The 72,089-nt window shown below is 38.1% G+C and overlaps 2 protein-coding genes across 2 annotated transcripts; both read right to left on the bottom strand.

The window, feature by feature from the left end:
- Positions 1 to 25,027: 25,027 nt before the first annotated feature.
- On the bottom strand, positions 25,028 to 26,812 carry LOC145116912 (uncharacterized protein At2g34160-like). Its single transcript, XM_079053212.1, has 5 exons — positions 26,457 to 26,812; positions 26,020 to 26,068; positions 25,773 to 25,835; positions 25,628 to 25,692; positions 25,028 to 25,411 (listed from the first exon to the last, which is right to left on the bottom strand). Exons 1-5 carry the CDS (start codon positions 26,571 to 26,573, stop codon positions 25,268 to 25,270), a joined length of 438 nt encoding a protein of 145 aa, XP_078909338.1. The 5' UTR covers positions 26,574 to 26,812; the 3' UTR covers positions 25,028 to 25,267.
- Positions 26,813 to 60,453: 33,641 nt separating this feature from the next.
- On the bottom strand, positions 60,454 to 66,883 carry ABO6 (DEA(D/H)-box RNA helicase family protein). The gene is made up of 18 exons (XM_079051046.1): positions 66,548 to 66,883; positions 66,038 to 66,192; positions 65,831 to 65,918; positions 65,516 to 65,743; positions 65,114 to 65,398; positions 64,865 to 65,024; positions 64,639 to 64,769; positions 64,406 to 64,576; positions 64,031 to 64,303; positions 63,754 to 63,948; positions 63,467 to 63,670; positions 63,314 to 63,383; positions 63,078 to 63,226; positions 62,695 to 63,003; positions 62,501 to 62,560; positions 61,566 to 61,718; positions 61,368 to 61,478; positions 60,454 to 61,254 (listed from the first exon to the last, which is right to left on the bottom strand). Exons 1-18 carry the CDS (start codon positions 66,815 to 66,817, stop codon positions 60,784 to 60,786), a joined length of 3,483 nt encoding a protein of 1,160 aa, XP_078907172.1. The 5' UTR covers positions 66,818 to 66,883; the 3' UTR covers positions 60,454 to 60,783.
- Positions 66,884 to 72,089: the final 5,206 nt, after the last annotated feature.

The raw sequence follows: 72,089 nt of genomic DNA, 5'->3' as shown, positions 1-72,089 counted from the left end.
GTTATGATTCTGATTGGTTACTGATTATTCCGAGAACAGGTTACGGTGAATGGTGATCAATTCCGAAAGGGCACAACTGAAAAGGCACTTTCTTGTGGTTAAGATATCAAAAGGCACGTTATCTTTTCAAATCTCCGGACGTTACGCATGTCAGTTACACGCCGACTGACACGGACAGCTGCCACGCTGTCAAAGGCACCTTTTATGGGATATTGAAACATCCACAAGCGACTTTCTCTCTCTACTCATGTCGTATAAAAGGTAAATCAATGGTTGATTTTCTCTCACCACTATCAATAATTCAAAATCTCTCAAGGCGCAAAACCCTCTTTTCTCTTCATTGTTCATCATCGTCTTCAAGCTACTTTCATGGTGGCCTCATCTGAAACCACCTCTTTTGCTGGTTAAACTGCGTCTATTGTGTTGCTGAACATCAAGTCCAACAAGAATCTGTCTCTGGATCTTGATTCATCCCGTTACTCTGACGTCCTTAAGCTGTTGATTGAATGCTTGCGTTACTCTCCGTTGGCTCAAGCCCTCACAATGTCCGATTTTGTCCCTTTAATTCATATGTCCAAGGTGTACTCATCTGCAAACTACAATCAGAATGAAGGCTTGATTACTTTTGAGATTGATTCCATCAAAACCTCCATCACCAAAGCATAATTTAGTAGAATGTTAGGTTTTAGTTCTACTGACGGTCTTATCGATCCTGAATCGATCTCTTCATCTGAAATAGTCAAGATGTTCTATCAGATGGGGTATATTGGGGATATCTCACTGCTGTCAAAATTCAGGAAGCCCAACCTTCCTCCTATCTGGAATGGAATCTTTACTCTCATGTTCAAAAGATTCTCTAAGCGGATAACTGGGTCTGACAGTGCTAGCAAGTTGTTCTGTACAATTATCTATGGTCTCTTCTCTGGAGTTAACCTACATTATGGTTCCATTCTTTGGGCCCAGCTGGTTCAAAGCACACTCTCCACCTCCAGGCATTCATAAATTTCATGTGCTCGATTTTGGTCTGTCATCGTAAAGCGTGTCATCTCCCGTCTTCATATTCAAGTGACGGATGACTCTGTACTGGATGCTATTCCTATCTTGCACACTTCCAAGATTATGGTGTCTGATCTAACCAAGTTTAACTTCATTGGGTCAATTCTATAAGCCATGTTACTCAATGTTCCTAGTGATAATCTCGTTGTGAATGAGTACCGAAATAAGCCTGCATCTGGTGTTCGTCCTATTACAGATGATCTGCTAAAGGCTATTGATGAGGCGAACAAACCCAAACGTGGGGCAAAGAGAAAGGGTAAGGCATGTCCTTCCGAACCATTCGCAACTCCAAAGAAGAAAATTAAGAAGTCTGCTCAGAAACCAAAGTCTCCTTCTCCAATCGACGAGGAGGACTCGGTATCCCATACTATTTCAGATGTTCGGAGGAATGAACAAATTCAGAAGGAAGTCAAGGATACAACTGCGACTTCAGAGCCGTTGGTCTCGGAACCCAATCCAACAGATTCTATTCCGAATGTATCATCTTTGATTTCAACTTCCATTCCTTTAACAGATGATTTCTTTAATACATCATCTCCTCCACTTTCTCCGATCACCACTTCTTCTCCACTTACGTCAACTACACCTATCACCATCACTCCATTCCCAAATGTTGATGTTGGTGTTTCTCAACCATAGATTTCTATTCCACTCTCCACTCCCTTATATTCTGATTCCACAGCCACAACCTCTACCTTTCTCAGTACTCCAATGTCTAACGTATCTGATACGGGGGCACAAGATTTCGGTGTTACTGTTGGTCCAAGTACTTCCACAGCTTCCCCTCTACGTAAAGATGATCCTGATATCATGTATGGGGATGGTCAGGAAAATATACATGATTTCATGTTTAACCCCATTACAATTCATCAAACCAGTGATGACGAGGAAGCCCCCATGACGAAAGGGCAGTTCAAAGCCCTCAATGAGAAGTTGGATTCTCTTCTGGAATCTACGAAATCCTCGTCCAATTACGAGTACTAGCTTCCGTCTCACAAAGCTTTAATCGAGACGTTAACAAAGGAGCATGACAAAATCCTAGCCATATCTACAAAAGTAGTTGAAAATTCCGAGAAAACTGTGCGGGAAATGACCGAAAAAGTCAAAAAACTACTTGCAAAAGTTTCACAGTTTATGGAAGAATTTCGAACCTCTTCGGATGAAAACACGTTCGCAGTGAACAAAGTTATCACAAGTCTCGGCACAACCATTCAACTTGAAAAAGAAGCACTTTCTAAGGTTCGTTCTGAACTCAGGATTGATAATGCCGAAATGAGCGCTTCAATTGTATCCAAGATTCAGAAGCTTCAGGAGGATCTTGTAGCTGAAAATGCTATAATGGATAAGTTGGCTGCGAAAACTGAAAAGGTCAAGGTTCTTTTTCTCAAGCTTAACTATGCGACTAAACACTTGGATGATCTGCTATCTGAAAAAGTTGTCATCAAAACCTGTGTTTTCTAAATTAATCAATATTCGCATCATATGTTGGAAACTCGAGATTCCATTCTTACCGTTTCGGTTCGCCAACACCTAATTGAGAAGCTCAAGCCAGTTTTTTCCATGTTAAACTGAATTGTAGGTGTTTCAGAAGGTGATGCTCTTCCGAAACAAGGGGGAGAACAGGTTAAAGAAAAGGAACAACCTAAGTCTCAGGTTACGAAGAAGCCCACTGATGAACAACCTAAGCCCTAGAATAAGAAGCCTTCTGGTGAACCAGATGAGGAAAAACCAAGAATAGATCTGAAGGTTAATGAAGCTTCGGGATCTAAAGGGAAAGAAAAGTTGATTTGTGATGATGAAGAATAAGAATTACTTTCGGAGGGTGAAAAACTAGTAAGGAAGAATCGGGACAAGGTGCTTGATGATCTTCTAATTCTTCGCAAAGAATTAGAAGCAAAGGAAGCAGAAGAGAGAGTTGTGAAAGTTACTCTCGCAATACATATGACATTTTTCCCTCCTTGGACCTTATAGAGAATGTAGAAGGAAGCTATCGACGATCCGAGTGTTCACTGGTTGGAGCCTTCGGTATCATTTGAACTTTTCAATACCGATGACTCTAAACTTCACTTCCCTCTCACTCCGAAACCCTTCCTATTTCGAGGATTTGATCATATTGAAAAAACTCCACTCTCGGACTACGATGTCAATAATAATCTCTTCTCATTTTATCTCAAGCATGGCCAACCTCAATACAAAGTATGAAGTTTAAAGAAGATGGTCGCCGTGAAATTCTATGCTCCGTTTCCTACTAAACATTCACTAATGTCAAGTTTAAGGGATTCTGAGGAGCTAGTCACATTGAAGAAGACTTAACTCTTAATGATCTTCCGTGTATGAATCTGGATGATTGGATTTCATTGTTTATGATTTTATCCAAGGATGAAGTAAAGTATGAATCGATTGTTTCTCATTTGAAGAGAATGTTGATCTGCTTCATTCACGAAGTCGCAAAGCTGGATGTTGAAATTGCTTCGGTCTTGAAGAATAAACCAGTTGTGATTCCGAAAGAAGATACAACTGACTTTGAGAAGAGGAAACTGGGAAAAATTAAGAAAGCAGATTGGATTGTGGTATATCAAAGAAGAGAGGGTGATAAAGTCAAGAAGAGTTTGTTCTTTTTACTAGAAAAACATTTATACTCCACTACAGCCTTGACCCATATCATGGACTTAACCGTAGCATGCAAAGCAAACAATGAATGAGATTTGAAATGCTTCGGTGATATGATCAAGTGGTATATTGTCATTCGGAACACACTTGTGAGTTTGATGACCAAGCTATTCAAGGCTCAGAAAAGAGAAAAACATGGAATAATCTCTACTCCTTATTTGACATAAAGGGGGAGACTGTTGGGATATTTAATGTGTTGTGTCAAATTTATTGTGTACCTATTTAGTCTTTATTAACGGATTGGGCCTGTCCATCCGTCATTATGATGCTAGGGCTAGACTATTTATTGTGCATGCATGTATTGTGTTAGGGTTAATCGTTTTGTATCTCCCTACATTGCTTTTACAGAAAAGTTCTCACTGAACTCTTCTAAAGCTTTGATAATATTAAGCATTCGGCACATCTTTCATCATTGTTCTTATTGGTTTATTCACTTTACTGTTACTGAATCTATCGATCGTTAAGTTATTGTCTCTATAATTTCCGGAAGGGTATTTATAGGGTAGAGGGAGGATGTGCAAGGCTAAGTGGCGTGCCGTGAACTTGTCCCTTGCTAGCTCCTCTCTCCTTTCGACATGTGTTGCGCTCCGGTTCCTCCATACCTCACTCTTCTAGAATGTGACAGATGTCACACTCTTATGGAGCCACGTGTCGCCACCATATCTTTCCACGTCTCTTTTCTCTTGGTGGAGTCAAAGGTCGGCTTGCCACGTGGCGCACTCCGGTGTGCAATCCTAGAATTTAGGTCTAAAACTATAGATAGTCAGTTCACCGTGAACCCGTTTTTAATCTGACCTATGTGGCTTTAATTCATATTTTTATAAATATATAGTGTCACCAAAACTAAAATAAGATACAAGATGATATCTTACTTTCAATTGTGGAATATAACAAATGAATCAAAACAGCACAAACTGCAACCCTAGTTAATACGTCTGAAAAACCGAAAATTCATATTAAGCAGATGTAAGAAAAGGAAACACTCTAATCTCGTAGTGCATGTTTACCTACTTCCAAACATATGAATAATGTCCAAAATGGAGTATATATGCAAAAGATACGACAGTTATAAGAAAACAAACAAGTAGAACACTGACTTTCTTTAAACTACTAAAACCATTTGCATCCATTGAGGAACTTGCACACTTCATATTTTGTGAGCTTTTTTTGACTCAGGATATGGTCTAATATTTAACTCCATAGTCGAAATATTTTTAGTAAAAATATTTGCAAAAGTAAAAAAATCAAACGTTTCGGGTCATTTAGACGCGAATCTTAAAACGCGATTTCTCGAAGTTCTACAACTCAAAAAATTAATTTGTTCGGGCTTTAGAATCCATGTACTCGGGTCTATCATTCACCATTTTTGAAAAAATATATTAGGCATCGGGATCTAGGCACGCAAATCTAGGAAGGTTTTATAGCACTTTTGAGAAGATGATATCACTAGGCCCCACCATGTTTGCTTGGAAGATTGAAAAATCAGCCAATACTTCCCTCTTGGACACTTACCCATGTTTTTTACCACCTCCCCCTCTCCTTGGTTGAGTGCACACTTCTCTTTCTTGTATGATCATAGTGTATATTGTGTGTTGGACTTTCGATGAAGGTATGGGTGCATGGCGCATGTAAGAGACCTCATACACTATAAAAGGAAGTCTTCGGGTCTTCATTTCATACACAAATCATTAGCAACTTCCTCACTTACTCTCCCCTCTCCATTCTCTCTCTTTTCTTGCTTTGGAACCCACCACCAAGAACCACCACTCCACCACCGTAAACCACCATAGCCACCTCTTTTGGCCCTATTTTCGACGACCAACCTTCTGCCACCTTTGTGTTGATATCTTTTTTGTGGTGTTTCCTACTTCAAGACCTGAATCTTCATTGTGTTTTGTAGGTTTGAATCAAGTCCAAAACAGCCGCGGTTTAGAACATTCCTGGTTCGTGTTTTCTCGACGTTTTTCTCAAAGATAACCGCACTCTCGACTCTGGTTCACAAATCCTTGATTCAATAGAAGAACAGTCTAATCAGCCACTCGAAGTAAAAGTGAAAGAAGAAGAAGAGTATCATGAAGCTCCCAGTCGACACGACGTGGAGTCAGTAGTGCCACGTCATGGGCGATAAAAGAAAAATATGTTTTTCTGTCGTAGAGCCATATCGACTAACTCTCCTTACCCATCTCGTGCCAAAACAAATATAGTGAGGCAAGAACAAACAAAGTTCCTTGAGCATGTTGAACTTTAAGACATTAAAGAAGAAGATTGAGATGAATGGGAGGAACCTTTGAAAAACAGCAATCGGAAAAGTAGTGAATCATTTGAAACCTCCAGTTTCAACGCTTATGATTTTTGAGGTGTTTGCTTGTACAAGACCTCCATATCATGTCTCAGAGCCAATTGAAGAAAAATAAAAAGAGAGTTATTAGCCTCATTTTGACAAGAAAACCCAGCAAATAGACAAGATAAAAGCTAAAGACACAAGAATGAAGAAAGAACCCAAGCGGAAATATAATGAAGATGTCAACCCAAAAATGCCAGAAAGCTCGAAAAACGCATTCAATAGATGGGTTGCCTACAAACAAGCAAGGTTCCAGATGATGGAGAACAGGGAGTTTACACTTCCACCTGACGCAATGTAGAAGGGAAGGAGTCCAGCTCACGACTCCTAAAAAGAAGCGCTTCTCGGGGGGGCAACCCGATGTTTTAAAGCGTTTGCATTTTCTTTCTCTTTGATTTCTTTTTAGTTTTTGTTTTCACTTATAGTTTTAATTTATTTTAACCGAATGATAATATGTCTCTCTAGTCTTTGATCTTATTTTGTAGTGTTGAACGAAAGTGAAGCAGTGAAGGTGCTTAATTGATGAAGAAGTCGTGATATTTTTAGAAGATTACAATTGAAGACCATATTTTTGAATAAGTGTAGGGTTCCTACTTGATGAAGAGTTTTGAAGAAATTTTACAAAAAGAAAAGGTCGGGAATGATCTAAAGCCATTAACAAGAAACGATGCATGATTTGGGCTATTAAATACACTTTGAGAAGACTCCACGATGTGGCATCGCTAGACCACGTTGTGGCGATCTTATATTTTGTGACAATCACGACTTCAAACTCAACACCATGACATGGCATTTCTTTACCACGTCGTCGCTGATGTTCAGCACACTTTTTGAAGAATGGTTCTTTAGTTCATTTCGATCCGACTCAATTATATTCACAAGAAGAGAGCTCAGAATTATTGTTTCTAGCTATTATTCGAGAAGTCTAAGCTTTACTACACCTTCAAGAATTCGATCTCACCACTACTATCCTAGGGGAGTCTATTCTAATTTTTCTTCTTTAATTTTATGTTCTTTTATTGCTTTCGCGTGCAATGGGGACATTGCATCAATTAAGTGTGGGATAGAGAGTTGAATATAGGAATACAAGCATACTGGTAAAAATTTTAAAAAAAATCACTATGATTTAAAAAAATTATTAGAAAGATTTGAAATAATAATCTAAAAATTGAATCAAGTTAAAAATTGTTGTATTGAGATCTAGGTTGCTAGCATTGTGTGGGACGATGCGATGCGAGCCTCGATGTTTATTTGAGCCAATATATGTTACAATGTAGTTGTGGCTTCCCTATCCTAGTGAAATCATTGAACAAAAACATGACCTTGTTAAGTTCTAGGGCCATAATATATTTAGCATCCTGTAACAGAAATGTATCGAGGAGAGATTATGTAGTCATTGCATTTTATATTAATACCTCTAATAAATAAGGGTTGAAGTTAAGTTCCCTTGCTTAAGTATATATTTTTATTTTTAGGATTTCAACTTTGAGTGAAAAAAGTTCAAACAAAACAAAATAGAAAAAAATAGAAAAGGTTAAAAAAAGTTGGAAAAGTTTGAGAGAATAAGAGTCTACAAAGCTATGAAGATTAAAAATTATGAAGAAAAGTTCAAAATTGAAGACTCAAGAATAATGCAAAATTTGCAGAGTTATTTATTGTAAATTTTCTTTCTAGGTTATTTTTCCATATGTATACTTGGGAGCTTAACCAAAAGTACCTTGAGGTTAAGAATGATTTCTAGGGGATATATTCGGAGGGATGCATAAAATGAGTGTTGTTCAAAAGAAGTGGGAAGTGTTTATGAGGATTGTGAGTATTTAGGATTGGTGAAGTTTATAGGAATTAGACACAAATACATGCATTGCGGTCTAGATGTAATGGAGAAGCTCAAACTGGATTGTCTTGTGAGATTTTGGTAGCTAAAGTTTTTATATGATAATAATAAATTCAGTTTTGCTTGGGGGCAATCAAAAGACAAGTGCGGAGTATTTTGATATGTTCATATTAAACTACATATTTAATACATATTTTTAATACTTATAGCTACAATTATATTTATTTTTAGGACAAAAGATACTTATTATGTTTAAAATATTTTTTGTAGCAGTGAAGACTTGCTCGGGACAAAAAGGAAGCATATGAGGAGCTGGAAACAGAAAAATAGGAGATTGGATAAGAAGAGGACAAAAGAAGATTTGAATATAGAAGACCATGTCGTGGTGATCTCCAACACAACGTGGTGAAAAGAGGATTCGCGACCATGAAAGCTGACATGGAGATACATCATTTTAATGAAGACCACGACATGGTGGCCAGAATTTGGCAATTATATATATTTCCTACATTAGGTCGTTTCTAGGGGTGGAGACCTTAGATATGCGATTATTAACGAAGAAAGACCCTTCCAAGAACCCTTGGAGGGCAGAATTCGACTAGAGATCAAAGGATAGAAAGATTGGGGCAAGGATTCGCATCTACACATTCAGTTTGCTTAGTTTAATCATGTTTAGCCCAGTTTACCTTTTGTTTTATGTGCTTTCCAGCTGTGATTATGGGCTAAAAACCCTTGCTTTCGTTTACATTATATGAACTCTTAATTACTATGTGTTAATTTCTTGTGTGATGGATTAGTGAAGTTAGTTTTAGCTTTAAATATTGTTTGATAAATTTAAACCTAGCTTGTTAAAGTTTCTATCTTTATTGCCTTGCCTCATGATTGTGTAGTATAACTATAGTTAATTGCATGAAATTGATTTACCTAGCTATTTTTTATCATTAAATTGTTAGAGCTAGTTTTTAGTCATATCCTAGTATAGGTGATAAGTTAGTTGCTTAACTGTATTAGAGAGCAGTATTTGATCATTGGGGCTAAAGATATTGAATTGAGTTATGCTAGTTATTCTGATCATGATAACTAGTAACTTTTATTTGGTAAGTAATGGATTTAATATGTTGTCTTAAAATCAACCATACGACATAAGAGGGATTCGAAGCTAAACAAAAGTATACTTTATTCTTGATTTCAAATTTTATTTCTTGTTGTTTACTTTAGTAATTAGTTGAGTAATTTAATTAAGCAATCTGAACTTGTAAAATCAGATAACCCCCCCCCCACCCACCCACTTCTAGTTGTTTTTATTATTTTAACTTTTAGTAGTTATTTTATTAATTAAATATCGTTCCTTGTGATTGAAACCCGACATACTTACTATTCTATAATCCGACTAGGTATACTGCCTATAAGTGCATAGTTAGTTAAGTTCTTTTAGGTTATAAATTTAAAAGTTGATAGGTATACTTTGTGCACATCACATCACTGTAACTATTATACCCTTAGACTCCTAAAACACAAACCGAAAGCTTGGATCACCCAACTAATATATTCCACATAGTTATTTTATTAATTAAATATCGTTCCATGTGATCGAAACCCGACTTACTTACTATTCTATAATCTGACTAGGTATACTGCCTATAAGTGCATAGTTAGTTAAGTTTTGTTATGTTATAAATTTAAAAGTTAATAATTATACTTTGTGCACATCACATCACTGTAACTATTATACCCTTAGACTCCTAAAACACAAAACGAAAGCTTGGATCACCCAACTGATATATTCCATACGCAATTGGTTCTAAAACCCACACCCTATAATGACAAGGCCCTAACTTGATCCATTTAATGCCCAAAAGTCCTAAAAATAGGAAGCCTCTCGAAACCAGATGTTACAGTACTCCCTTGTCCTTAGCAAGCATCATCACAACTTTAGTCAACTCATAACGTTGACTCTCAATTTTTGGGGTAGAAAATTCTTTCACTCCTCGTGGTGCATCATTATACCATTATTTTTCTTGAATTGTATGTGTGGACTCCTCTGCCATGTTCTTGATAAGAGCTATGAAATCTGTAAGGGTTTTGTCAGCTATTGATCCACTACTTGATGCATTAAGCAATCTTCTATCCCAAGGTGACATCCCTTCACAAAAATATTGCAGCAATTGGTACTCTGAAATCCCATGCTTTGGATATCTTCAACACAACTTTTTGAATCGCTCCCAATAAGTATGAAATAATTCTCTTTTATTTTTCTTGATACCTATAATTTTCCTTTGTAAAGTCGAAACTCTCATTTCCAGAAAATATTTGTCCAAAAGCATCAATGCTAAGTCATTCCATGTTGTGACTAACCCCGGTGGCTAGTCATATAACTACTCTTTGGTTAAATCTTGTAAAGCAAAGGGGAATGACCTTAACTTAATTTGATCTTCAATGACTTCATGCAACTTCATTCCTACACAAACAACATGAAATTTCTTAAGGAATTTGTGTGGGTCTTCATTCCCCAGACCACTAAATGAAGGTAACAAGTGAATGAGTCCGGATTTGAGTTCAAAGTTTATTATTGCGGGATAATTGACACACAAAGGTTGTTAGGTAACATCTTGGGTAGCCCATTGTCGAAATCTTTTTTCAGGAGGTGGATTTGCAGGACCTTGATTGCCTCCATGGTTGTCTCCCATGGTAGGAGTAGGCATGGAAGTTTCAGATTCGGTGGCATGAGTGGGTGAAGATGGTGGTGTGGATTCTTTGGATGCGGTGGGAAGATTTGATGAAGAAGCTTTGGATTGGTTTTGTTTCTTTAAAAGTATAGCTTGCTTCCTTCTTTGCTTCGGAAATTTCTCCATCTCCAAATCAACTCGTAAAGGTGTGCCTGTGTGAAAAGATCTTGTCATAAAAAATTAGTACTACCATATCCCCGACAACGGCACCAATATTTTTTGGTTGTTAAACCAACAAATAAAAGGGATAAAATATTAACAAATAAACACAAGTCACTGCTACTATGTATACTAAAGATAATATAGAGTAAGCATGGTCGGTCCACATGGATACGGGACTTAATGTTTGACCATGTTCTCACACAAAATCATTACCAATTTATAAAGTAAAAGGGGGGGGGGGGGTGTTAACATGAAATTAAACTTCATAAATAGCAAAATATAGATTAAAATTCAGAAATTAAAAGACATTCCGGTTTCAAATCCTATTGAAGCATTATGTCGAAAGATATAGCGTGACTTACGTTTATGTTCAATCTAGGTTGGTAAGTAAGGTATTAATAAGGTCTAATATCTCCAAATTAACAAAAGTATTTTACTCAAAGTATGCTCTTTAAGTAAAACTTCAGTTAGTTGATAATAAAACGAAAGCTTAGATCACCCAACTGATAAGTCCACACGCAATTGGTTCTAAAACCCACACCCTATAATTCCAAGGCCCTAACTTGATCCATTTAATGCCCAAAAGTCCTAAAATAGGAAGCTTCTCGAAACCAGATGTTACAGTACTCCCTTGTCCTTAGCAAGCATCATCACAACTTTAGTCAACTCATAACGTTGACTCTCAATTTTTGGGGTAGAAAATTCTTTCACTCCTCGTGGTGCATTACTATACCATTATTTTTCTTGAATTGTATGTGTGGACTCTTCTGCCATGTTCTTGATAAGAGCTATGAAATCTGTAAGGGTTTTGTCAGCTATTGATCCACTACTTGATGCATTAAGCAATCTTCTATCCCAAGGTGACATCCCTTCACAAAAATATTGCAGCAATTGGTACTCTGAAATCCCATGCTTTGGATATCTTCAACACAACTTTTTGAATCGCTCCCAATAAGTATGCAAGAATTCTCTTTTATATTTCTCGATACCTATTATTTTCCTTTGTAAAGTCGAAGCTCTCATTTCCAGAAAATATTTGTCCAAAAGCATCAGTGCTAAGTCATTCCATGTTGTGACTAACCCCGGTGGCTAGTCATATAACTACTCCTTGGTTAAATCTTGTAAAGCAAAGGGGAATGACCTTAACTTAATTTGATCTTCAATGACTTCATGCGACTTCATTCCTACACAAACAACATGAAATTTCTTAAGGAATTTGTGTGGGTCTTCATTCCCCAAACCACGGAATGAAGGTAACAACTGAATGAGTCCGGATTTGAGTTCAAAGTTTATTATTGCGGGATAATTGACACACAAAGGTTGTTAGGTAACATTTTGGGTAGCCCATTGTCGAAATCTTTTTTCAGGAGGTGGATTTGCAGGACCTTGATTGCCTCCATGGTTGTCTCCCATGGTAGGAGTAGGCATGGAAGTTTCAGATTCGGTGGCATGAGTGGGTGAAGATGGTGGTGTGGATTCTTTGGATGCGGTGGAAAGATTTGATGAAGAAGCTCTGGATTTTTTTTGTTTCTTTAAAAGTATAGCTTGCTTACTTCTTTGCTTCAGAAATTTCTCCATCTCCAGATCAACTCGTAAAGGTGTACCTGTGTGAAAAGATCTTGTCATAAAAAATTAGTACTACCATATCCCCGACAACGGCACCAATGTTTTTTGGTTGTTAAACCAACAAATAAAAGGGATAAAATATTAACAAATAAACACAAGTCACTGCTACTATGTATACTAAAGATAATATAAAGTAAGCATGGTTGGTCCACATGGATACGGGACTTAATGTTTGACCATGTTCTCACACAAACTCATTACCAATTTATAAAGTAAAAGGGGGGGAGGGGGGTTGTTAACATGAAATTAAACTTCATAAATAGCAAAATATAGATTAAAATTCAGAAATTAAAAGATATTTCGGTTTCAAATCCTATTGAAGCATTATGTCGAAAGATATAACGTGACTTACATTTATGTTCAATCTAGGTTGGTAAGTAAGGTATTAATAAGGTCTAATATCTCCAAATTAACAAAAGTATTTTACTCAAAGTATGCTCTTTAAGTAAAACTTCATTTAGTTGATAAAATTCAAACAAACTCTTAGATTAGATCACTAAAAGACCTTAATTCATGCAATTATTACCAAAAATGTTCATGATTCCGCACATGCTCGGGAGTATGAACAATTAATCTTTTATTACACTAACTTTGATTCCATAGCATTTATTAAGTGTTTATTACCAATTAGAAATCATAAAACATATACAAATTTCATAATTTGACAAACAACCATAACATGAACCCTAATTCATTGATCAAGTGAATAGAGTAGAAATCAAGTGTATAATGAAGACCAAACACATATTACTAGATAAAAACATGAAATTAAGTTCACATTATAGTTTAACAACCAGTTTTTAAGGATCTAGAACCGTAAATAGATGAAAAAGTTAGTTACACATGGCCAAATTAAAACATAAATTCAATAAGTTAAATTTTCAAAAAAAACTTAAAAATTCGAAATCTAAATGTTTCCAAAGTGAAAATTGATGATAAAAATGATGAAAAGTGCCCCTTGGGAAGTCTTGGTCTAAGTTATGTTCAAAATGGCCAAGAAACTTCTTTAAAATGGAAGTTGGAAGATCACGGAAAACTGTTGGCAGCGATTCCACGCCCTCGAAATGATTCCACACCCTCAGAATGACAAATTGCTGAAATGCTAAAATCTTTATTCCACGGCTGTGGAATGGTAAAGGCATGGCATTCCCCGACCATAGAATCCCCTGAATAAGCATCCACTTCCATTTTTTTCGTTTTCTTCAATCTTGCTTCGTTTCTACAGAAATTTTACATCGAGCTTCCCTCGAACATCCTAAGCATGCCCAAATCCTCAAATACACCTGAATCATCCACACAAACAGTGAAAAGTAGAGTGATCCTCAAAAATGTCCTGAAAATGGAATATGCATGAAAAATTATACTAAAATTCAATGTAATGCTATGAACAAACATGATATAGACATATGAAAAGTTGTAATTTATGCACCTAACAACTAGCTAGGTAATTAAGAAGGAAAATTGGATCAAGAATTATGCTTGGAGTCTAGAACCAACATCAAACCTCATATCCGAAACATATCCTAGAGAAAATGTGTCAATGACCCATAAAGTTGCTAACTTTATGGATCCCATCCATTCGATCCAACCCAAACATGAATAGAGAAGCATAAATCCAAGATCTAGCATGCATAATAGATAAATGAAATAGATTTAGGACTTACAAAGGTCCAAAACCACTGAAAATGAAGAGGTAGAAGATTGATGGCCAGAAGGATGCACCCAAGGAGTCTTCTTCTTCAAAAAGACAAAAACCACCAAAATAGATCTTAAGATCAACAATGGTGCCTAAGAACGATTTGGGCAGGAAGGAGGTGAAAAGGGTTGAGGGCGTGCAAACCCTGGCCTCCTACTTCTCTTAAATAGGGAGCAAAACATGGGATTAGGGTTTGCCTGATCTCACGTTGTGAGAAACTATCTCTCACATCGTGAGCCTTAAAATGGCCACGTGTCTCAAAAAAAGTCACATCGTGAGACCCTATCACTCACGTTGTGACCTCTAAATTTCGGGTTTTTTATTCTTATTTATCTCAAAACATTAAAAGATCGAGTACCTACATTAGATGTTACAATTCTCCCCCACTAGAATCACACTTCACCCTCTAAGTCCTCAGTCTCAAACAAAGTAGGATAATAGGTGTGCATCTCCTCCTCGGGTTCCCAAGTCCACTCAGACCCCTTTTGGTGCTGCCACCACACCTTCATCATGCCTACTTCCTTGTTATGTAGGGTCTTCATCTTCTTGTCGATAATCTCTACCGACCATTCCATATAATTAAAACAGTCATCCACCTAAATATCATCCAAGGGTAATATTTCGGTCTCGTCAGTCACACACTTCTGCAACTAGGAATCATGGAAGGTGCTATAAATCTGACTGAGCTCATCTAGCAAGTCCAGTCAGTAGGCTTCCTTTCCTACCCTAGCTACTATTCGAAATGGACCGATAAACTTGGGGCCCAAGATACCCAACTTCCTGAATCAGATAACACATTTCAACGACAACACCTTCAGGTGTACCATATCCCCGACCTGAAATTCCAACTCAGATCTGCGTCGGAGGCGTAGCTCTTCTGGTGACTCTGTGTTATCTTCAATCTCTGCCTAACCAACAGTATAATTTATGTTATCTTGAGCATGATCTTCGTGCTCCCCATGACCCACTGACCAACCTCTACCCAATAAATTGGGGTCTGACACCTCCTCCCATAAAGAAGCTTGAAGTGATGCATACCAATACTGGCTTGATAGCTGTTATAAGAAAACTCAACCAGAGGTTGGTAGAAGTCCCAGCTCCCATCAAAGTATATGATACATGTCGTCAAGATATCCTCGAGCGTCTGGACATTTCGCTTGCTCTGCTCGTCTGTCTGGAGGGTGATAAGTAGTACTAAAACGCAACCGGGTACCCAACTACTCATGGAACTTCTTCCAAAATATAGAAGTAAAATGAACATCCCGATCTAATAAAATTGTAGATGGCACACCATGGTGAGAAACCAATTCTCAAAAATAAATCTCTGCCAACTTCTCAGTAGAATAGCTCTCACGAATGGATAAAAAGTGAGCACTCTTCGTCAAACAGTCCACAATCACCCATATGGCACCAAAACCCTTCGTCGTCTTCGGAAACTTTTTGATGAAATCCATGGTGATCTACTCCCATTTCCACCACCGCTCCACAAACCAAGCCATATCTCTCTTCATACATGGCCACCAATAACTATGTCTCAAATCATGATACGTCTTCGTCGTGCCCAGATGGATGGAAAACCTCAATTTATGTGCCTCATCCATCAAAATCTATCGGATCCTACCCGAATAAGACACCTAAATCCTTCCATGCAACGTTAACAAACCACGACTATCATAATTAAAAGTTCATATTTGATGGACCACTCGCTTGCTCTTTTGGTTTTCCATCTTGATGGCCTCCATCTAAGCAGCTCTGATCATCTCCAATATTGGAGTCACTACTCTCATCCTCAAGCATACCTCCCAAATCGGACTACTAACCGCCCCACGACTCAGTGCATCGGCTACAACATTAGCATTACCTAGGTGGTATAAGATCTTACAATCGTAGTCCTTCACAACATCATGTAATCTCCTCCGCCTCGTATTCTGGTTGGAATGATCCATCAGATATCTCAAACTTTTGTCGCTCTTATAAATAGTACACCAAACCCCATATAGGTAGTGACGCCAAATCTTATGGGTAAAAACCACTGCCCCCAACTCTAGATCATGTGTAGGATAATTCGCCTCATGAGGTTTCAGCTGCCTTGAAGCGTAAGAGATCTCGTGCCCCCCTCTACATCAGTATTGCACCTAAACCCATGATTGATGCATCACAATACACCACGATATCCTCAAATCGCATTGGAAGGGTAAGTACCAGCACCTCACAGAGCTTTTTCCAAAGAGTCTCAATGTTGCCTGCTGCTTAGGCCCCCAATGAAAAGTGGCATCCTTACTATTCAGTCTAGTGAGAGGAACTGCAATCTTGGAGAAATCTCTAATGAACCTCATGATAGTAGCCTACCAGCCCGAGGAATCTCCAAATCTCGGATGGAGATTTCGGAACTTCCCACTGCATAACCGCCTCAATCATAGCCGGGTCGACCAAGATGTCGTCCTAGTTGACGAGGTGCCCCAGAAACTGAACCTCATTCAAATAAAACTCACACTTGGAGAACTCGGCGTACAACCTCTTCGCCCGAAGAACTCCAAGAAACTCACACAGTTGCTCCTCAGGTTGCCCCTTGGTCTTAGAATAGACCAATATATCATTGATGAAAACAATCCATGATCGATCCAACATAGTCCTACACACCCGGTTCATGAGATCCATGAATGCTACCGGTGCATTGGTGATCCCGAAAGGCATCACCACGAACTCATAATGCCCATAGAAACTTCGGAAAGCCGTCCTCGAGATATCCTCCTCCTGAACCCTCATCTTATGGTAACCGAACCTCAAGTTGATCTTGGAAAACCAAGATGCCCCCTAAAGCTGATCAAAAAGTTCATCAATATGCAGTAATGGATACTGGTTCTTCACTTTCAATTTGTTCAACTCTTGGTAATGAATGCACATCTGGTGTGAACCTTTCTTCTTTCTGACAAAAAGGATCGGTGCTCCCCACAGCAAACTACTAGGCCTAATAAACTCTTTCTCCGAAATTCTTATAGCTGTGAGGATAACTCCTACATCTCTGGAAGTGCAAGATGATATGGTGCCTTCGCAATCGGGGAGGCACGATCCTGAACTCGACTTGCTTCTTGGGAGGCACGCCAGGAAATTCCTCCGAGAAAACATTGGGGAACTCCCTCACTATAGGAACATTAGAAACTGACTTCTCATTCCCAACTCGTGTATCAACCATGTATGCCAGATATTCCATACATCCATGCTGAAGGCACTGCCTCGCCCTGGTAGCGGAACAAAAAGTGGATCCAACCCTAGTACCCTCGCCATAGATGCTCAACACTCCCCAATTAGGTTTGCGAATCGTCACTAACTGATTCCCGCATTCATATAGTGCCCCAACCCGACTCAACCAATCCATCACTGAAATCACGCAGACATCTCCCATCATAGTAAAAATAAGATCAATCGGATATACGACACCAAAAAACTCCAATACATAATACCGGTAAACCTCAGTCGCCAAAACCTTGTGATCATCAGCTATATCAACCCTAAAAGGTTGAGCTAGGGCCTCATGAGCAACAATGAAGCCTATATAGAAAGATGTAGATACAAAAGACTGACTTGCACCCAAGTCTAATAACACCAAGGCAGGTATAGAATTCATATGAAATATACCTAATAGAATACCATCATGAGCATAAATAATAACATAATTCAACGGGTAATAAAACAAATATATACCAAAGACGACATCGGGTGCCTCTCTAGCCTCCTCCTTAGTAAACTGAAAAGATTGACCCCTGGCCTTTGGGGCCTCAACCTTTCCATGACGCCCATCAGTGATGCCCAGGGTCACAGGAGCAAGAGTCTGAACCAGCTTCGCCGTAATAAGTGGACACTTGAACTTCACATGGCCCGCCTCGTGGCATCTGTAACAAACTCGCAACCCCTTCGGACACTCCTTCGCAAAGCTCCCCTCCTTTCCATACAGGTAGCATACCGTCCCTGACTAACATGGACCCTTAACGCACTTGCTGCAAGTGCGAATCCTCCGACCTCCTAACCTATAATCGACAGGATTTGCCCGCTTAGCCACATGCTGCGACTAGACTGGCCTCATCTCTCTACTCTGTACCTCTACCTCAGACTCTCTCGTCTGAGTCTCCAACTTATTCTCCCTCCTCCTAGCAATGGACCGAAGCTCAATTAATGATTAGTACTGGGTGTTCATCATGAACTCTCTGATATACTTCTTGATTATATTCAAGTATCGGGTCAACTGCGCCTGCTCATTGGATGTGTAATTATGGTAGAACAAAGCCCTATCGTGAAACACCCTAACGATCTCAGTTACCGTCTCAGTCGTCTGTTGGAGTGATAATTACTCCTGAGCCAGCAGCTCCCTCTCCACTGAAGGCATGTACTCCTCTCAAAACATCTCAATAAATGGCTCGCATGGCACCGCTGCCTGCTCTGCAGGTGTGTAGCCGGTGGTCACAAACTTCCACCAATCCTTCACCCCTAGGCAAAGTAGGTTCAGCGCAAACCAAACGTTCAGATCATCTGGACAGGTGTAGGTATAGAAACATCCATCAACCTCCGTAATCCACCTCATGGCCACAATCGGATCTTGGATCCTATCAAAATATGAGGGCTTCGTATTATTAAATTCCCGGTACTGCATCGCATCAACCATGTGAAGTCTCGCAGCGACAACAGCTCTAGTGGCTGTGGAATAGCGTTCATCGAACAAATCGATCATCATAGTCTTAATAGACCCAAACACTTCCGGGTGGCCTCCTGAACCACCGTGGTCACCTCTACGGCAATGATCCTACAGATCTCATCATCACCGATACCTTGTCTCTTCGAACCGCTAGAGTATGAACCTCGAGTGAACACCATACTGAAATACGTAAGAAAAAGGTCAAAACCTACTACAAAACTTACAAACTATATGAACATCACAGGAAATCCCCTAGTACACTCGAGATTTATTCTAAGTTGCATACGGATCATGTGCTTCCAGTAGTACGGGCCTATACTACCTTCCACACCTATCCATAGTTAACTTAGACTTCATCCTAAGGTCCTAAATACCAAGAAATCAATCCAATCCTCTTGCAGCTATGCACTCACACTAATGTGCTCTAAACTGCTATATCTCAGGTTCTAGGTACTTGTCCTAGACTCCCCACAACTATAGCTCCGTCTTACAGGAGTCTCTGCTAATCTTACCAATGGCCCCGCATACACCAATTGTACAAAACTCAGACTCGATAGACATTCAAATAAGATATTCCTCTCCAAATCCACATCCAGACAAGGAACTCGAAATAAGGCTAAACCAAGCATTCTAAGGCTATAAAATCCTAATTATTTATAATTATGTACTATATGCAAAACAATCAATAATCTTAGTTTCAACCCTAGTATGGCATCAACGAGAAATGTATGAGGCTATAAGGCAACATACAATTAGGAAACTTTATTCTGGAATTCCTGAGCGATCCTTATCCAACCAACTAGCATGCATTTCTATCATTTTGTTAACAGCAATTATAATACATCATATAACACAGTTATGGATATTTTGGGAGATCAGTGTTTTGAGCTCTGGCTGACTTACACACACTACTTCCTCTGCTTCTGTAATTGAAATTTGTTCTTTTGTAAAAAGGATTTCGTATAACTTCTCATTCCCTTAGTTTGAGTCTGGAATCCCACAGATGTTCATCCAAATCTCTCAAACTAGGGCTCTGATACCAACTTGTAACAACCTAAATTTTCAACAAAATTTTTCATTTTTATTTTAGCAAAAAGCTTCATGTATTATAAAATCCAAAAAGAGATATCCTAGGTGTATCAATACAATCATCCCAAATAAGAGTATCAAAATGTGAAAATCATAAAAAGATTTGTTGGCCAGAGTGTACAGTCATGCTTTTATCTTTCCGAGATCATCCAAGATACGTAAAACACATAAATCCACAACTGTAAGCATAAAGCTTAGTTAGTCCCTCCTAAAAGATCCATACAACACATTAATACAACTATGGGTTATCAACAACCCTAGTGATTATCAGCAATCCTAGTGAGCTAACAGCACGCCTTGTGGATTTTCAGCATGTTTTAGGGATTATCGGTAACCATAGGGATTCTCAGCAATCCTAAAGTTATCAGTGGGTCAATTCAGATAAGACATCCATCAGCAATAAGGAATCATATGGTCATAAACATAAATACCACACAGGTAAAAGTAGTAAGAAGAATCACCTCGTGAATAGCAGCTAAAAATACGACGGCTCTTAAACACAAGGTAGACAGGAGCAACGAAATACCTAACAACAGTAAAGTCATACCCTGTCTACACTCTTAAAACCCAAGTTTGAACCAAAACTCAAATTTCGTCAAAATTCAACCCTAGTCAACTCCAGCCTGCGGTCACATTGTGACCACCCATAGGTCACGTCGTTAAAGACAGAATAGTCGTGACCGACAAATCAAATGACATGACATGCTAATGCTCATGTCGTGAGAACTGCTTTGGACAGATTTGAGCATTACGATCTTGATCCCTTAAGCCACTCTTTTAGAAGTTCCATAGCGTCTTCCCCAATCTTAAAGACTATAAAAAAACATGACTTTTCTATCATGTATGTCTAATTCATGACTTGGACACTAGCTAGGTCCTTAAGAAGGAAAATAGGATCAAGATTCATGCTTAGAGTCTAGAACCAACATCAACCCTCATATCTGAGAAAATGTCTCAATGATCCATAAAGTTTCTAACTTTATGGACTTTATGCATGCTATCCCACCGAAACATGAAAAGAGAAGCATAAATCTAATATCTAGCATGCATAATAGATAAATCCAATAACTTTAGGACTTAAAAAGGTCCAAAAGCACTGAAAAATGAACAGGTAGAAGCTTGATTGCTAGAAGGATGCACCCAAGGAGTCTTCTTCTTCTTTAAAGAGCTAAAAACCACTAAAAGAGCTCTTAAGATCAACAATAGAGGCTAAGAACGATTTGGGCAGGAAGGAGGTGATGGAGGCAGAGGGTATGCAAACCCTAACCTCCCATTTCTCTTAAATAGGGAGCAAAACACGGGATTAGGGTTTTCCTGATCTCACGTCGTGAGCCTTAAAATTGCCACGTGTCTCAGACTGAAGTCATGTCGTGAGACCCTATCTCTTACTTCATGACCTCTAAATTTCGGATTTTTCATTCGTATTTATCTCAATGTAACATCCCCCTCTGGTACGTATCACAATATTATCCGCTTTGGGCTCCTGGTACAAAAACTTCCCAGGGGGTCACCCATCCCTGGATTGCTGTCGGAGGGGGATGTTACACTCAAAACATTAAAATATTGAGTACATGCATTAGATGTTACATTCCCGTTACAGAACTTCAAAGAGGCGAGGTAATGTAGTACCGAGAGATCAGTAATACAAATCCTCCAATGTTCATAGGAGACAAGGAACCAATTATTGCTTTGATATGGATATTTGATATGGAGGTATGTTACTACATGTGTTTTTGTCCCAAGGACCAGAAGCTAAACTTTGTGTTGAATCTTCTTCGCTGGGGTGTAAAGGATTACTTGGATTTTGTGACTCAGAGCTTTTCGCATGTTGAATGAGCCGTAACGACTTGGGAACAGTTTCTAAAGATGTTCCATGCATAGTATTTTCAACTTGTGGAGAGAGAGTGATTGGCTCAGGAGTACTTGTCGCTTAAGAAGAAGACTAACTCGGTAACGAAGATCACAATGATGTTTATGGAGAGAGCTCTTAACTGCCCAAAGTTTCCCGCTTTAAAGCAGGTGAAAATGTCATGATACTTGAGTATACTCAAGACCAAGATTCGAGAGTTTACATTAACTCGGTCGTATCAAACTTTGACCAAGTTGCAGTCAAGCGCCACGAGGAAGGAAATGAAACCCAGAGGAAGGAGGAGAGGTCAACTTCAAGGCAGTTCTAGCTAGCAACCAAGCGATTCAAGTCCGTCGACTCGATTTCAGGACCAGCTGAGGGGAGGAGTTCCGAGAGTGGAAAGCATGGGAAGTTTCATGGTGGAAGATGATGATCTTTTTCATGTTGCAGATGCGGCAAGGAGGGGCATTTTCGTAGAGATTGCAGGCAGAGTACGTGGGTTTGTTTTCGTTGTGGCTAGGAGGGACATATTAGAGCTCGTTGTCCCTTTCTCATTTTCGGAGAGGTGTAGAACTCTACACCCCTAGTTTGGTAGTTACCCGACAGTCGTTGTGGGGTAGCGAGAGTTTCTGGGACCGAAGTTTGAGTTATCAGTTCTTTGATTTAGTGGGCTACTGTAGTGTTGGTATCATCTTTATCTTTTTGTTTATGTTTCGAAGATTAGTTGTAATCTTGGATGACTGGTTAAATGGAATTGTTTTAATTAGCTCTAGTTTTATTTTGATCTCTTATTTATGATTGGATTGATTATTGTTCTTGGAATTTATGCATGCGTGTTGGAGCTCTGGAATGTTGTTAAGGGTTCAGATCCTCTTGTGTACCTGGATATCGATCAAGTTGGGATCAAGTGGTAAAGTTCAAGTTGACCTAGGATTTTGAAGGGTTTTAGAGTTGTCAGATTGTAGAATATTCCACGTGGGGGAGTGGAGACCTTGTAGCAGGAAGACTTTATGCCAAGGCTCGGCTCTCAGCCATATTTCTCTAGTTCAAGAAATCATGCAACTGCTTAATCTTCTGATATTCGCATCGGGGTCATCGCCAGCTGTTGAATTTCCTTTAAAATCGTCTTATTTTTTGTGGTATTAGTAATCGGTAGGGCGTCCTTGCATTTTAGACTCTAGGGTGTTATGATCCCAGGTTGAGGGTTATGTGGAGGGATTCCTTATATGTTCTTCTTTGATTGGGGATTGGAAGTTTAAGACATGAACCAAAGCCATGGTAGGGTTAGTTAAGTCTTGATGGTTCGGTGTGCATTATTGGGCTGCAAGTGATGTTATTGGTTAGCAGAACGGGGGTAAGCCTGAGTGCTATTACTAGTTAGTAGAACGGGGGTAAGCCCAATTGTTGTTATTGGTTAGTGGATCGGGGGTAAGCCCGAGTGTTGTGATTGGTTAGTGGATCAAGGGTAAACCCGAGTGCAGTTATAGGTTAGTGAATAGGAGTTAAGACTGAGTGTTCTGATTAGTTAGTGGATCATAGGTAAGCCCAAGTGTTGTTATTGGTTAGTGGATCATGGGTGGGCCGGGCCCGATTGTTATTAGTGGATGGTAGATCGGGGTGAGCTCGAGTATTGTCAGTGGATAGCAGAGCAGGGTTGTTAGAGTCGAATAGGAGCATGGTGTAGTCTAGTATGTGATCATTTGGTTTTCATGTCATTAGTGCTTTTATATGCTGGAATATCAATGAAGGCAATCTGACGTGGGTTTCATGTTCTATTTTTCCCTAGGGCGGCGTCTGCCCGGGAAGATCTCGGACCGATCAAATCCGTGGATTTTGGTCAGCATAGTTGATGTTGGTTAGTCTCATCTGCTGGAAGTTTCTAGGATTTTAGTTGGTGCGTCAGTATGCGAGGTTTTCTACTATGACATGGGTGGTGGTTTCCTTCTTTGGCTTTTCAATGGGTGGCACAAGGTCAGGTTTGCGATTATTGGTCAACATGGGTGATAAATGTGGTGGCTCGATTTATCTAAAGGTTGTATATAACTTTAGCGTCTGTAGGTCAAGGACTAATAAGTGGATTCTTCTCTTTTGGATTGAGGATGTTGTGTGGAGTTGTGTTTTTCGTCGAGCCACTTGTTTCTCGCTAAATTCGGCATAGGTTTTGGGAGGCAGTCAATTGTTCAAGAGATGTCGCAATAGATGTGATTCAGACCACTAGAGTCTCTGCTCGAATTGGCTTATGAGCCTGGCTTTGGAACCTTGGATGTCAATGGTTGTAGGTGCTGGCATTGACGTGATTTCAGCTCGTGTCGAAGGAGTCGGGTTTGCAGGACCCACAAGGGGTTACTTTGAGAGTTGAAGTGAGAATTGATATTGAAGACGAAATCTAAATTAAGTGGAGGAGAATTGTAACACCCAGTTTCCAAAACAGATTGGTTTAGGTCATCAAGGAGTCAAATGCATGGTTTTTGGGTAAGACCGGGTGTCACGGCGTGGCCACAAGGAGGTCACGGCGTGGTAAGTTAAAAATGAAACGCATATTATGGAGGGCATGTCACGACCTGACAAGAGGATCGTCACGTCGTAAGGGTGGTTGCAGCCCAAGCCCACAAATTTTAAGGTTCTCTCCATGTTTAAGGATCTTATCTCATGACCTAGGGTATCCTTTTCAGCCTCCACTCAATTAGTATCAGAACATGAATCATTACTTTGATTAAAGAATTTGTTCACATCTTTTCGTCTTTGAGTCATTCTTTCCTACTTGTTTTTCCACAAGATCAAAAGCGTAATTCTTCGTTTAATCAAGTGTGATTATTCAATTCTTCTTCTGTTTTTGTCAAACCTCTTTTGGTCTTTTTCTGTACCACATTGCCTTTGCACATGATGTTCTTACCCAAGATGATATGCTCACTGAAATCCATGTAGCACATTGGCACATACAAAATTTGAACATGTTTCCTAAATAATGTTGTTAAATTAGTTTCCCGTTTTACTGTATGTTTCATCCCAGAATTCCAATGTTTTCCTTTATTTTGGTAACTTCCATATGTTTTGACAATGCATCCACCTATTTCATTGGTTGTTTCAGGTATCAAACTTTTGTGGTTCTTGTGTTCGTTTTCACTGCTAATCAATGTTTAGTACAAAATGTTATAACACTCAAGGGATGTTTCTTCTTATTTTCCATCAAGTGTTGTCTGGATAGATTGTTGTCTGGAAATATGATCTTTGTTTAATTAAAATGTTGTATGGAACAAATATTATATGTTTGTATGTCTGGACATCCAGTGATATGAATGAAACAAAACCAATTTGCAACCATAGTCTGTCTTTTGTTTACACAGGCATATATAGTATACCACTTCTTGTACTGCTCAAATTTTGAGCAAGACTAATGGTTTGATGTGGACTCAAAACACAAATCAAACATATTAACACAAAGTTTTGATTCGAAAAATTACGACCTCGAATCTTTGAAATTCGGGTGCATTGAAGGTAGGAAACACAAAATAGAATGTAATCACCACATCTCTATGAGGAAAGCATCGCCGATTGATCCTGCTGTTTCTTTTCTTCCTTGTTGTTAGCAACTGTTTCCTTCTCACGTGCTTGAGTGGCACTGGTTGGAGATGCCATTGACGCATACTTCTCGGTCTTCCCCAACACAATCTCGATCTAAATCTCATTGAAAAAGAGAAAAAGAGACACACAGAGAGAAAAATGTTAGTATTTATCAGTTTTCATAGTTTATCACCGATTTAGATCTTTTGTGACGGATGCCTCAACATAATTCTACTGAAATTATCTTGACAAATATCCGTCACTAAAGACCCATGTTTTGTTTTTGTCGTTAATGATCATCATTGTTTTAACATGCTTTGTAAAACTAACCCTGGCCTTTTGAATAAGTCGGCCCCTCGTTTCATCCTTCATGCCAATGGTGGATGTCACGACCTCTGTTGAAAACATATTTTTTTTAACATGATCATGCATTGTCATGTGAAGTACAAAAGTAAATGTGTCGCAGTACTCTTACTTTTTTCGACAGCAAGTCCATTGTTCTTGAGTATCTCAGCTACTGTAACAACTGTAGTAATTGCTAAATATAACAAATACCAAGAATGAATCAAAATCTAATACATAATATAGAGTAACTAGAACATATCTGTATTTAATAAAGTAAATATTATTTTTTCAATCACACGTAACACATTCTAATAAATATGTTTATGACTTTTATGGAAAAGAAAGAAGCCCGTATATATAAAAGAGAGAGGTTTTACCCATTCCCAAAGCAGATAGCTCAACTTCATCATGTTGTTGAATGTACCTCTACAACATAATACATAAAAAGAAAAAGAATATGAATACAACACCATTAATCCAGATAACTATAATAAATCGTTAAAAACTATATGGTTTTCATCTCAAAAGCAATTGATAATAAAACGGATCGGTATATATTTTGTTATTGTTAACCTCTATTGAAAAATCTCCAATTTTCATGCTTTCATGTGTTTCTATGGTTGGTCCTAAGCTACCGTGTTTCATGGGTAATTTTGATAAAAGGGTGTCTTCCCCTTGGTTATATAAACCAAGATTTTTTCTTGTTTTGTAGTCGTTTACCAAAATCACGATTACAAAACAACATCAGACAACATATTCAATTTGGTTTATAATACTAAATCCATTGCTGATTTTTAAGGAAAAAACAACATACCTTAGCAAGATTGACATAGAAGAAAAGAGGTTTTTTGGTGTTGGAGACTTGAATTCGGTTTTTCTTGGGATGTTCGGGGCTTGTGATGACAGGAGCGACGGCAGTTTCAGTGGTCATATCTCTCGCTTTTTAATGATCTCAAAGAGACACACGTAATTCGAATGTATTTATTATAAGTATGTATCTATATTTACTGCCTCGCTTAATGTATTCTGAGCGGGAAAACGTACAGTTGGGACCTGTGTTAGTAGAACCGAATAAATTTTAAGAAAATGGTGGATATATACGTACCCCTCGAGCGAGATCAAGGCATCGTGTTTCTGGTTATGTTTATGCGTAGTGGTTGACTCGGTAAAATGGCCATTTTTTGTGTCCCGTTGAACTTGAATGTACGGTTATACGAAATAAAAGGTGATACTCATGGATTTACATTCTCTTTGTATTATTACCATGGCTACTTATTCGGAAAATTGAAGGTTGAGGATTAAAGTAGATCTAGTTTAATGAGGTTGACGAATGTTCAAATCATTGAGATCTTTTTTTCTATATTTGTATCATCAATGGAATGATGCGCGCGAGTTTTGAATTTTTTTTATTATAAAGTTTATTTATCGTCATGAAATTTGACAATTAGACATGTTTTTTGTTTATCTAATCTACATATTCGAACAAAAAGAAACGAGAGAATTTGTTATTATTTAAAGGCTAAAGCAATAGTAATTAATATTTACTTATATCAATATGTCACTTTATTTATTAGTCGGTGTTAGTCAATAATACTGTGTTATGTATTTATGTATGGCTCATGGCGTTATGTATAGTCTAAGTTTGATGTTGTAACTCTATAATATGAAGATATCTTTTCAACATACTATCATTCTATCAAAGCATCTTTAGAAAATATCTTTTCTTAATCATCTCTTCTAAATCCTTTCTCTCTCTCTCTCTCCACTCAGCTTAACCTAGCCACCGGTCAAGCTTCTACCCTAGCCGCCGGCCATTCTATTTTCTTCTTCCGGTCACTCTCTAACTCTTCTTCCCCCTCATGGTTGCCCCAGCAAAACCGAAAAAACCCAATGGGATTACAAGTTTGGCAAAATCTAGAGACGTTGCTTCGTGATAACAAGGATGGTAAAGCGATCCAACTGGACAAGGAGCTTCGCAACATCATTATTGGTGATTTCTCAAGAAGCTTCCCTCATTGAAACCATCTCTTAGCCTTTTGCTTTAGATGATTCTCAAGAAGCATGCAAGTGCTCTACAAGCTTGGCAAAATCTAGAGACATTGCTTCGCAATAATAAGGATGGCAAAGCTATCCAACTAGACAAGGAGCTTTGCAACATCACTATTGGTGATTTCTCTATACTCACATACTTCATCAAACCTTTGTGGATCTTAGACAACATCAACTATATTGCTTAAATTAGTCATATTATTTAGGCATTTATCCTATTATTTTTTCTAGAATATTGTATTTTAAGGATAAAGAGGCTTAATAAAGTTTAATATTTGATAAATATAGATTAACTTCGGTGCCGAAGATAGAGGGAAATAATTGGGACAAAGAATAGAGTTTATAAGGAAGAAATTCGAAGTTATCTTAAAAATCGGGTGTAGCGTCGCGAAGGATTGGATATAGCGTCGCGAAAAGCTATTAGAATTCGAGAACCATCGAGACAGATCACGCTTAGCGACGTGAAGATGAAGGCTTCATGATGCTACGTTTAAAAATCTATAAATACGAGATTTTTACATCCCAATTCGATATGCAAAAAAGAAACCTCATTTACTACGAAAAATAACATTTTTATCGTTCTAAAGGAAGAGGAATACGAAGAAGGTGTCCTATTGTTTGTTTGCAATGTTTAGCATTATTAGATTTGCAATGTTTAGCATTATCTATATGTGTGTTTCTAGTTTTTTTGTAATGATGAGAAACTAAAAACCTTATTTTCTTCTTAGATGTAGATGAACCAAAATACTATGATGTAATTTGTTGATTTGAGTTTATAAAGTTGATTATTTATTACTTTGGTATTAATCATTCTTTCTTAATAGTTAAAGTTTAGATTTTTATTGCTTACAACTAAGTTGCATGTAATCTAGACTATCAATATGATTATAGTAACTTGAATCTTAATAGTTTTTTACCATAAACTATTAGAATTAGTAATTGCACAAATCTTAGGGTTAGGCAATATTAATTAGTGATTTTAGCATTTAAGAGAGCATAAGTTTAACAAAATATGTTACGTTTAATTCTATGATCATTAAGATTAGACATTAGGTTATTCATTAGTAATTTGATTAATTAAATGGTTATTATGTTGTTAGTTTCATGAGCATTGAATTAGTTGCTTATTAATCACTTGAATTAGTAATTGGATCATAATTACTAGTCGTCCTATCAATCTGTACTCTCTTTATTTTATTCATTGCACTATCAACAAATCACCAGTGGAAAAAGGGGATTCGAATCTAAGTGAAAGTGCTTCAAGATTATTGTCTTTATTTTTTGGAGTGATAGTTTAACACCACCCCCCCCCCCCCCCCGATTTTTAATTTTTCTACTTTAGTTAATTTAATCTAATTCTAGTCATACCTATTTCCCTAGAGTTGGAAACCCTTATTTACCACAACTATACAATTACACGATTAGGTTCACTACCTGTGTGTGTATTGGTTCAGTTTTGATAAATTAGGATTTATAAATTTAAAACCTTATATTTTTAGTATATAAAATTACACATCAGCTACTATACTTGAAAAGAACCTGGTGACATAAACCATCAACGGGCTTTCATCAAAATTCGATTACACTGAAATCTTAATACGCCATCGTAACTAAGTATGAACGGGCTTAGTATGTGACTTTGCAATCAAACACAACTCATTAAGTGATTAACAACTAAGTATGAACAAAAGATATAAAGAGATAAGGAGATCTGTATTCCACTTGAAACTATTACAATAAAGATGGAAATCAGACACACACTTACAATGATTACAGGATTGTCTATATATAGAAAGAAATAGTACAAGTCTCTAAATATAATATCTCAAAAGCAATACAGATTATGACGTCCATGCCTCCCATGCTTGGACTGGCAATACCAACTCAGCACACAACGTCAGAAAGGTGATCATTACTTTACTGACATTGCGGTACTCACAAAAGACAAATAACTATTCGCATCTCCCTTAATTCTGGTATCCACTCTGCATTCAAGCCCTTAGAAACTCAACTCTTAGCTAACATATCTCTCTTTGAACTCTTTGTTACTTCAAGATAGGTCTTTGCTTCCATTTATTCTTCATATCTGTCGAGCGTCACTTTCATGTAACAACAATTTCCCCCTAAGTGACCTCGCAGTTATCCCTTTCATCAATTAAGTTTAAAAAAACTTAATGATGATTGTCACACCCCCAAACCGGAACGACGGAAATGTTCGGGGGCGGTTGACGTCATGCGTAGTATCACAACAGTTGTATCATAGCAAGCATAGTAAACACAACCAAACATTGAATACATATATGAAAAAGGTTTACATTGTTTTAATACAACGTTTTATTTATAACAAAAGTAAAATCAAAAGACGTGACCCTAACGCGCCGACTTCTCCAAAAGCCTGGAAGTACCTGTCTACTAATTCCCTGAGAATACAAGCAGTTTTGAAAGAGTATCAGCATAAAGCTAGTGAGTTCATAAGCATTTAGTTTTTATGGAAAATGTTTCTTTGATCCTGTTTGAAAAGTGTTCCTCAAGAAAATCCAATATTTTCTTATGAAAAGCAGTGTTGTAAGAGTATCTATTAGTAGAAGATAAATCATCAGTTTTAGAAATGCCAGTGTTATCCTGGGAAAATCCCATATTTTCCCCAAAAGCAGGTTATCTGTCCTAGAGGTAGAGATGCCCGTTTAGAAAATCCCTGATTACTATTAGCATATATAAAAGTAGTTTTATTACTCAAAATAAAACAAATGAAGATTAGAGTCCGTAAACCAAAGTTAGTTTATACTTATTTGCGAGTCGTATAACCATACTTGATATGACCTAGAGACCTTTATAACATTCTTCAGGTGTTAAGTTAAATGACATTTGTTCACCCCAGGCGTGCCCGCCTAACTGTAGCTAGCAGTTCAGGTGTGGGATTGTCAGTCCCGAATAGATCTATTCACAAGTCTCACGCTCTCCCTCCAGGAGACTCTGGTTATACTATGATAGGATTTAGTTCTGTACACTAAAGGGTACAGTATTGAAGTAGAGCCTCACAATTCTGTATAATCTAGTTTACTAGCGAGAAACAGTATAAAACAATAATTAACCTTGAATAATAGTACTTTATACTCCTGAGAAAATATATAACATAAACTAAATCTGTCATAGTTTATACATATTTATTCATGAAATCTGATTTGGTGAAAACTGCCTAGCGGGTTATCCCAAACTATACCCATTATAGTTTAATAGAATTGATATGAAAATGCTTTGTAAAAACCTTTCTGAAAGCTATGAAATTAGATTTCCAATATAAAAGTTTCCCTTATACTCAACATATTAAAAAGGGATAAAATATCTGAATATGTTATTAAACGTAGAAATCGTTGGATTGTATTAATAAGTTTAAAACTTAATAAAATACTTTGAGTTTGGCTTGTATTCCCCCCTGAAAACATTAAAACACGGAAAATATAGGGGTAAAAACTCACCTAATGTGGGTGATTCAACGAATATGCGCGTAAGGATGAGAAGCTCCACGAATGAAGTCCCGAGACTTAAAGAGTCCCAAATGACATATAATGACATATATTGACATAAATATAGTGTCTGGAAGCAACCAAATGCAAGGAAACACCTTCCGGGACTAGGAAACACTTTGACCAAGTGTTGGAATCACATGTGATTCATCTAAAAGGTGTTTAAGGCCATGGTTTGGTGTTTACGGCCATGTGTTTACGACCAAGGGAGTTTACGGTCGTAAACTCATGGTCAAACATGCATAAGTGGGTGTTTGAAGGCTAGGGAATCTTGAGGGACCATTGCTCTACACAAGGATGAGAAAGACCAACTTAATGGAGGGTGTTGAGGTGTTTACGGCCACACCATAAACCCTATGGCCGTAAACTCACCAAATGGTGTCTTATTGGGTCTTAAAGGCAAGGATTTTCAAAGGCTCAAGTGTTCCAATGGTTAGTAAAGGTCTAGATGTGTTTAAGGTCCAAATCATGACAACTACAAGGGTTTACGGCCAAGGTGTAAACTCCTGGCCGTAAACTCTCTTTGATGATGAGTTTGGTGATGATTCAAGGTCTTACAAAGCACAAGGGAGTGTTCTAGCCTCAAATCCAAGCCTTAAGAAGAGTTTAAGGCTCAAATGGCACCTTATAGGGGTTTACGGCCATGGGAGATGCTCTTGGCCGTAAACTCCTTTTGTTCTTGAGAATTGGATGATTTCAAAGTGTAGATCAAGTGTTTCTAGCATACAACTTAGTTAGAGGAAGAGTACTCACACTTTGGAGGCCCTTTGATGAAGATCGGGAGTGAAGTCTCGATGATACTTGAGAGAGAATGGGGAGATTTCAGCTAAGGAAGGAAACGAATGAGAAGAATGAAGTGCTCTCATATATATAGGGGGGTTTACGGCCATGGTTGAGTTTACGGCCGTAAACTCCATGTTTACGGCCGTAAACTCCACATGATGGAGTTTATGGCTTTGTTTGATGGTTTGAACTTCAACATCTATATCTTAATACTCCTTCCTTGAATGAACTAGGCTTAAAACACTCAAACAGACTCTAAACAGTGCTGAATGATAGCAGGAGTGAGTCTGACTTAAGGTTGATTGTACTGGCATTACAAGGCAAAAAATTTCAGGTTGTCACATCATCCCCCCGTTAGATGGAATTTCGTCCCGAAATTCAAGAATAATGATACGACTCATGGACCTAAAAGAGATGGGGGGGTACTTCTGTTTCCTTGTATTCTCGTGCTCCGAAGTGAATTCAAGTTCTCGTTTGGTATCCCAGTGAACCTTCACTATCCGGATACGACGTTCGTTTCGTGCACTTGAACTTTCTGGTCCATGAGTTCAAATGATTCCTACGCGAAGCGTAGACTCTCGTTTAAATCGATATTGTCGAGGGGAATCGCAAGTGTCTCATCGGACAGGCACTTATCTAGGTTCGACACGTGAAAGACGGGATGTATGTTGCTAAGTTCTCTAAGTGAACTAGCTAACCCGGTCGGAGGTAATGATTACAGGTATACCATGAAAACGGATTACTTCTCGAAGGTAGACACATGTGAGTCTCTCCTTCTTGTATTCGGGCTCTCGCCAAATGTTTCAGCGGATCTTCACTATTGTACCCGCTGGTTCTGATTCATACTCTTCGCATGGATACCTTCGGTTTTCGAAGAGAGATGAATTTTCGAAGTTCTCATCTAGTTTGCTGTTACGAGCGACGAGAGTTTTGCGCTCAAACAATTTAAGACAACAGGGTTTGGTATAACATAGACTCAGTCGGACTAAACAGGATGACGTCGTAGGATCGCGCGTTAAGTTGTTTTGGAAGGATCGCTTTGTTAGAACATTGATGCCCCTGGGTGAATGTCTCTGGTGTTTTCTGTGTTTGACTCGAAGTTAACAGGTACTACTAACACAAGGGTTCTGATGTTTTGAAGCTATGAACTTTCATGAAATGGTTCTTACTAGATCTCTCTATGATTGTTTGGTGTACACAAGCCAGGTATAACTACAACTGAACCTAACGTATTCACTAAGCTATCATAATTTACTCGTTAGGGCTTTAAATCTTATAAGAACATCGTGATTCAATTTGGACGAGGGAGTTAATCACGATTATGAGCAATTATTGGGGTTTGCAAAAACATACCAAAACATAGCAGGGTTCTTTGATGCTTCCTCATTCCCTAAGGTCAGACTCCTCCCGTTTCCTCATTGTTCTTCCCTGTTGGGCAGCCTCTTTTGAAATGTCCCATTTCTCCACATGTACCGCACACTTGAACTAAGCTAACATCGGTAGTGGAAGTGATGTGTTGGGTCGGGGTCTTTGCGAAGCGAGCTTCCTTGCCATCCTTAGCCTTAGGACAATTTCTTTTGAAATGTCCTACACTACCACAGAGGTAACAGGTTGGACTTGTCCCAACATTGGTAGTCGGAGTGATAAACTTGACTAGGGTCCTACAACTGCTGGAGGTGTGCCCCTTCCTGTTGCATCGGGTGCAATGCAGCACTCGACAGACTCCATGATGATGGTAGTTGCATTTGTTGTAGTGCGGGAGATTTCCACATGTGACAACCGTCAATTTTCGGCCAAGTCAAAGTCAACTAAAGTCAACAAGTCAAACAGGTCAGCTCATCTAACCCTTGTATATTAGGGTTTCCATCATGACTCTTATTGTACCTACTCGCAATCTTAATATAAAGTATCACTTAGAGTTTTCACGTGTTCGGAAATTCTAAACCCTAATCAGGGTAAGTGATGAATCTACTCGATAGGACATTATTCCATACCCCTCGAGAGCGTATAACACTCATAACAAGGCTTAACAAAGTGTAAGAACCTTGCGTTGCGAAGCCAAACACTCAAAAAGGTCACAAAAAAAGTCTCTCCCAATCTCTTTCACTCTAACTCTCCCAAAACTCTCTAAGTAGGAGAAATCGCTCCAAGTGTGTGAAATCTCTCCCAAATCTCTCTCTGTATGAGAAATCTCTCCAAATATGTGAAATCTCTCCCAAATCTCTCTCTGTATGAGAAATCTCTCCAATAATGTGAAATCTCTCCCAAATCTCTCCAAGTATGTGAAATCTCTCCCAAATCTCTCTCTGTATGAGAAATCTCTCCAAGAATGTGAAATCTCTCCCAAATCTCTCTGTATGAGAAATCTCTCCAAGAATGTGTAATCTCTCCCAAATCTCTCTCTGTATGAGAAATCTCTCCAAGAATGTGAAATCTCTCCCAAATCTCTCTCTGTATGTCAAATCTCTCCAAGTATGTCAAATCTCTCCCAAATCTCTCTCAAAATCTCTCTCAACTCCTTATAATCACTCGGCGCATCCCGGCCCTTAATTTAGTCGAAAACCGCTCGAAAACGGAAGCCTACGCGAAAAACAGCCTTAAGGAGCCGAAACCCCTCTTAGGAGCCGAAACTCCTCTTAGGAACCGAAACTCCTCTTAGGAGTCGAACCTCTTAGGAGCCGAACCTCTTAGAGCTGAACCCCCTGAGAACCGAAACCCTCTCAACCGAAATGGACCGAGCGCTCTGTCTATTTCGGTCCCCTGATCATTCCGAACCGAGTCTGACCTTCTGTTGTTCTCTTCTCACTTTCGGTCCGAGAGGACCACACCTTCGGTCTGAGGACCTGACCTTCGGTCCGAGGACATGACCTTCGGTTCCGAGATGCGAGCCACGACCGAACCCTCGCACCTTCGGTCCTCCCTTCTACTCTCGGTTCCTTCCTTCTCCACTCTCGGTTCTCACTCCCTTAGAGCCGAACCTCGCAGGTTCGGTCCAGATTGCCGGTTTTTGACCCAAACTTCATTTTAAGCCCGTTTTTCGAGATTTTAACGCGGGATTTTCACCCAAACTCGTATTTTAACATAATAAACCCCAAATATTCATATTTTAATTATATTTTGGGGAAAATCCTTGCCTAAGAATAAAATCTAGTTGGTAAGATATTTAGGAGGAGTGTTGACTTATCATTTGGACAATGACACAAGCAACCTCCCCATACCTTCATAGTACAACCCCTAGTCACTATTCACCCATACCTAGTCAATCATTGTCCTTTTTACACTCTTGTTCAGCCATAATCTTGAACAAAAGCTAGAGAAATTCTAATCTCTCCTCCCACTTTATTCACTCTTTCTCATGAAGAACAAACACCTCTCTTACACTTTCTCTCTCTAAAAATTCGAGATTCAAAGGCTGGTCTTGGGTTTTTCCTCCATATTTGGTAAGTATCTACCTCCTACACTTAGATATTCTACTATCCTTCATCCAAATCGTAGATTGCTTACACAAATATCGTCATATTTGTGTTAGATCTTCAAATCTTCAAGCATCTCCCAAGTGTTCTTGAGTTGAACACTTCTTTTCTCCATCATCCATCTACTGAAATCACTCAAGGTGAGTTCATACCCCTACATTTTCATGTTTTTCTTAAGTTTTAATGGGAGGAATACAAGTTAAAACACCAAGAACACAACTAAACTCAAACAACAACTTTCATCAGGAAAGTTGAGTCTTATTCACAGACTGTTTTGACTCTCTTAAACTTAATATCTTTCAAAACGGTTTAATATTAAAATATTTCAGCTTCATACCTTTAAAATGACTACTTGCACATCTCCATACGATGTTTCTACAATTTATGGTGATTTTTTCAAAATTGTCTATCATTTCAGAAACGAATTCGGACCAGTCTATGAATATGAACATTTTAACACAAGTTAAAGACTTTCAAAAATCATAATAAAAATTATGAATAAACTAGAAACATTTTGTGAACTCTGAGAATTTACGGATTCAGTTTTCGACTTTGTATGATTTTTCTATAATTTCTCTAAAACAGTGTAGAAATGTCAAAAACTAGTTAACAGCTTACAACTTTCATAATATTTTGTAGTATGTTGAGCAAAGTGTATAACTATAAGTTCTAAATGTTGAAAGTATTTTCTTGTTAAGTTTATCATCATAAACTGAAATTTAGTCATTCATGATAAGGTTTACTCATTCATTTCGAACACATATAATAAACTTCAATAAGCATAGTTTATGGATTTTACTACATGAAAAAGGTTTTACTCTCAAAACAAATGGGTTTTTCATATCCTACGTGATAAACTATAATAGTAATAGTTTAAGGATTTCATATCACTAATTTATTCAGAAAAGGTGATTTTACTTCCTCCACGGAAGAGGTTTTAATATCAAACTATGTGTAAACTAGTTAACTTAGGTTGTGAGGCAATTCTCTCCCCGTACGTTCGAGTACGGGATCCCAATTCCTGTAAGTTATAACCAGAGTCTCTTGTAGGGAGAGCGTGATAATTGTGTATAGATCTATATTGGGTTTGACACCCCACACCTTGCTGCTAGCTACAGCGGGACCTGCAGGTCTACGGGTGACAAGAGTCATAGTATCTTAACGTCTGAAAAACGTTGTGCAGGTTATTTCTCGTCATAGTATGGTTATAGCGACTCACATAGGTAGTTAACTATCTTTCAAGTTTACATGGAAAATTTTACTTTGAAAAGGGGTTCACTTCCAAATCAAAAAGGGTTTTATGCCGATTTAGAACCACTTTTATATCTTTAAGTATGGAAAATACTTGTTTATTTTCGGTCCTGGGATTTAGAACCACATAACTTTTATAAGGAAAATATAGGATTTTCTTTGGAATCATATCTCTGTTAAAACTATATTTCATCTAGAATTGTTAGACTTCAGCTATAATTTCTAAGTGTATATGCTAGAGTTATATAAGAATCTAGTCATAATCGACTTAGAATTGGTGGGCCCGCCTTACTTCATGTTCCTTGTTTGGTTGTCGACCTAGGGCAGACCCATTATATTCGACGGTTTATTTAACTTAAATTTTATATAACTTATATAGACTTGGCGATTATAGAAGGAATCTATGGGTCTTTCTAGGGTTCATTATCACATAACATAGAAGCATTCATCTCACTTAATAAAGAAAATATTGGATTTTCTGGAAACATACTTTGTCGCTTTTACAAGGAAAACGATTTCTTTCTCAAACAAAACTCTTATGAACTCACCAACTTAATTGTTGACACTTTTTCAAAACTACTTGTATTCCCAGGAAATCAGTGAAACAGGAAAACCAACAGCATTTTGAGGATGGGACGATAAATCGTCAAATAATTCATTTTATCATCATAATGTAATTGATTTTGAAACATGTAAACTTATTCTATGGTGTAATCTTTTCAATTATATTTATGATGGTTGTATTTACTTTGAGCACTATTATACTCATTGTTTTGGTACTATACATGAAGTCCTCCACCCCCGGACGTTTCCGCCATCCTTGGTTTGGGGGTGTGACAGATTGGTATCAGAGCATTGTTTATAGAGAACTAAGTATATCGAACCACATAAGATATACAAACTATAAATACATTGGGACTAAAGTCTCTGATTAAACATTTTCGAAAGACTATACTTTTAGAAATAAATAGTTTTGTGTTAAGAGTATACGTGCATGCATACATACTAAGGTCAGCATGATACTAGAACAAAACAAAAGTTGTGATTGTTGAACGGCACAAGTAGGCTTGGGGATGTATGGTCAGGTCTGGGAATGACATAGCCTGATCAACTATGTCTGACCCAGAAGTGATTAGCATATGCCCGGGAATGGTTGTGGCGTTGCAACAAGTCTAAAAACTTACCAACTCTATCTACAAACAAACATCGAAAACATAAGACAAACATTAAAATACTATAGGAGTATTTGGTGATACTATAACCAACTTATGTGAAAACTAAAGACCCCTATTAGTAGGTCTATAATGACTAAGTGCATACGCTAAGGTTATACATGATTAAAGATGTTATAGACTCAGAATCTATGACTATTGCTCTACTTCATGTTCCTTGTTTGGTTGTGGACTTAGAGTAGAGTCATTTATTCGAAGGTCTATTCTATCTCAGATTATGTATAACTAGTATGCACTATGTGATTATAGACGTGACTGATAAGGATCACCCCCTATCAGTAATTATAGGATTAGACATCTATTAATTATCTCTTCTACCCCTATTCTCGCACGAGCAACATGATGGGTAAATCTTAACGCCCGTACAAAACCTACTTCTACCCACTACCATAACTCCGTCTCAGGGGCGTTAGCAGAAACACCGAGAATAGTTCAGTAAAGTGAGAAATTTATATATGTGTATATAAATGGTAAGGATATAATCAGAGATAATCATCCTTACTCACGACATCGTTTCCCTCCATGCAACAGAAGTATGTCTTCACAAGAAGGTAACCCGCCGACAAGCAAGGCAGCAATCCTGCAGATAGATCCTGCTACCTTTCAAGCTGCACTCACGGCAGCCGTGACAGCCGTCATGGCACAACTCAATGCTAACAATGCCAGCAGATATGGAAGCGGTACCGACGATACAAATCGTTGTAACAATCAGGAACACCGGCAAGTGCCTACCAACGAAGGCGCCTCAGGCCACAAACCTAAGAACAAGAAACGAGAGTTTTGGAACAAAAAGAAGTGTAACCTACCTCAAAAATTTGCTAGAATACAGCAATCCGTGGCTGCCCCTGCCATTACAACATCAGTCACGACTCATGCCCCGACACTAGCCACAAGATCTGTCACCCAAGCACCGGTCAGACCATATATGGGGACACTCCCAAAGTGTAACAAGTGTAACTTCCATCACAATGGGGTTTGCCGGGTGATGCACTGTAAAACCTGCAACAAGAACGGACATACTGCCCGTTTCTGCAGGAACCAAACCCAACACCTCCCTTCAATCACCAACACCAGGGTAGGCCCAGTATGCTACCTATGCGGTGAAACGGGACACTTCAAGAAAGAATGTCCAACTGAGAAGAATGACGGGGGAGCAGGAGGAGTGTGATGAACAAACCAGCAGGGGCAACAAGAGAACCCTATTAGGACTTTTGTAATGTTTCCAACGACAAAATGTTTAAGTACCATATGTTTGTAATGAATTTGGTATGCTTGCTAAAATTACCGTCTTTCTAAAATTAGTTAAAATACTCTCTCGTTCAAATAAAATCAAAGACACTCATATATGACCTTAGGATCATTACATGTAAGCTATGGTGACTTTGTGCATACATCAGGGTTAATTATAATCAAAATACTAAAGACTTAAAGCGAAAAGTTCCGTCTTGACTCCTGTTCCATGTCTAAGCAGTGGGATTAGGGTAGAACCACTCACTCTACGATTTCACCAGTATCAAATTACACGCGACTTGCATATACCGCTCGATCATAGAGTGACCAATCGGGGATCATGATATAAAGTATCATGACTAGCTATCAAAACACACTCACTACCAGTGCTAGTTGCTGAGGTATGAATCATCTGCGGAAATAATAACATCGAACAAAACGGAACACACTGAAAAGAAACACAAGATACTCTATCACTCTAACGAACACCTCTTGCGAATACAGCTTAACACATGTTTTACCTAAAAAGATATTGTTGTCATCATTCGATTTCGATTGGTATAGTCCTCCCCTCCCCGATTAAACAGCTACGAAAGGACCCTTCACCTAACCCACTGGATATCGAGACCTTCGTCTCCCATAAACACAAATCCGACACGGATCTCCGGGTCATCTCTTGCTGTGAAACCCCAAAACACTCACCAGAGGAGTATTATACCTTCCGAAACCCTTCCACAAGTATTTTCAGAAGACCCTTCAGGAATGTCATGAATGCAGCAGATAAGATTCAAGCACAGAAGCTTGGGATGAGTACGGTTAATCTATCACTACTAAGTGTATACACGAGGATAATATATAATTAAGATTCTGCGGACATTGGATGTGTGTTTCCGCCCTATCTTCTGTTCCTTGTCTGGTTGTGGACTTGGGGCGGAGTCACCCATCCAACTGTCTTACCAACCTTAATTACATACGACCTATATGCGCAAGTTAATGATAGATGGACCAGGTACGAGTCCTACCATGAACTTCGGGACAAGGCTACCCAGGAGTGCGAGTGAACGCCCTATCATCCGAATAAGTCTAGTCGTGTAAAACGAACCCATATGTTCTCTACCGATCTAATCAATGAGAAACACTAAAGCAGACCCTATGCAGCGCTCCGAGGAGAAATTATCACTTATGACTTAGTACAAATTCGAGAAAGGCTGAAAGCATCTCAAGACCACGGCAAAACCCGAATAAGTCTTTTCATCTATATAAAAAATGCAGGGTTTTTTACTAGTGAATCTATGATAGCTAGTGTAAACATTATGGTCATATATCATTAAGATTCTATAGACTTAGAATGTGTGATTCCGCCTCATTTCCTGTTCCTTGTTTGGTTGTGGGCTTAAGGCGGGGTCACCCATCTGAATGCCCTTGCAATCTTAATGATATACGACTAATTTACACCAAGCGATTATAAAGGAACTGGTAGCACTTATAATGCAAATTTCGTCACAAATTGTTGAAACATTCGTAATGCTGGAACTCGCTAACTACATTATAAAATATTCATAGTAGTAATACCAAGTATAAAGCAGGGAGCATAAAGGCACACATTGAATACACTATCATTCCAAAACAATAACTCCTTTTAAATCGACTCAACTCAAGTTACAATAAGAAATTCCAATGTCCTCATTTAACATCAGGCGGGTTGTTCCCCACCATAATCAATTTCTTGTACCACGAAAAGTTCCCCCATATTTCCTCGAAATTCTTGAAGTCCCAGTCGAAACACTAATTTCGGGACGAAATTCTTTCTAACGGGGGGATGATGTGACAACCGTCAATTTTTGGCCAAGTCAAAGTCAACTAAAGTCAACAAGTCAAACCGGTCAACTCATCTAACCCTTGTATATTAAAGTTTCCATCATGACTCTTATTGTACCTACTCGCAATCTTAATATAAAGTATCACTTAGAATTTTCACGTGTTCGGAAATTCTAAACCCTAATCAGGGTAAGTGATGAATCTACTCGATAGGACATTATTCCATACCCCTCGAGAGCGTATAACACTCATAACAAGGCTTAACAAAGTGTAAGAACCTTGCGTTGCGAAGCCAAACACTCAAAAAGGTCACAAAAGAAGTCTCTCCCAATCTCTTTCACTCTAACTCTCCCAAAACTCTCTAAGTAGGAGAAATCGCTCCAAGTGTGTGAAATCTCTCCCAAATCTCTCTCTGTATGAGAAATCTCTCCAAATATGTGAAATCTCTCCCAAATCTCTCTCTGTATGAGAAATCTCTCCAAGAATGTGAAATCTCTCCCAAATCTCTCCAAGTATGTGAAATCTCTCCCAAATCTCTCTCTCTGTATGAGAAATCTCTCCAAGAATGTGAAATCTCTCCCAAATCTCTCTCTGTATGAGAAATCTCTCCAAGAATGTGTAATCTCTCCCAAATCTCTCTCTGTATGAGAAATCTCTCCAAGAATGTGAAATCTCTCCCAAATCTCTCTCTGTATGTCAAATCTCTCCAAGTATGTCAAATCTCTCCCAAATCTCTCTCAAAATCTCTCTCAACTCCTTATAATCACTCGGGGCATCCCGGCCCTTAATTTAGTCGAAAACCGCTCGAAAACGGAAGTCTACGCGAAAAACAGCCTTAAGGAGCCGAAACCCCTCTTAGGAGCCGAAACTCCTCTTAGGAACCGAAACTCCTCTTAGGAGCCGAACCTCTTAGAGCTGAACCCCCTGAGAACCGAAACCCTCTCAACCGAAATGGACCGAGCGCTCTGTCTATTTCGGTCCCCTGATCATTCCGAACCGAGTCTGACCTTCTGTTGTTCTCTTCTCACTTTCGGTCCGAGAGGACTACACCTTCGGTCCGAGGACCTGACCTTCGGTCCGAGGACTTGACCTTCGGTTCCGAGATGCGAGCCATGACCGAACCCTTGCACCTTCGGTCCTCCCTTCTACTCTCGGTTCCTTCCTTCTCCACTCTCGGTTCTCACTCCCTTAGAGCCGAACCTCGCAGGTTCGGTCCAGATTGCCGGTTTTTGACCCAAACTTCGTTTTAAGCCCGTTTTGCGAGATTTTAACGCGGGATTTTCACCCAAACTCGTATTTTAACATAATAAACCCCAAATATTCATATTTTAATTATATTTTGGGGAAAATCCTTGCCTAAGAATAAAATCTAGTTGGTAAGATATTTAGGAGGAGTGTTGACTTATCATTTGGACAATGACACAAGCAACCTCCCCATACCTTCATAGTACAACCCCTAGTCACTATTCATCCATACCTAGTCAATCATTGTCCTTTTTACACTCTTGTTCAGCCATAATCTTGAACAAAAGCTGGAGAAATTCTTATCTCTCCTCCCACTTTATTCACTCTTTCTCAAGAAGAACAAACACCTCTCTTACATTTTCTCTCTCTAAAAATTCGAGATTCAAAGGCTGGTCTTGGGTTTTTCCTCCATATTTGGTAAGTATCTACCTCCTACACTTAGATATTCTACTATCCTTCATCCAAATCGTAGATTGTTTACACAAATATCGTCATATTTGTGTTAGATCTTCAAATCTTCAAGCATCTCCCAAGTGTTCTTGAGTTGAACACTTCTTTTCTCCATCATCCATCTACTGAAATCACTCAAGGTGAGTTCATACCCCTACATTTTCATGTTTTTCTTAAGTTTTAAGGGGGGGAATACAAGTTAAAACACCAAGAACACAACTAAACTCAAACAACAACTTTCATCAGGAAAGTTGAGTCTTATTCACGGACTGTTTTGACTCTATTAAACTTAATATCTTTCAAAACGGTTTAATATGCAAGTATTTCAGCTTCATACCTTTAAAATGACTGCTTGCACATCTCCATACGGTTTTTCTACAATTTATGGTGATTTTTACAAAACTGTCTATCATTTCAGAAACGAATTCGGACCAGTCTATGAATATGAACATTTTAACACAAGTTAAAGACTTTCAAAAATCATAATAAAAATTATAAATAAACTAGACACATTTTGTGAACTCTCAGAATTTACGGATTCAGTTTTCGACTTCGTATGATTTTTCTATAATTTCTCTAAAACAATGTAGAAATGTTAAAAACTAGTTAACAGCTTACAACTTTCATAATACTTTGTAGTATGTTGAGCAAAGTGTATAACTATAAGTTCTAAATGTTGAAAGTATTTTCTAGTTAAGTTTATCATCATAAACTGAAATTTAGTCATTCATGATAAGGTTTACTCATTCATTTCGAACACATATAATAAACTTCAATAAGCATAGTTTATGGATTTTACTACATGAAAAAGGTTTTACTCTCAAAACAAATGGGTTTTTCATATCCTACGTGATAAACTATAATAGTAATAGTTTAAGGATTTCATATCACTAATTTATTCAGAAAAGGTGGTTTTACTTCCTCCATGGAAGAGGTTTTAATATCAAACTATGTGTAAACTAGTTAACTTAGGTTGTGAGGCAATTCTCTCCCCGTACGTTCGAGTACGGGATCCCAATTCCTGTAAGTTATAACCAGAGTCTCTTGTAGGGAGAGCGTGATAATTGTGTATAGATCTATATTGGGTTTGACACCCCACACCTTGCTGCTAGCTACAGCGGGACCTGCAGGTCTACGGGTGACAAGAGTCATAGTATCTTAACGTCTGAAAAACGTTGTGCAGGTTATTTCTCGTCATAGTATGGTTATAGCGACTCACATAGGTAGTTAACTATCTTTCAAGTTTACATGGAAAATTTTACTTTGAAAAGGGGTTCACTTCCAAATCAAAAAGGGTTTTATGCCGATTTAAAACCACTTTTATATCTTTAAGTATGGAAAATACTTGTTTATTTTCGGTCCTGGGATTTAGGACCACATAACTTTTATAAGGAAAATATAGGATTTTCTTTGGAATCATATCTCTGTTAAAACTATATTTCATCTAGAATTGTTAGACTTCAGCTATAATTTCTAAGTGTATATGCTAGAGTTATATAAGAATCTAGTCATAATCGACTTAGAATTGGTGGGCCCGCCTTACTTCATGTTCCTTGTTTGGTTGTGGACCTAGGGCAGACCCATTATATTCGACGGTTTATTTAACTTAAATTTTATATAACTTATATACACTTGGCAATTATAGAAGGAATCTATGGGTCTTTCTAGGGTTCATTATCACATAACATAGAAGCATTCATCTCACTTAATAAAGAAAATATTGGATTTTCTGGAAACATACTTTGTCGCTTTTACAAGGAAAACGATTTCTTTCTCAAACAAAACTCTTATGAACTCACCAACTTAATTGTTGACACTTTTTCAAAACTACTTGTATTCCCAGGAAATCAGTGAAACAGGAAAACCAACAGCATTTTGAGGATGGGACGATAAATCGTCAAATAGTTCATTTTGTCATCATAATGTAATTGATTTTGAAACATGTAAACTTATTCTATGGTGTAATCTTTTCAATTATATTTATGATGGTTGTATTTACTTTGAGCACTATTATACTCATTGTTGTGATACTATACATGAAGTCCTCCACCCCCGGACGTTTCCGCCATCCTTGGTTTAGGGGTGTGACACGACAGTAGGGTATGGTTGGTGTTGGAACAGCAGGGATGACTGGGGTACTGACTATCCCAATTCGTTGCCTCTCAGTAGGTCTTTGGGTCGAACAACTCCCTTTGAACTTTCGTTTTAGGATGTTAGGTTGGAGATCAGGTTTTTCCTTTCTAGTAGGCACTTGTTGTTGAGATTGGTTAACACCAAGATATGGATTGCCATTAACACTTCCACCCACATTTGTGTTGTTAGCGTTAAGAACAGCTGGGGCAGCTGTTATGGCTGCCGTGACAGTAGCTTGGAACGTAGCTGAGTCCATCTGGAGGACTGGTGTCTTACTAGTGGGTTGGTTATGTTCCTTCGGAGGCATGATCTGCTATATCTCAAGAAAAGAAGCTTGTGAGCAACAACGGTTGCCTTTGGATGTATCCTAAATATTTATCTATGCATTGGGATTTCCCGTTTTGCTATCTGACTCTCATCGATTCGACCCACATCCCCATGATGTGGTCCTAGCAAGAATAGAAAAAGATTTGAACGCAATAAAGTTCACATACAATAAACTTACGGACTCCTTGTTGTTCGGCTCATTGCGCTGGCTGGATAACTCTCACATTCTCGTCGGCTCTGGACGATATGGAGATTTAGCTATAAGGGTAGTTCCGAGGATCAAGTCGATACGGGATTTAACTTGACACTCGGAAGAAATCCCAGGAATGTATTTGGGGAAGACATCAGGGAGGTTGCAGACTTCGGAGATGCTCTCGAGGTCTTTAACTTTTTGCGTCTCATCAACCACATGAGCCAGGAATGCATGGCATCCCTTTCGCAGATACTTTTGGGCCTTGGCGTAGGAAATGATACGAAGGTTTGAACAAATTTTTATCACTATAACCAGGGAGGACCTCGTCAGAGGGAAAGATTGAGACGGATTGCTTTCTCGAAGCAAATGATATCAGCACGATTTGGGGCTTAACCATCCCGTGCCGACTAGGACATCGAATTTTCATGAGGACTGATATGAAATTGATGGGGAAAAGGAATGATCGTCTAAGTACATCCTATGATACGTGTTTTGAAGACAAAACAGTGATAGGACCTTGATAATGTTGCTTAATTTGCATGCTAACGATCTAAGGGATACTTTTGACAAAGATCATCTTTAACTGAAATATGGTTGTTGCCATCATAACTGAAACTGAGATTACACATATTTCGGAAGCCTTGACCTAAAAGTAGGTCTAAGTCATACTAATAAGGAGAAAATCTTGGCAAAAAGAAATACAGAGATGTTTACAGAAAAGATCTACTTAGAAATTAAATATGAAAGTTATTCCTTAGACCAAAAAGGAAGGATGAGTAGAGTATCCCCCTATCGGCGACGGGTACTCCTCAAGTGAAACCTTAATTCGGCCAGTTGACGCTCCACACCAAGCAGGCGTCTCTCGTACTCTGACTGATGTGCTCGGAGCTCTATGACTTCGGCTCGGGTTGTAGCTAACTCTCGTTGCAGAGCTTCATTGTTCCTTACAGCTCTCGCATGAGAAATCTCGAGGCGACGAATGCGGTCCGTGTTGGCGTTCGAATCCGCTTCGAGCTCCATAGTTCGCTGAAGGGTTGCCATACCCAGTTCCTCATTGCGAGTCACTCGGCGTATCAGGATTGGAAGGGCCCTGTCCGCGGGGCCTCCTTCGTTCAAATTGTAGAAGTTGCGGTTTTCGTCGTATGGGAGGGGTTGGTCTTGCTCGTGGCTCCACCTATTCAAACTCCCGACCCACATAGGCGTTGGACCTTGGAATCCAACTTGAGGGTTAGGATTTGGTATTGGGGTCACTTGAGGTAGGTTCTCGACTTCGGGTTCCGAGTCAGTCTCTTCAGGAAATGGTTCGGCAAAATCATCGTCCAAAGGAATTTCATGGTTTCCTTCTGGCTCTGGCTCGATCCATCCGTCATCTCCTTGGTTGGGAAAGTACGGGTCGCCAGGGAGATGGAATCCAGCCATTCTATCTACGCGAGGTGATGTTAAAGGGATAGTTAATAGGCATCGAATCTATAATAGTTCCAATGTATTATAGTTACATGATTGATTCTCCTGGGTAAGTTTCCGGTTCGGTCGTTATATCACCCTAAAATATTCCTATAGTATTTTTAACCCTTATTTTTGATGCTAGAACTCTCCTGGTATCTAGGTAAGTTTTAGGCTTGCTGCAACACCACAGTCACTCCCAAGCACATGTTGGTCATGTCTCGAATGGATATAGTTGATCAGGCTATATTAACCCTAGACATGATTACATAACTGCCCAGGTTTAACCGCAGTGTCCCAACATCCAAATACTTTGTTTCGTTCTATATATGACTCTAGTTCTGTTATGTATGCATACTAGTATAATTGTTACAAAAATACTTTATATTTCGAAAATATACTTTTAGTTTAGAGCACTTGGGCCCCTTAGTGTTTATAGGTGTATACCATGTAAGGTTCGGTATACTTAGTTCGCTATAAACAAGGGCTCTGATACCAATCTGTCACACCCCCAAACCGGAACGGCGGAAACGTTCGGGGGTGGTTGACGTCATGCATAGTATCACAACAGTTGTATCATAGCAAGCATAGTAAACACAACCAAACATTGAATACATATATGAAAAAAGTTTACATTGTTTTAATACAAGGTTTTATTTATAACAAAAGTAAAATCGAAAGACGTGACTCTAACGCGCCGACTTCTCCAAAAGCCTGGAAGTACCTGTCTACTAATTCCCTGAGAATACAAGCAGTTTTGAAAGAGTATCAGCATAAAGCTGGTGAGTTCATAAGCATTTAGTTTTTATGGAAAATGTTTCTTTGATCCTGTTTGAAAAGTGTTCCTCAAGAAAATCCAATATTTTCTTATGAAAAGCAGTGTTGTAAGAGTATCTATTAGTAGAAGATAAATCATCAGTTTTAGAAATGCCAGTGTTATCCTGGGAAAATCCCATATTTTCCCCAAAAGCAGGTTATCTGTCCTAGAGGTAGAGATGCCCGTTTAGAAAATCCCTGATTGCTATTAGCATATATAAAAGTAGTTTTATTACTCAAAATAAAACAAATGAAGATTAGAGTCCGTAAACCAAAGTTAGTTTATACTTATTTGCGAGTCGTATAACCATACTTGATATGACCTAGAGACCTTTATAACGTTCTTCAGGTTTTAAGTTAAATGACATTTGTTCACCCCAGGCGTGCCCGCCTAACTGTAGCTAGCAGTTCAGGTGTGGGATTGTCAGTCCCGAATAGATCTATTCACAAATCTCACGCTCTCCCTCCAGGAGACTCTGGTTATACTATGATAGGATTTAGTTCAGTACACTAAAGGGTACAGTATTGAAGTAGAGCCTCACAATTCTGTATAATCTAGTTTACTAGCGAGAAACAGTATAAAACAATAATTAACCTTGAATAATAGTACTTTATACTCCTGAGAAAATATATAACATAAACTAAATCTGCCATAGTTTATACATATTTATTCATGAAATCTGATTTGGTGAAAACTGCCTAGCGGGTTATCCCAAACTATACCCATTATAGTTTAATAGAATTGATATGAAAATGCTTTGTAAAAACCTTTCTGAAAGCTATGAAATTAGATTTCCAATATAAAAGTTTCCCTTATACTCAACATATTAAAAAGGGATAAAATATCCGAATATGTTATTAAACGTAGAAATCGTTGGATTGTATTAATAAGTTTAAAACTTAATAAAATACTTTGAGTTTGGCTTGTATTCCCCCCTGAAAACATTAAAACACGGAAAATATAGGGGTAAAAACTCACCTAATGTGGGTGATTCAACGAATATGCGCGTAAGGATGAGAAGTTCCACGAATGAAGTCCCGAGACTTAACGAGTCCCAAATGACATATAATGACATATATTGACATAAATATAGTGTCTAGAAGCAACCAAATGCAAGGAAACACCTTCCGGGACTAGGAAACACTTTGACCAAGTGTTGGAATCACATGTGATTCATCTAAAAGGTGTTTAAGGCCATGGTTTGGTGTTTACGGCCATGTGTTTACGGCCAAGGGAGTTTACGGCCGTAAACTCATGGTCAAACATGCATAAGTGGGTGTTTGAAGGCTAGGGAATCTTGAGGGACCATTGCTCTACACAAGGATGAGAAAGACCAACTTAATGGAGGGTGTTGAGGTGTTTACGGCCACACCATAAACCCTATGGCCGTAAACTCACCAAATGGTGTCTTATTGGGTCTTAAAGGCAAGGATTTTCAAAGGCTCAAGTGTTCCAATGGTTAGTAAAGGTCTAGATGTGTTTAAGGTCCAAATCATGACAACTACAAGGGTTTACGGCCAAGGTGTAAACTCCTGGCCGTAAACTCTCTTTGATGATGAGTTTGGTGATGATTCAAGGTCTTACAAATCACAAGGGAGTGTTCTAGCCTCAAATCCAAGCCTTAGGAAGAGTTTAAGGCTCAAATGGCACCTTATAGGGGTTTACGGCCATGGGAGATGCTCTTGGCCGTAAACTCCTTTTGTTCTTGAGAATTGGATGATTTCAAAGTGTAGATCAAGTGTTTCTAGCATACAACTTAGTTAGAGGAAGAGTACTCACACTTTGGAGGCCCTTTGATGAAGATCGAGAGTGAAGTCTCGATGATACTTGAGAGAGAATGGGGAGATTGCAGCCAAGGAAGGAAACGAATGAGAAGAATGAAGTGCTCTCATATATATAGGAGGGGTTTACGGCCATGGTTGAGTTTACGGCCGTAAACTCCATGTTTAAGGCAAAAAATTTCGGGTTGTCACAATGATCCACCAGAACCTTCTGACTTCAACGATCCACTTGATTCTTGATTTCAAATTTTACTTCTTTGGTGGTGAACTTGGATTTTTCAATATAGGCTACGATGTCTCTAAGTTGAGTCTTGGAGCAACGATGGAATGCAGTTGTTGGAAGGAAGTGTTTCTTGCTTTCTTTGGAGAGCGTGAAGATGATGTCGAGATCAGGAAAACTCATGGCACCGATGCTCAAATCTTGAATTCCTTCGGTAATGAATTGAGCATGTTCAAATTGTATAAAATTCATCTTCTCTGGAAGGAGAGGGTAAGTTTCAGCATCAATCTTTGAAAAGTCACATACTAGAGCTTTAAGAAAATTATAGGCTCTAGCATATGTTGGTTTCATGTTGTCATGCTTTTCAATCTTGTTCTTGAATACCCTTACAATTGCGATAATTTCTTCAGGGTTCATGAAGATGAAGTATGCTTGAGTGCGGTAATATTCTTTGTTGAAGCAGGAGAGAGTGTATTGATAAAAGGTTGCATTCTTGAATAATCGAGAGTTGAAGTTTTGACTACTTCATGAGCATTATTTGACCATATCTCCTCGATTGTCTTTCCATGATTGTGATGAAAAGCATTTAGTATCTCAAACGTCATTGGAAGTCTTCTTTCATCAGGGATGCGAAGATCAAATGGCTCAAAGACTGGGAAATATTTTGCATTTGGAAACAAAGGAATGTCCCAAAAGCCATCAGATGGAGGTTCAACGTACGTCAGGTGTGGTACGTAGTATGTGTCTAAGAGTCTTCACGTAGGATTCACCCATGAGTTGACTAAAGTTTCATTCATTCAAATATCAAACCCTGAAGTTTGGCATATATATTGAACCATTTTAGTTGATCTCCAGTCGAACTTCCTCTGTTTGGTGGTAGGAGGGTCATTTGTTTTGTCTGATGACATGGAGGGCTCCGGATCTGCTTGTTGGATAGGAGAGATCTTCGGTGGAGAGGTATCTGTAGGAGATGTCTTCGATGGAGATTAGATTGGAGTTTGAGTTTTTGCTTTAGAGGAGACTTTGGAGTTGATTGTGGTGGAGTTTGTTCTTTTGGGGGAGATTGATGTCCTTGTGGTTAATGAGACTTTGAGCTGACTTCGATTGTGGGAGTGTTTCCCCCTTTTGAGGAAGAAGGCATTCCCTTCTCCTCTAACAAAGCTTTCACCTCTTCAAGTAGTTGGTAGGTTTAGTAGAACCTGCTCAGCATTTGTAAGCTCAAGTCATTGGTGGTCATCTGCCTTGGGTTGATGAGGTAAGTTTTAATATCCTTGGTGACTTGATTGATTTTATCAAGTGTTTCCCTTGTCTTGACTGCACTGCGAATACCTCTGATAGTGGATTGGAGTTCGGAGTACCCAGCTTCATCAGCGTTGTGGGTGTTATTTATCAAAAACTTGGTCTTCGCATCCTGCTCTGCGGTTACCTTGATCAATTCATCCTTCAGTTCCTTGACATCTTTTAGTAAGTCCTCGACCTTCTTGATAAAATCTTTGTGGTCTGCTTGTCTTTGAAAATCAAGTTTCCGGATCCCCATTTCAATGCGCAAAAGAACCCTTTCTGTTGTAAACTTCTTCCTTGCTTCTATGGATAGAACTTTTTCTTCTAAACTTTGCAGTGTAGCCAGGGCAGGAGTTTGCGGTGTAGGAGTAGTTGTTATTGCGGCAAAGATTTGATCAATAGTGCCTTTGAGTTCCAGAAATTCATTCCTTGATACAGTTGGTTTCTTTTTCTTTTTGGTCTTCGGATTGGAGATGGAGTGGTGAGATCCACTCGATTCATCATCTTGAAGGAACATGGAGAAATCTTCCTTGTTCTTATTCTGTTGTACTTCCTTTTCTTTAAAGTGAGTGTGAAACCCAAATATTGGTTTCGCACTAAGTTGCACTTCGGTGCCATCGTTGTTGGAATCTCCTACTTCAATTGGCGTATGGATTGGCCTTGAACCACCTGCTTGTTTTCTTGTTGTTTCTCGTGCTCTTTTCATTGTTTCCTCCACCTCCTCAACCCATCGATGGGTTTTCTTCATATCGTCTGCTTTTCTTTGCACCATGTATGAAATTTGCCCAGTAAACTGCAACGAGCTGATTGGCTAGCTCTTTTGTTGTTTTTGATGAGTTTGTTGTGCTTTTATTGCATGAAGATCTCTCTTGAAGGCTTCAAACTTATTCTTCTTTGATTCCATGCTAGGGTGATAATGGGCCCAACTGTCATCTGAAACAGTTGCATCAAAACCGGTTACCACTGGGGTGTCCCCCGGGTTCACGGATCCTCGCACAATGGTGCTCCCCGTGCCTATACCACTTGGTCATAATGTCGACGGCAAAGGATTTCCAGGACTTCCTCAATCTCCTTGGTCTAAAACCAAGTTTGGCCTCGGTCCTGTTTTGGCAAGGGTCTCTGAAAAAGGACCCTGCGGTGCAGTTTGTGTTTTTGCAGTGTTTGTGTGATTGAAAGAAGAGTGGAGTTCAGCTCCTTATGTGTAAAAACGTGCAAGTGCTTTCTCCTAGAGACATAAGGAGTTTTATCGACACCAAAATCCAGTTGGAATCCTGATTGGGCGTTATCTCAATGTTATTGATCTGAAACTATTTCACTTTTTGTAACAAAGTGGATGGATGGGGTTTTCTCGGGTGATTTAGCGTTGAATCGAAGGGCTAGCGTAAACTTTTGAGAGACTCAAGTATCAGCCTTTTTTCGTTTTTGGCTAGGAGGGGTGGGAAGCTTTAATTTTGTATTTCTGAACAAGTCTTCATAATTGGATTGCTCAGGTTGTCCAGTATGAACATTGACAGGTTCTTCACTGATGATGGGAATTTGGGTTTGTGAAGGGTCTGCAGTGTGTGAGGGGTCTGCAGTATGTTTGGGGTCTGCAGTGGGAGTCTGTTCTGCGGTATGTGTAGGCTCCTTAGTGTGAATGGGGTCCTCGGTATGAATCGTCAAGGTGGTGGTTGTAACAACCATGGTGGAAGGCGCTCGTTTAACACATGAAATAAACCACCATCCATTTCCAACCACCTGCCACCTTTCTCGTCTTCTTAAGGGTGGGGGTACGGTTGGATGTTATGGGCCTTACCCACATCGGGTTTTCTCGCTGCCAAAACAACTCCGAACTAACCCCATGTTGGGTCTAGTCTCCTATTGAATCCTCTTAGGTCGGCCCAACAACATTCGTTCCATGTTTCACCCTCTTTTCTCTGCTTACTGCTTCTGCCCCAGCCAACTTTGGTGGTCCAAACACCAGTTGCGATGGATCCTCGGCAGTCTAATACGCCAGCCCAACCCAAACTTTTGAACAGCATGCCCAAGTTTTTAATATCGGCCTAAATAATAACGAACATAGAAAGCACAAGTTTTTAATATCGGCCCAAATAATAATGACGCCACCATTCTCCTATAATTTTTCAATACAGTGTCGTTAAATGACTTGATTAACAGTGGTTGGCACATGGATTATGGAGCCACCTCTCATCTTCATTCTAATTCAGGTATTCTTAAGACTAGTAGTCCTATGTGTAACTCATTATCTGTATTTGTCGGTGATGGATCCAAAACACCTGTGACTCAAACGGGACACTCCACTCTTACTTTTGATTCCTACCATCCTCTCCATTTAAATCATATTCTCGTCACTCTTCAAATTGTCAAAAATCTTATTTCAGTACATCAATTTACTTGTGATAACCAATGTTCTATAGAATTTGATAAGTTTGGATTTTCTGTGAAAGATTATCGAACACGTCAATTTCTACTTTAGTGTGACAACATTGGAGATCTTTATATCATCACTATTTCTACTCCTCAAATCCTTGTATTCATCGGTCCATCTCTTTGGCATCAAAATCTCGGTCGTCTTGGAAATCAAGTTTTTCAACATTTTCTATAAACTCATTTAATTTATTTCAAAAATAAAGTGTGTAGCATTCTATGTCAAGTGTGTCAGTTAGGCAAACATGTTAGACTTTCATTTTCCTTGTCTTAGTCAGTTGTAAACTTTCCTTTCCAAATTGTTCATTTTGATGTTTAGACTTCACCAAATCAAGGTCTTAGTGGCATAAGATATGATGTTCTATTTTTACACCAATTTTTACATTTCGTGAGGGTGTACCCTTTACTTAAAATCTAATGTCTATTCAAAGTTTCTTTTTTTGCGCATATGTTAAAAATCAATTCAAATGGGATATCCAATCGTTTCATATTGATAACTTGTAACATCCCAAATTTTCAAGCCAAAAATTTCATTTTTAGTTAAGTAACTTATAAAATCATTTATCAAAACGTAGTCGAGAATATAACGATTCATAACACCATAGTATTCGTATCTCAGAAATCATATCATCAAGTGGTAATAAAATCAGAGTACAATCCCATGAATCACAAAATGCGGAACACTGATGTGTGTGTGATGTACAGCTACCGCGCCGGCTCCTTCCCCTGTGCTGAAGAGGTACCTGAAACAAAACTAAAACTGTAAGCACAAAGCTTAGTGAGTTCCCCCATCATACCACATACCATACAATCACATAGCCTACATACTGTCGGGCAATTCTGGGGTGCCCGACCTACCTGGTCCGGCCATTCTGGGGCGCCGACCTACCCATGTCAAGCCATTCTGGGGTGCTGACCTACCCGTGTCAAGCCATTCTGGGGTGCTGACCTACCCGTCAGTACTAACAACCGAACTCCGGGGACTATTTCACCCCTACTACTACTACCACACATATCATAACATATTCATATTGCCAGACATATCTGAGGTGCCCGACCTACCCTTCGGTCCTAACAACCGAACTTGGGGACTATTCCCCTCCTACGACTATCACATATAACATATCATGCTAACCCATAAACATACCGAGTAATAGCAAACCGGAAAATTATCACAAAGACAATTATCTCAACTACAATCAACTACTAGTGGGTCGGCCTTGGTGCCTTAGACCCACTTCTACTGGAAGGTAACTCACCTTGATGTCGTGTAGTATCTGCACAGTCCTCGGCACGGAAATCGACTCGTCTCTACCCCTCGATCCTTACACAACGACCTTTCTTGATTACTATTACATACTCATAACCCTTACAAGGGTCAACCCAAATCCAAGTCAAAGTCAAGGTCAAACCCTGGTCAAAGTCCACTTCTGATTGACTCGAATCGCCGAGTTGGTCCACCAACTCGCCGAGTCCCCAGGTCCACCTACTGCCATATTCTCGTCCTTACTCGTCGAGTCTAGAAAGAGTTCGATGAGTTCTCCTTCAACACATCTGACTATCTTCAACCAACTCGCCGAGTTCGTTCTTGAACTCGTCGAGTTCATCTTCATCCGAATGAATGAGTCTAGTCTATGACTCGTCGAGTTCTCCTTGAACTCGTCGAGTTCGTCTTCATGAGGTTGGGATATTGCCTTGAACTCGCCGAGTCCCATGATTTCTAGGTCCAAAACAAACCCCTAGTAGGCTGAGTGTTCCTTCCACTCAACCAAAACCATTTCCAGAAGACGTTTTGGAAAAATGCGTCCCGACTCGCCGAGTCACCCAAGCGACTCGCTGAGTCCCTCCTTGCCTAAAACTATACAGTCGATTATAATGGGTCTTAATGCATCAAAACCATAGATCTGACCTCCTAGGGTCCATTTCATACGTAACGCTACAAACTTGATGTCCATGCATGGGGTTTTTGGCTCCAAAATCCATAAAAAAAGGGTTTATAAGATGCATGGGCTTCCCATGGCCATAAAGTTGGCACCTTTATGCCATAGGAACCCTCAATGGTTCAAGATCTGAAGTGTAACTCCATGATACACACTCAATCCGAAAATGTCCTTAGAAATGCCCCAAAATGATAAGATCTAAGCCCTAGAGGAGGTCTATCAAATGAGAAGTCAAGGTTGAAGCTTTTTACCTTGAATGGGATGGAAATAACTCAGAACCTCTGGATCTACTAGTCCTCTCTTGATCTTCCAAGCTTCCTTCTCTTCTTCAAACTTCAATTCACCACAAAACACACAAAAATGGCTCAATATCACTCAAACAAGGTTTGGGTTTCAGTCTAGCGCTTCTCTGAGTTGGGAGGGGTGATGGAGGCTGGTTTGGGACGAGATAAAGTGTTTAAATAGGGTGCAAACCCTAAATATTAGGGTTTTGCCCAGATAGCTCCTACTCGCCGAGTCGGTCTCCCGACTCGTCGAGTAGGTCACTTAACCCCCCGATCCGAAGTCGAACATACTCGACGAGTTGGGCCTCCAACTCGCCGAGTCCCAGTGCAAAATATGAAGTTTTGCTTGAATTTAAATACGCACCTGAAACCGGGTGTTACATAACTGGGGGAGTTGATATCACCTCCTTCCACAATATTTGTATCACTAATGAAATTCATATATATTTCTCATTCCATATACATCCCAACAAAATGGGAAACCCAAGATAATAATATGCACCATTAACAACACCATTTATACACTTGTATTCCAAGCTCATCTTCCACCTACATTTCAGTTGAGGCTCTTCACATAGCTGCCTGCCTCATAAATATCATTCCCTTCACCACCCTTCAAAACAATTCCCCATACTCTAAACTTTTTTTCCAAATTCCACCATACACATATCTTCGTGTCTCTTGGTGCTTATGTTATCCCCACATATATACTCCTCACAAATTAGCCCCTTGTATCTTCCTTAGTTTCACATGTGACCATAGAGGCTACAATTGTTTAGACCTCACCACTAAAAATATTCTTAGTTTACTCTATTTCATTTTCGATGAAAACACTTTTCTATTTGCCTCCATGAGACCATCGTCTCATCCATCGTACACTGTAACGTCCCATTTTTCACAAACCAAAATTTTTCATTTTTATTAAGGTAAAACTTCCTAATTTATAAAACCATTATTAAGAGTTTATTCCAAATTACATTTATTAAAAATCAGAGTATCATAGAAAACGCAAAATCCTCAATGTTGCTTATGAGTGTGTACAGTCCCGCCTTCGCCTTCCCACGATCACTGATAAAACCTGCAAAACATAGATAACTGAGTAAGCACAAAGCTTAGTGAGTTTCCCCCAAAATACCCCATACGATAAACATACAAGCATGCATAACGGCCTTCCGGTTGGAATGCCCAAGCCCGATCAGTCCTCGGACTGGAATGCCAACATGCAACAGGTCCAATCAGCCATCGGGCTGGAATACCCATGATTTGTTGGCCTACAACACAAAGCAGGACTGCCTCAACCCACTACCACCATATGTCGACATATAAACAATCAGGGATCAAGTAGGCACATAATATAAGAAAACAACAAGTATACAGCTCACTACCTCCTACTAGTCGTCACACCGCACACTGTCCCGCTACCAGCTATCCTTCATGAAATGCATAACCATAAGTCACTAGAGGTGAGATAGCCACCCGAACAGATGATCCTACTCTAGAGCCACAACTAAACGAGGAACAGGAAAGAAAGCCTAGATAAAGAGTTCTTAGGCTATCCTACATGAGCACATACAGTCCCTAGGGCACTCCACTACATAATAACTAACAAGTACAAGTAGACATACAGATCTAAAAATCACTACTACATAGCAACATCCTATATACCAGGTTATATATCTAACAGATCACTACAGCATAGCAACATCCTATATACCAAGTTACAGATCTAACAAATCACTACAGCATAGCAACATCCTATATACTATGATACAAATCTAACAGATCACTACAACATAGAAACATCCTATATACCAGGATACATATCTAACAGATCACTACGGCATAGCAACATCCTATATACCAGGATACAGATCTAACAGATCACTACAGCATAGCAACATACTATATACCAGGATATAGATCTAACAGATCACTACAGCATAGCAACATCCTATATACCAACAATTCAAGGAATACCTAATCGTATATAATCAGAGGTGAGATAGACAAACGGACAGGTGATCCTACTCTAGAGCCACAACCAAACGAGGAACAGGCAAGAAAGCCTAGATCAAGAGTCCTTAGTCTATCCTACATGACTACATACAATCCCTAAGGCATCCCCTACTATCAGATAACCAAAACTAGTGGGTCAGCATTGGTGCCTTCGACCCACGGGTACAATGAGGCAAAACTCACCCGAATTGAAGAGCTTTGAACACTGCGATAAGATCCCTTTTTCAGCATTGCTTGCTCCCATGAATCCACTAACACCATAACCAAATAGAATCTTAATCAATAGCCCAATATCCTCAAGTTTGACCTAAAGTCAAACTTGGTCAAAGTCAACGGTCAACAAAAGTCAACAGTCGGCAGACCCTCACGACGTGACCATATATGGCTCACGTCGTGAGCCACTACATGACAAAATAGTCGGGTCTTATAATCATCACGATGTGACATGCATCTTCTTCATGTCGTAAGATTCGTCTGTACGCCATTTTGATCCAAAAACCTCTTAATACGATAAGCCATCACTCCACCTTTTCTAGGAAGCTTCCTAATACTCCCAGGATCATAAAAACTGATGCTTTAAGGTCTTGTATGTCCAATACAATACTTGAGCTCAAACTAGGTCATTCATTAAGATAAAGGAGGTAATTTCCCAAGTATGAATTCAAACATCCTCCAAAAACTCAGATCATAACATACAAGCACCAAGGGATCCTAAGGACCCATAAAGTTGCTAACTTTATGGAATCCCAACACTCTAACTCTTAAACCATGGCTAAACATGCATAAAACCTTAGATCTAGCAACAAGAAAACATAAAGTTTGGATCTTGGTAACTCACAATGGTCTAGAAGTGTAGCTAGAGGTTGCAAATGAAACTTCCAAGCTGAAATTATGCTTCCATGATGATCTCTTCCTCTTCAAGCCACCAAAATCTCAAGAATCACAATGAGAGGCTAGGGTTAGGGTTTTACCGAGCTTAGGGACGAAGGAGGCTGGTTTGGAACCCTAGAATGAATTTTATGGGGTTTAAATACGAAGGAAATCCTAAAAGATCATGGGCTTGGGTTGCAGCGTATCTCACGTCGTGAGCTTAGCATAATTCAGCATCTTCATTTAATTACTCCTCACGGCGTGACCCTTATATGGTTCACACCGTGAGCCTTGGTTTACCCAAAAACCATTCCCTTGACTCCTTGAAGCCCTAAATTGATCCAATCTGGAACTCGGGTGTTACATACACATTTTTGGACAACTGTGTCGACCCATCTCTTCACACTTGTCACTTCTTATTCTTAAAACTCACTCCTCCAACCATTATCAACCCGATGAGACAACATAAACCTTAACCCACAACCCGACACGAAAATAAATGTGTTGACACGACACGATAAGATAATTAAACGGGTCGGTTTAGGGTCAAGCCCTCTCAACCCGTTTAATGTCTGTTTGACACGACACGAATCTGACATGACACGACATGTTTGTCAAGTCTACGTAGGGGTAGTGAATCTTTTTCCACATTCATCTGAAGAGGAGGTACCTGAGGAAGTAATGGTCATTTGACCACCATTAATGGACAAATATCAAGGACGTGAATCTTTTTCTACATTCCTTTGAATAGGTTGTATACCATCACAACGAGAGAAGCGAAAAGTTAAAACATGTAGTTGGTGCCCACCAAAAAGTTCATACTCGTCTAAGTTGTTGGCCTCTATTATTAGTTGATATGTCGAAGCATGTTTATTCAAGTAAGGATACATGTAACCAAACATGGGGTTATTATCCTACATTTGATTTAAATAAATAAAATGTTGTTTGTAGTACTGATTTGTAGTTTGACTTCAATCTAATAAAAAAATATGTTTACCATAAATAAACCAAACAGGAAAACATGTTACACAATACAACTTAGAAAACTAATCATGCATAATTAAACTGAACGGAAAGGATACAAGTTTAGGGCATGAGATTGTTGAAGTACTTGGCGAGCATCCATCATATTGGTATCCTAGTGAAGATTAAACATTAAACAGCTTGATGAAACTTCCATTTAAGTTCATAGGTACTTTTCAATCAATGTGATTGGTACCTCTAGTGGTGGAGGCGACAATCAGGCAACTTAAATTCTATCGACTAAAATCATGAACTCTCTCAAATCATTCGAAATGGTAATCTGGACTTGTAACCTACATATATGACTGATTGTTAAAGGTCTTTGGCTTCTGAGGTTGTGAAAGGATATTTGTGGTGTGCATGTTGCCTTGTAAATGTTTAAAGTGTGAAATGGAGTCCAAGGCAGTTGTATGAACCATATTGCATTGTCTGACCTCCAAGCATTTCACTTTAGTTTCCAATGACGGTGGCGACAAAGATGACGGAGCAAATTGTTGTGATTCCATGTCTTTCAAGATTAACTCTAATGAATGAACCCCCTCTCAAAAATGGTTAAATCGAGAATGCATGTTTGAGCCAATGCTCTCAACAATATTGTTTCGTTTGATCACTTCTGATCCTTGAGATGGAAATGAAGTGGTTGATTTCTAAGACCAAATATACACACTTTAATCATTCACAAGCATGGTTTAGAACAAAGATACAATACGAACAAATGGTTCATCAAAACACACACAATATGACAACTTCAACCATTTGAAGATGATAATATATTTAGAGGCTTCGTTTTGAACAAAACATAATACGAACAATGGTTTTTCCTTTTGATCAAAACACGATACAAGCTTTTTTAGTCTACAATACGACACTTGATGTGATGTCATTCATTTTAACAAACACCTATTTGCAGTCAGTTTGCAATAAATAACTATATCATGACATTTTGGTATATCTTTAAAATGTGTGGTTATTGAAAATGAGAAAAGATTAGTAAATGGTCATTTTAGTGAATAACTATATATTTTTATCAATATAATTACAACGCTTATACTCGATGTTAACATTATTTAATACAACTACATTTGTCAAAGGCCACTTACACTCTAAAGATGAGGCCAAGCCATCTTTATAAAAGATTAAATAAAAGATAACAATTTCCCCTCCAAGCTTTAAAAATAATTGCTTTCACAAAATCTAACTAGTCACCATATCCCCAACCTCTTTCTCTTTCCAATGTATCCCATCGGGTCCGAAACACATCACAAAAAAGCAAAACCATGTGGTCCTTTTTCTAAACTTTATAAATTCCGTATCCAATCACAAGACTCATTTTAACGCGACTTCGGTTTCCTCGGTTTACTCAAAAGCTTCAACATGTTGTCAGTCAAATCAAGAGGCGAATCATCATCACCATCTTCATCTTTTTTCAAACCCGAAGTTTGAGTCAACCACCCTAACGCCTCAACAGCCGCATCTCTTTCCGCAAGTTGTTTGTTTTTCTTTGGTTTTCCTACAAATTGCATTCCTTTAAATTCCACCAACGCCCTAAATTCATTAGTTTTCAAATGCTTTGTTTTGTATTTCGGAGGCGAGTGGCCTGCTCTCATTAACAAGGTTTGGAGTAAGCTTTTAGGGTTTGCTCCGTCTCTTGTGAAGCTATCATTGTCATTTGACTCTTTTACCCTTTTGGTTTCGCGCCCGAATACAAATCTCCCTTCGCATTGGTCTCCTGACACGAGCTCTTGGACTGCAAGCATGAGATATTTTCCTTCTTTGTGGATGTCAAGATCCGGATCTTTAAGCTACGTAACATGATTATATTATATATATATATATAAACCAATTTTATATAAGTCCAATGATTAATGTAATGTATTTATTGTAAAGATTGTAATGGTTAATATTAATAACTGACCTTGTTTTGTAGGAGCTGATCGAATTCCTTCTTTAGGATGACATAGGTATCAGCCAAATTAGGATCCATGAAGAAATCAATATACCCACCAAGCATTTTCAAGTGTCCAGGCTATTAATTAAAAAAAAAAAAAAAAAAAAAAAAGATATAAGCTAAAAGCAAGACACATTTAATAACACCAAAGAGGATCAAAATTACCGAAACGCCATTGACTACACCACCACCAAAGAGGATCAAAATGGAATCAGAGACGCCAGTAGAATCCCGGATAAATACAGTGTTGACTTTGACTTTTTCCCCAAAAACCAGCCATGGATATGGAATTGTCTGGTATCGTGTGTTCACAGAATTCTGAACAGATATCATATAAATTATATACTATAGATATCCAAATATATTATACTTTTTTGTACAAATGGCTTATCTTTTGGGAACATTAAGTATATGATAAGAAAAATAGCAAGTTACATTTTTGTCCCCAAGTATAGCTGATTTTTGCAATTTTGGTCCCTAAATGTACTATTTTGCAATATTGGTACATGGTACTTATTTGAGGTTCTTATAACGTTTTTCATCCTTGTTCTAAGTAATATGATGACTTTTGGTCCCAAAGTATAGCTGATTTTTGCAATTTTGGTCCCTATATGTATTATTTTGCACTATTGGTCCTTATTTGAGGTTCTTATAACGTTTTCGGTCCTTGTTCTAAGTAATATGACTATTTTTAGTCCAAAAGTATAGCTGAATTTTTCAATTTTGGTCCCTAAACGTATTGTTTTACAATATTGGTCCTTATTTGAGGTTCTTATTATGTTTTTCGTCCTTGTTCTAAGTAATAAGACTATTTTAGGTCCCAAAATATAGCTGATTTTTGCAAATTTTACCCAAAAAATATAGTCATTTTACTTTGAAAAGGGGCCAAAAAATTACAAAAACCATAGATAAGAACCAAAATTGCAAGTGAACTTTTTGGGATCAAAACTGTAAAATCATGCTATATTCAGTGACCAAAAATGTAAGTTACTTTAAGAAAAATAAAATTATACTTATACTGTTGTAATAAAAAGAAATGAAAGTAAGATGCTATATGAAACAAATAAATGAAACTGCATTGCTATTTCTTTAATACTTACTGCATAGAGTAAGACTTGGCCATCATCCATAGTTTTGAAGGACATTGATGTCTCCCTATGCTGCACATATTAAAAATAAAAAATAACAAAATTGAGTAACATACGGATTCATGTATGTATCTATCAATTGTATTGTAATTTGTAATTTGTAATTTGTAAATTAAATAAATAAGCATTAAGCATACATTACATACCACTACAGATGCAATGCCAGGAAAGAGGCCTGAGCATATAATGGCTCTAACCAATGATTGATTATGACTCAATCTGTTGTTAATCCCTGATTCAGTCTCAAGTAATTGAGCATCTTTCAAAATATGGATAAACTGATTCCTTAAAGAATGTATAGCTTGAAGTGTTTGAGCAGAAAGGAAATTCCTCCAGCAATATTCATAAGCAGATCCTTCTCTTTCAGCTTCTTTCCATCCTTCATATGCACGCACAAGTGCCATATGATCACTGTAATCCTTTGCAGAAAATCTTGATTTTGCTGTACTAGCTTGCTGAAATAGACATACAAAAGATATCAGGAAAAGACCAAAATGCCCTTGTGTGAGAGTAGTTTTGGATTACTCACGTCTTTCTTCTCTTGAGGCAAAAGAAAAGGATCCCTGACACTAAGTCCAGCAACAATTGTAAGAATAGGATCAAAGCAACGAAAAAAAGCACCCATTATCAGCATTTTCCCTAATTTCGGATCCAATGGAAGCATTGCCAGATATTTACCTATATTTTTTTTTTTTAAAAAATGAGAAAAGATAATCTTAGGAAATAAATTTTCATAAATATATTAATATAAAGTTATAAACTAACCAAGATGAGTAAGATTTTCATTTTCATCTAATGCTCCAATCATCTTCAAAAAATCCACAGCATTTTGGACCTAGAATAAATTAAAGTTATATAGCATTTAGCAATTCAAATCATTCATTAAGATTCAATTCATCAAGAACAGTTAACACTTACAGCTAATGGCTCTGGAGGCTGCAAAGCAGCTGATAAAAACTCTCCAATACTTCCAACTTCCAAACTTTTTATTTGCAAACAAAGAGAATTTAAAGGAGTTCTTAAAAGCTCAGGTAGTTGATATTCAGAAAAAGCATCATAAACACATCGAGGGTAAAGGTGGAAACATTCCCCTGGTTGCACACGCCCTGCCCTACCCCTTCTCTAAACCAACAAAAAAAGAAAGCAACATAGAAATTAGTCAACTACCTTGACCAACAAAGTCAAAGGGTAAAATGGTAACTTACTTGGCGAGCAGATGCTTGTGATATCCATGAAGGCAACAAACAAGGAGTGTTGTTAAGAGCATCATAAGTAGTCTCTTTAGCTTTTCCACAATCAACCACAAAAACCACATCATTAATTGTAATACTTGCTTCTGCCATATTTGTAGCAAGTACTATTTTACGCACATTTGGAGGTGGTTTTTCAAATATAAGTTTCTGCATAATCAAAAAAATATAAAAATTAAAAGTTATCAAATACATTAATTTGATTGATCAGGTTAAAAAATTGAAGTAGTACTTGTTCGGATGTTGCCATGGAACCATGACATGTCAGCAGTTGAACTCTATTGGGATCTCCAAGTAAAGGATGAGCTTTGAGTTGACTTTTCAAACAACTAATATCATCCCACCCTGTCATAAATACTAAAACAGCACCTTGTCTTTCTTTACGTGAAATATGACATAAAACTGCTTCAATAAGATTGAATCCAATGTTATCTGGATTCCAACAAGATAGAGAATCACGAGCTTTTGAGCTATAATTCTCAAAGTTTGATTGAGTCAATGCATCCTAACATATATTCACATCAAAATTTAAACTTGTTTTAGTCTTTTAGAATCAAAAGTTATATTAGAGTTGACTTAATTTGACCAGAATCCAGATCAAGATTACCTCAACAAGTGATGTAATTTGGTTTTTCCTTTTGCGTGGGACTAATTGTCTTTGTGTTTTCCATAACTTTTCTTGACCATAATCATCAATTTGGTTGAAAGAAGTTAATTTATAACCAGTTATCTCCAGTATATCTTCTAAGAAATGTGCCCTCACTGGGTGAGTGAAACCCTATATTCAAACACATGAAATTAGATTATTGCAGAACATAACAAGATAACAAAAGCACTTACAGGAATATGAATCATTGGTGCTTCTTGAAAATAATTGGAAAAAAGCTCAGCATTCAATGTAGCACTCATGAGTATCAATCTCAAATCCCTACGACGTGGGAGAAGGTCCTTCAATACAATCAATAAGAAGTCTGAAAATTAAGAACATATGATTAAAATATAATGAAATGAAAATATGAAATCAATCATAAAAGCTCAAATAAAGTTAACATATTATAAAACTGACCTTCATTCATGCCTCGTTCATGAATTTCATCAACAAAAACATGTGTTACACCATGCAAGTTGTGGTCACTGAGCAACCTTCTTAGCAAAATACCACTTGTACAAAAAAGAAGATGAGTGTTTTTTCCTTTCATACCCTCTAATCGAACTTTATAGCCAACCTGTCAAAAAGACAAAAACTATTGCTTATAAAGCCTTTCTTTAAGCAATAAAAAGTAAGTGAAGAGTAAAGATTAAAGAAAAGCCTTACTGATTCACCAAGAGGCTCTCCCCTTTCAGAAGAAACTCTTTCTGCAACAGCCATGGCAGAGATTCTCCGTGGTTGTGTACACAGTATGTTACAGAATGCCCCACGACCAGATTCTATCTCAGATTCCAATATGTATTGTGGAAGTTGAGTGGTTTTCCCACATCCAGTCTCTCCAGATATGATAATAACTTGATTCTGTGCAATTGCTTGAAGGAGTCTTTCTTTCTCTTTAAATGCAGGAAGAGACATACGAGCTTGTATCATTTTCTTTCCTTCTGGTGACTCCTGAAGATACAATAACAATTCAAGATTCAAATTGTGTTTTATTTTGTTCAAAAACTTGAAAATGTATTGATAATTCAAGATTTGTTATGAAGTTATGAAGTTATTTTCAATATATACCTCCCAAGATCTTTGCATATTTCTCATCTGTAAACTACGTCTTTGAAGAACCTTTTCCATAAGAGATCCATCTACTAATGAGTCTGGATTACCATTACTACCCCTGTTTGCCAGCTCAGCCTGATGACTAGATTCACTCGCGACATCTCCAGAATTCAATTGCATTCGGTCAAGATGTTCTTGGAGTAAACCTTCTACTCTTCTTTGCAAGCTTAATGGGATAACTACCTACATTCAGTGGACCATAAAGACTAAAATACCCATCACCAGTTTCATGTAAGAGAATTTCCTGAAAGAAACTGGAAAAAGTCTTACCTCTCTTTGGGGGCGTTTATCATCAAGGTCTGGGCGATAGTTGGGAAGAGGGACCTTGCTTGCAACCACTACTTTTCCATATATTTCACTGAACATGTGATGATTAGTGTGAGAGGAGGGAAAACAAAATATATGTGCATAATCAAGATTCATGAATATGATTTGAATGGGAAAGAGACAAAAGGATGTAGATATCAAGTCAACTACCAGTAAAGGCCCATTTTCTTGGCGAGGTTAGATATTTGTTCATAGTCTCTCTTGTCTCTTTTGTCTCTGGTTATGATCTCTTGCTCTGTTTTGCTATGTAAAAGCATGCTAAGTTTCCATTTCCATTCATCAATATTTGCCACTGATGATGATGCCTACAAGAACAAGTTTGTGAATTCCAATTTCAAACTTTAAATCAGGTTGCTGAACTGATGCTAGAACACGAATGGAAGGATGTTAAATAACAATCCAGGGAAACACAACCAAATGAGCTGCACAGGGTCCTGGGATTATATGCAACTTTGAAATTGATTTAAATGCAATAAGTTAATTAGAAAATGGCATCAAATTGGTTAATAACAATTTGCAAATAGGGAGATTTTGATGTTGATACTTGTATTTGTATGCAACAAAATCCAAATAAAAAACAGAAGTGCAGCCCTTTTATGAAATGTAATGAATACTGTGTATACTATCATATGATTCAACACGAAAGAGTAGAAAAAGTACCGGGTTATTCTCGTAATCGCATTCGTACTCATCGTCCGAGAACTGATCAACTGCGTAGCTGCTAAGATAACGTGCCCCTCCATAGTGCAAAATCGATGAAAGGAACCGGGAAAAGGGAGTTCCATTGTTAATGTTAGAAGAACGCCGATATAATACCCGAGAAGAATCAAGCAGGACACTTGTTGAGGAAGTATCGTGTATGAAGAAAGTAGAAAGTGGAGATTTCCTTCTGAAACTGGATGTCAACAGAAACCCTAACCTGGAATGCATATTGCCGACCAAGATTGGGGCATGGCTCAGTGTTAACTTCGAGCCGTGGCGGGAGGAAAAGCAACAGCCCTATAAAGTGTATTTCTTTTCTTTTTATTTAAATACTTAGAACTTTAAATTGATTTTTTTATGAGAATTTTCCAAGTATAAAAGGAAAATTAAAATAATCATGGACTCTTAAAAGGGGCTTATATGAGGATATGCTTGGCTGTGAATTTGGTATATGAATATCATAATATCATATTTATTTGGTTTAAATTAAAATATCATATTTATTTTTTTAACATTCAAAATATTATATTTATCCAAAATCTTATTTTTCACATTTTTAAACATTTTAAAATTGTTTAACTCTTTATTTTTATAAAATTCACTATTATACCCTTTTATATTGTTTGTATATACAAAATCTTACATTAGTTTAATATATATATATATATATATATATATATATATATATATATAGGGTACAACGTCTTTGCGTAAGATTTTATATATATATATAGGGTACAACGTCTTTGCGTAAGATTTTATATATATATATATATATATATATATATATATATATATATATATATATATATATATATAAAATCTTACGCAAAGATGTTGTACCCTAACTTGATCGACTTATACCTTGATGATGTAATGATCTAAGCTATCAATTGCGCGCTATAGCGGTGCTACAGTGGCGCTATAGCGTTTTGCGGAGGTCGAGAACCGCTATTTTCAGTTTAGCGTTTTCATTTAGCGGTACCGCTATTAGCGGCGCTATTCACCGCTATTTCAATTACCGCTATAGCGGCGCTACAGGCGCTATTCCATTTCGCTCACATTTTGGGCCATTTGGTTACTTTGTCAATGAAAAACTATTTTTAATGATCTCACTACACTTTCATTTTAAAAAGCCCCAACAACTACCATAATTAAAAGCATTCAAAGCAACTACATCTACCGACAAGTCTCTTTCTCATCTCTTTCTGTACCCACGACGACTTGAGCTGCTATGGTCGGACTCCACTAATGCTTTTTCTAAATCAACCCAGACATTTGAGGCTACAACTTGGGACTTAACTCCTTAAACCAACCACGGCCTACTAATACGAGATTGAACCCGTGCAATGCAATTAAACTCTATTTGACACTTTGACACTACCTAGTTTCCATATTACTATAATAGAATATTGTGTTATGTTTTTATATGACTTTTTTGGTTTGATGATATTAATTCTATATAGACTTATAGTATTGATACTCAAATATATAAATTCTTTATAAAAATGACATAAAATTATAAATTATATGTAATATTAAAAAACCGCTATATCACCGCTATACCACCGCGATAACCGCGATTTCAAATAGCGGCATGTGACCGCTATTGAAATTTTGATCGCGATAACTGCATAGGTAATGATGTAAGGAGAGATGGCACCCCATCATCAAAGGATATCACTATATAGATGATGCATAATTGCATGTCAAACAAATAGCAATTAGTATCTGAGATAAAAGGTTGTCAAGATCGGGATCTTAAGGAGGATCAATTTTAGGTCTGCAAGATCGGGATCGGGATCCTAAGATCCCACAAAATAAAAACATAATTTTAACTTATAATTTTAAAACATGAAAAACATCTCAAACATTCAGTTTTCCGTTCAAAACTATAAAAATTTTAAAACAATAGTCACAACTCACGGATAAACGGTAAACTGATAAATGATAAAAAAATTTAAAAAAAAAAAAAAAAAAGTGGTAAACTCATTTTCTTCAAAAAAAATCAAGGGAAGGTAGGATCGGATCGGATCTCGATTCTAGGATCCTACGATTTGTATACGATCCGACTCGTTTTTCAAACCTAGGATCGTAGGATCGTACGATCCTAGATCAAGATCGCAATTTTGACAACCTTAGTGAGATGGATAATAAGTAAGATAGTACTAGTAAGGCGGCACAACTTTCATTATAAATTACTATTACGAAGGACAAGAGAACTCAATTACCGAATCATGGTTGCAATTAAGAGTGACGAGAGAAAACTGAAAAGAAGAGAAACGGCCTTGTGTTTGTCAGGAATAGCAGCAGGGGGAACAGAAGGTGGGTCATCAAGCAATGGTGATCGGCGACACCAACGTAGGTGAAAAACAAGAAGGCGACAATAACAAAGAAGGCGGTGGCAACAATTACTTGGAGTTCCACCGGGAAGGCAGCAAACAATTGATTGGTGTTTACGTGATCAGTTAAAAAAATGCTTAAGGTAATGAAGATCAATTTAGAAAGTATTACATGAGGAGATTAGTGTTTCTATGGATGTATGCATTTTAAAAGATAAATAAAGAAGAAAGTTAATGTGAGCATCAATGGAAGGGCAACCATAGGAAGGAGAGTGGAAGAAGACGAACACTTTAAAGTCTATGTTATTTGAAATGTGTTGGTTGTAAGGTTGAAAAGGGGGTATAATGGTAAATTTATAAAAATAATAAATGAAAAAGGTTATAAAATATTTTTAAAATATTAAAAATAAGAATTTGCGTAAATATGATATTATGAAAGTTTATTAAGGGTAAATATGATATTTAGATTTAGGTTGGGAAAATATTATATTTTTTGTTTAATAAGGGTATATACAAAATTTCTCATATATTTAAAGGCCTAAATTACATATTTGCACTTTTCACTCCTCATACGAAGAATGAGTCTGCAAAAGCTTCTCTGCGATCTCACAAGTCCGCAGAAGTAAAAATGAAGATCGTGTCCATAGAAGAAGCAATACAAAAAGTTAATGAGAAATCGGAATTCGTATTTGTAGTAATTATGCATTTTTCTCATATAAAACGGTGGAATTTATATAAAAAACAATTTCATTTTAGAAAAATTCAGATAAATTCCATCTATCGTTTATAAAAATATGAACAATTTTGTTTTTTTTGGTATGAGAGGGTCTTGGCAAAACAAAAGATAAACAAAAAACATATATTAGACCATTTGTTACAGACTCCGGTATATATTTACATTTACTGACATTAATTAATTAAGAAGTGGTTGATAGAATTGGTTAAAGTGAAGACAAGTCATACAATAATGGTAATTTTAAGTTGTATTTCTAACACATGGAGCATGGGTATGTTATGGATGTAGTTGATGTAGTTGAAGAATTTGTGTTCCAGACATTTTATTTATGTACTAGAAATAGACACAATATCTTGGGTTTTGTTGAAGAGATTGGAGAAGATTTCTTTTTGAATACTATATCAGCGGAGTTCATCAATCTGCATATGAGAAATCATAAAAAGGTATGAAGCTCTTTTTGTTCTTCAAATGTTGCTGATAGATCTTTTTAGAATATCTTGGACGTTATAAAGGTGTTTTGAAAAAGCTCATGTCCTTTACTCCTCATGTCATACATTCTCATGCATTCCTGACATCCATGTGACTTATTCCCCACCTTTTGTTCCATGTACACTCAACATTTTACCTTTGACCCATGCCTTGTCCCGTCACCTTTTGCTTTTCTCTCTCCTACTTTCTGCCACCTTTTACCCTTCCCAACACTCCATTTTGTCCCCATATGCTTTAGGAAAGATTCCATTTGTTAAACACGAAGTTATGGCCTCTATGGTATCAAAATTTCATGAAAAAAAGGCTCTTTTCGTCGTCAGCCCTCTCATCCTCGGAGCTCAATACCAAGGACCAAAAACTGACAAAAAAATTGCCCTACCCGAGGAGCTAAAAGCTTTACAGAAGTCTGTTGTCTCCTCGGTTGAGCGGCCTCTCTGGAGACCCTTGCATACCGAATACCTCTAGTCCTTGGTAGCACTTCAACCCGTCTTACCTTCAATGCAGTCTACTCTTCTCAACCCGGAGACTTCAGTCTTCGATCAATATCTACCATTCTCACCCGGAGACCTCAAGTCTTCGGTTAATATCCCCACCTTGGTAGACCTGCTCCCTCATCAGTACTCCTCTCACTGCAGGCTCCTCCCCCCTCGTGATCCCTCTCATCCTCGCTTATCCCTTCCTCAGCCCTTACCCTCTCAACCCGCAACCCTCCTTCCTCTCCAGCCCTCCCTCCTCATGTCCCACCTCCTCCCCTCTCAATCAACCCCTCTCATCTCCTTTAAACCTTTATTTTTTTAATTAACACTCATTTATTTTTTTAACACCAAATTTTTTGCTAAAATCCAACAAATACCATAGCCTTTTATTTTTTTTATTAAACCCAATTTATTTATTTTTTTTTTAAAAACCAATTATTTTATTTTAACACCAACTTTTGTCACAACCTAACCCATGATCGGAAGCACTTTTGTGAAGAATAATTTTTACAAGTTTCAATTTATTGTCTTGACGAAAGAGGTTATTATTGGATATTTACTCATGCTTCGATCGTCACATTGGATTACTTCTTGTTGATTATATTGGAATAATTTTATTCTTTCCATGAGGATTGCTCTTTAATCAAGGTCTGTCTACCAGCAGTCCTTGGATCAGTGTCTTTGGACCAGTTATCCTCCATATCGTAGTCGAACATCATATTTTTATTCGCGAAGTTTGCACCGCAGCGGCGTCTGATCAACAATGTTACTTCGCAACCTTCGCTTCATGAATACTTTTTATGACTTTTCGCTCTTGATATTCGGTTGACGAACCATGTATCTTGAGCATGTGGACTTTATTTATTGAAGACCACTTCAGGAGTTCCAACACCGTAGTTTGGGTAGATCAGCATTTTTCCATCATAGCATAGATTTTTCACGTAGAGTTATTATTGTTACTTCGGTACTTATTCGAGCAGTTTTTAGCGACATAATCAACCGGCTACTTATGAATGGAGAGTATTTATTTTACTCTCGTTCTCGTGTTTCATTGAGACCCTTCATACATCTAGGGAGAGCATGTGAAGCTCTTGGTATCTGACACTCTCCATCCAGATTGATTTATTTATTTTTGATATCTGGTCATTTGTTATCAAAAATAGGGAGAGAATATTATGTTATCATCCGGATATGATTTTATGATTGTTTGAGCTTGGATTTTCGAGACTTCTGAAGACGGTGATTTATTTAGTGATGCGACGTGACACTGGTTGTTGGTCATCATGATCAAATTTTTGACTTCACTAGATGTTTCCCGGATCCAGATTATTTATTATTCAGACTTTATCACAGGATGTTTCATATTTTTAGTAGGTTATTCTTTTGAAGAATCTTGGGTGTATTATGATTCGAGAACTAGAGATGTTTTTCAGAATTATTGAAGCCGGAGTGTTTTT

Source organism: Lactuca virosa, chromosome 5 (genome assembly GCF_052849685.1).
Source record: "Lactuca virosa cultivar CGN04683 chromosome 5, Lactuca_virosa_CGN04683_v6, whole genome shotgun sequence".
Lineage (NCBI taxonomy): Eukaryota > Viridiplantae > Streptophyta > Magnoliopsida > Asterales > Asteraceae > Lactuca > Lactuca virosa.
Note: the sequence above shows the minus strand (reverse complement) of the source record. Positions and strands in the feature narration are given on the sequence as shown.

Bases quoted from the DNA above. Each gene is read 5' to 3' on its own strand.
- LOC145116912 (XM_079053212.1), bottom strand. From the start codon at position 26,573: ATGACCACTGAAACTGCCGTCGCTCCTGTCATCACAAGCCCCGAACAT. The intron at 25,693-25,772 runs GTAAGAGTACTG...TGTTTTCAACAG, and splicing joins TGGACTTGCTGTCGAAAAAA to AGGTCGTGACATCCACCATT. The intron at 25,412-25,627 runs GTTAGTTTTACA...AATGAGATTTAG, and splicing joins GACTTATTCAAAAGGCCAGG to ATCGAGATTGTGTTGGGGAA.
- ABO6 (XM_079051046.1), bottom strand. From the start codon at position 66,817: ATGCATTCCAGGTTAGGGTTTCTGTTGACATCCAGTTTCAGAAGGAAA. The intron at 64,770-64,864 runs GTCAGTTTTATA...CTTAATTTTCAG, and splicing joins TGAACGAGGCATGAATGAAG to ACTTCTTATTGATTGTATTG. The intron at 63,227-63,313 runs GTTAGTTTATAA...AAAAAAATATAG, and splicing joins TGAAAATCTTACTCATCTTG to GTAAATATCTGGCAATGCTT.